A 72,089-nucleotide genomic window follows, 5' to 3' on the forward strand; every position below is an offset into this window, starting at 1 on the left:
TAGTAGATAAGAATATGACTAGAGATGAGTGAACCTTAGGATCGAGGCTCGGAATTTGGGCTTGGAAAATGACGTGAGAATCCCTGTTGTGAGTATCGGGGTGTGGTTCTGTCTGATGCCCCGCATTGTCCGCGCTGCGGATGTGTTTGTCTCAAATTTGACTTACAGTCAGCATTCTAAGCTGTATTGTTCACGGAGAATATAAAAAACAAACACTGCCCACACACCTATGGAAGAGCTTTGCTATGGCGATACTCACCACAGGGGTTTTCACGTTATTTTCCGAGCTCGAACCCTTTACCTCGAGCTTAAGGTTTGCTTATCTCTAAATATGACTATCAATTCAGCTAGTTGATACTGGATGCATAGAGAGGCAAATAGAGATGAAAAAAGACATAAACATACAAGGAAGAATTGACTTTATATTAAAAATAAGTATATATTTATTGTGCTAGGTGAAAAATAATGATTGTGGGAGCAACCCTTTAAAGAGTAGTTATCGGGAATCTCTTTTACACTGTTCACAGACCATGTAAGCCTGCCTCATCAGTGGTCACAGGTCAGTTCATGGTAAAATTAAAAATGATGCAAATTTTTAAATCAAATATAACACCTGATTAATCAAGGATTACATTTTCAAATGCTATTGTTCAATTGTTCTAAACACTAAAGAGGGGATAAAAAGAAGAAGAGAAAATCCCGGCTTTCAGGAAAATGACATTGATTACTTTGGGTTATTTAACCTTATGCTTAACCTTATTTTTTCATTTTTTTTTCTTCTTAGTGTGCCTTTACAATACACTACATGCATTTCTTGATTTACTCTAGGGACTGCAGTACCAGCAGACAGCTGAGTTAACAAATTCAATTCTCTCTGTGTTTATCTATGGTAGATGTGAGCAGCATGGCAGCGAGCAGTGACCCAGCTGATGCTTTTGTAGCACTGGGACCAACAAGCAGCAAATCTCCTTCTGCGGTGACCAAGCAGAGTGGTAATACTTGATGTGACAAGTGACTTGCTAACTGAAGCCTGAAGAAAGCAGAAGAATAAACTAACAGAACAGATTGCATTTCAGGGTTCCCCTTCCTGAAGAAAATATTCATCTTAAAACAGCTTTTACTGTGTTCATACAATTTAATTTTAGTTTGAAAGGGTTGTATCAAAATCATAAATGCGTAAAATTGCAAAATGTCTGTAAAAACAAACAACTTTACAATTTACTCCTTATTAAACATCCTCTCTGTTCTCAAGAAAAAAAAATAATTTTCAGAGTACAGCTCATTATCTACTGTAGGTTACCAACTTCCCTGCAGTCTCAACATGGCCATTTAGCTAGGTATGACGCATTGCATGCACTTTATGCTTTAGATCTGGCTTGCACCACACTAAAGTTGGTTGGATCACTGGATCTGACCAGCATCGGTTGCCCTGCACTTCTCTCATGCATCACGGTAGAGCATGCAGTTCAAACCAGGAGCGCAACCAAGCCGCTGATCTGTACTGTTAATGTTTAGAAGCTCTCCCATCAAAGCTTCTAAAGATACCAACTTGAGAACACTTCTTTAACCTTAAAAAAATTATATACATTTCTAGAAATATAGGGGACAAATGTACAATAATAAGAGGGGATTTTTCCACAAGAAATAGTTAGCCTTATGCTTTGGGAGGTCCTGACAATTGCCACTGTATAGTCTTGCAAAAACTCTTTTAACCTGCAATGGGTGAAAGATGGGTTTTGTTTTCATTAACTATATGTAGGGCCCCATAAGCAGTTTGCACAAATGATTGTTGCAGAAAAGGCTGTAAAGTTTAATCTTTCCATTCATAGAGAGAGCAAACCTTATAGCCAGTAGCATAACTAGAGTCCAATAGGATCTCATGCAAAGTATGGGTCTGGGCTCCCTCCCCAAACGTTGGTCAGATGTATGGGTCTTTGTTGTGTTCTAAATCCTCTAAAGACCCTTCACTACATAGTAATGTCCCCCTTCCTGTAGTAATGCCTCTCATCCTGGGCCACATCCTGGTAAATATGTTCCCCATCCTTGTAAATATGTCCCCTTTCTGGCATTTAAGTTCCCCAACCTGGTATAGATCCTATGCCCTATCCTTGCATATATTTTCCCCATCCTGGTAGATATGCCCCCCATCCTGATATACTGTAGATGTCCTTATCCTGGTATATATGTTCCCCATCCTGGTATATATGTTCCTCATCCTGGTATATTTGTCCCCAAATGTTGGTATATATGTTCCATATCCTGGTATATATATCCCACATCTTGGCATATATGTCCCCCATCATGAAACATATGTCCCCATCCTGGGCACATCATTGCATATATATGTCCTCATCCTGGGACTATCCTGGTATATATGTCCTTTTCTGGTATATATGACCTTATCCTGGGCCAATCGTGGTATATATGGTCCCCATTCCTGGTATATATGGTCCCCGTCCTGATTTATATGTCCATTTCTTCAGCCCCTTCCTGGTATATACTGTCCCCATTCTGTCTCAAAAACAAATAGAACCAAAAAATAACATTCCACTCACCTCCCTTTGGCTCCCATCCCATGTAGCATCCTACTCTGTACCCAGCTGACATTAATGTGCACATCATGGCGCATGACATCACTGTACATACATGCCGACATCACCTGCTGTTTGGCATAGCTGAAAGATCCAGGGCCACATAGAAAACATTTGATTGGGTTCCCACACAACATGCTGGTGATTTTGATACAGATTTTTGCAGTGCAAAGAAGATGGGACATATGCTGTATGTTTCGGATAATAGGATGTACCTTACAATAAGGGGCACTTTGCACACTGCGACATCGCAGGTGCGATGTCGGTGGGGTCAAATTGAAAATGACGCACTTCCGGCATCGCATGCGACATCGCAGTGTGTAAAAAGGCTGGATGATACGATTAACGAGCGCAAAAGCGTCGTAATCGTATCATCGGTGCAGCGTCGGCGTAATCCATGATTACGCTGACGCAATGGTCCGATGTTGTTCCTCGCTCCTGCGGCTGCACACATCGCTGTGTGTGAAGTCGCAGGAGCGAGGAACGTCTCCTACCGGCCTCACTGCGGCTTCCGTAGGATATGCGGAAGGAAGGAGGTGGGCAGGATGTTTACATCCTGCTCATCTCCGCCCCTCCGCTCTGATTGGCCGCCTGCCGTGTGACGTCGCAGTGACGCCGCACGACCCGCCCCCTTAACAAGGAGGCGAGTCGCCGGCCACAATGACGTCGCACGGCAGGTGAGTGTGTGTGTGAAGCTGGCGTAGCGATAACTTTCGCTACGCCAGCTATCACCACATATCGCTGCTGCGACGGGGGCGGGCACTATCGCACTCGGCATCGCAGCATCGGCCTGCGATGTCGCAGTGTGCAAAGTGCCCCTAAGACACACCTAAGATTTAGATATACATTTATGATCAAAAGAGTAACAATATTTTGAACTTTTGAATTTCAGGCTCTATATCCCATAATCCACTAAAGTTTTGAAAGTGAGACTACCTTCATTTTATAGACAATCATCTTGGTTATATCATATATAAATTTAACTTGCAACTATTTGGCATATGATTAATTATGCAGATTCTTGTCATGTCACTGCATTGTTACTGTTTTGTTTCTGATGGAGAAAAAAATCTTTTTCTTCCTGTGTACTACAAATTACAACCTGTTCTCACACTTATTAATATTTCAGTGTGTTAATAGGTTGATAACCAAGCGAAAGGTCACTGGTTCGAATTGAGGAGCAGTCATGAAGGAGATTTCCCAAGAAAAGATAAACAGCAACATTTAGCTCTTTGATAGCGATCTTTCGGCCAAGAAACTTGCCAGACTGCATCATGTGAGTTCCATGATAGTGGGAAGAATATAAAATTATGTTCGTTCATCCATTTAAAAGCAAAGAGGTGGACGACCATGCAAAATATAGGTGTCGCGGGCGGGGGCCAGTCCTCTGTCACGGGGGCTGCTCGGGGGATAACGCTCGGGTCCGGTACCATCTCCTTGGTGGCTCAAGTGGGGCCGGACCCGGGGCTCGAAAAGGGGAAAGTGAAAGTGAAAAGGGGGATTGAATTTTGGGTAAAGTTCTGATTGTCCGTGACGCCACCCGTGGTGTGCGGTGAGGTAACGGAGCACCACCGCTGCCGGTTAAAGGATCCCGGGGATGGTGGTGGGCAGAAAGGTGGTGATTTCCCTCCACGGGTAGGGTGTTGGTGTCCCAGGACCCCGGTGAAGTGGTTGGTGCAGGGAGGAGAAGGGACCGCCTGGGAGGCGTGTGCCAAGTAGACCGGGGGATGTTGTTACTCACATTTCGCTTTGCAAGAATCTCACACAGAGTCAGGAATTAACCAGGAATTACCGGTGTACGTAAGTCCTCGGCGGGTGTTATTCGGATACCACCTCGGTACAGCAGGCCCCTTTTCTTGCTCTGCAGCTAGAAACCTCTTTCTCCTTCCCTGTTCTCCACTCTCTCTCTTTACTCCTCCTCAGCTGGGAACAGGGAGCCCACTCCCCTGCAGTGATCCGGGTCCTCTCTTGGTACCGGCGAGCCACTACCCTGCCCAGGTCACCTCAGGTCCCTTCCTCACGCTTTCCTCCTCCACAGCAGCTGGGAGCTTTCACACTCCGGTCTGCTCTGTTCACTCTCCTCTCACACACTACTCCAGCCCCTCCCCTGCAGCTCAGTTTAGCTCCTACAGTGGGGGGAGGGGTGTGTCTGCAGAACTGTACCAGTGTGGGATCAGATTACCAAGGAGGATTAACCCTGGGACTACCTGGCTTTGCCAGGGCGTCATATAGGCGTCAACAAGTCGGCTCATCACAAGGTCTATCAGTTCTGGTGCAAGAAACTTGGCAGTGGAGGTGGCTCGTGTGTGTCATAATAGTGAGATCACAGATGTCCATGCAAGCCCATATGTATAATGGACCAGATAGAGCAAGCGTATGCTCTGTCTTGCACTATTTTCGGGTCCATATGCTTTCTGCAGGCGGATGCCCAGACGTAGTAGACTACGTTTGGGTGTCCGCCTGCAAAAATCAAAAACACCCGAAAGTGGTGCAAGACAGAGTATACGCTTGCTCTGTCTGCTCCATTATACACAATGGCCCTGTCAGCGCATACGTCCGAAAAAAGTTTTGTGGGGGTAGGGGCGGGATTTTGGATGTATACCCCAACGGAGCCACTGAAATGCAATGTGAAAGGGGCCTAAGATATATTGAAGCATTCCACAGCTATTACTACATAATATGACACTGGTCAGAATTGAAAAATGTCTCTTGATTTGGTAGATGACAATAGACTTGGAGGTGAAAGGTTTAATGTAGCTTCTTTTTAGATAGAGATTAGAAAAAACAACTGTAGTGGTGTAAAAAAAAAGTTGAAATTTTTGCGCAAACGATTTCTGTATTTTTGCTTTTTTGACCCAATTCTGATGCAAAGCTCCAATAAACTTCCAATATGTATTTAAGATAGGTTTGTATGGCGTTATAGTTTTACAAAGGATTTTCCAAATCAAAAAGAAATCATGATCTTGAGTGATATCTTGAAGTTACGTCTCAATTGGGGTTGTTTTCTAATATGCTAAAGGTACCAGGGAAAATCTGCCAGTTTTCTCTCTGAATACAGAGTGATAAGCAACAAACCTACTTTTTGCTTCCGATAAAAAGGATATTCCGAGGTCTACATGTTGTCATTTTGTTCCTCTTCTTTGTTCCTTCTGTAGTATTCAATTACACTTCTTATCTTTATTTCCAGACATTATAACTATACTGCGGTAGAAAAAGTGGCTTTTAAAATCTGCCGTCTGAAAGCTGAATGCCAAGAGAAGCTACTTAAAAAATGGCTTGAAGCAAAACTGACTGAATTGGCTGGCCATATTGAAAATTATTTCACAGGACAGCAGCATGATACAACATGCTATTTTTTTGCTTTCAGTATTTTATTTGTTTCGCTAATAGTCTTATGCCCTTTCCTCAGAATTAGCCGGAGGGCTTCTTTTTTGCATTAACCAACCATTTGATCTGTGATTGGATGTTAATTCTTAGGATTATTTTAAGTAATCGGCAATGATGGGTGATATAATTGGTTACTTCAAGTGACCTGATGCTACTTTATGTCATAGATAGGGATTCCCAGTAATGGTAAATTAGCCCCTTTAGAGGGACGGATTTACTGTGATTTAGCTTAGCATTCTGCCCAGGTTACACAAGGCTATGTTAGAAGTTTTTATATGGTTGTGCTCATTAGAGATGAGCAAAGCGATTTAATGCAAATGGAGTTTGCAAGAATTTTTACAGAACAGATAATGGATGGGGTCACTTGAAAAATTACATCTGAAAAATATACATACACCAAGTATAAAAGTATTCTTTATTAACACATTAAAATATTTTACCCATAGAGAACAAACATATAGTTGTATCAAGAATATGTATAAATATATATCAGACTAATATAATGGTCCAAATCACGTATGTTAGGTTCTAAATTAAGTATAGATACAGTAACGGTCCTAATTATAGTCGTTAAAGAGCAAACATTTTTATTATTATTATCCAATTCTCAGAGCCACTTCTCTCTACCAACCCTTAAATACACACAAATGAATATGGTTTCTCCCATCTAATGGGGTTGCCATAAACTATATCCCGCCAGTTATTGTTTCTTCGCTTATCTCCAGTAACCATGTTCGTTGATATTATAATAGGGAAAAAATTAATGATTAATTTTTTCCCTATTATAATATGATGAGGAAAGAAAAAAAATAACTGGCGGGATTGAGTTTATGGCAACCCCATTATATGGGGGAAACCATATTCACATGTGTATTTAGGGGATAGTAGGGAGAAGTGGCTCTGAGAATTGGATAATAATAAAAAATGTTTGCTCTTTAACAACTATATTTAGGACCATTACTGTATCTATACTTAATTTAGAGCCTAACATACGTGATTTGGACCTCCTAGCCATAGAGAGAAGGAAGAGAAAGCCAAAAAAGACTGAAGAAAAAATACTTGTAATATTTGACAGCAAAGCAGTGAAAAAGATAAGTGTACAAGGAACAGTCTGTTGGTTACCACCTGGTAACATTTACCATATGTTGAAGGTTAAGGCTATGTGTCCACGGTAGAATGTACCTGCGGACTTTTCTGCCTGAAAATCCGCGACTTTCGCGGCAAATCCGCACCCGCGGATTTGCCGCGGATTTACCGCGGATTTTGATGCGGATTTTTTTTTTTTTTTCCCATTCTATACCCAAATCCGCACCAAAATCCGCAACAAACAATTGACATGCTGCAGATTTTTCCGCATCAAAATCCGCGGCAAATCCGCAGCGGAAAAATCCGCAGCATGGACACAGCATTTCCAAAATGCCATTGAAATGGCTTGGAAGTGCCGCTGCTGCAGATTTTCGGCAAATCCGCGGTAAATCCGCGGCAAATTCGCAGCGTGGGCACATAGCCTTAGAGTACTTTTGAATCCAGAGCAATCAAATTTCTTAAAATTTTGTAAAGCTGATGAATTCAGATTTCAAAAGTTTAGCTTGGTACTCATGTTATGGGCTCAATATTAGAGATGAGCAAATCCGAGGTTCTGTGTTTGTACCAAAAACAAACTTTAGTGAAAAATGAGTTTGGGTTCGGAGTTCAGAAACCTTCCTTATTAAAACAACTCACTTGAACATCGCTGTGCTTGGGTACGCTAAGTGCTCGGTCCAGTGCAAGCCGCTTGCAGTTTTTGAATGGCTTGCACTGGGGGGGAAAAGCGTTATCAGATGTAGTGTACACTAAACAACAAAAAAGAAAAACCCTGCCCACTTGCAGCAGGAAGTGATTTGTTTATGGATAGCTGCATGTGGGCCGAGCCCGGAAATACCCACTTAGCCTGGTCTCGGCCAAACTGATTCAAAAGATGTCATGCATAAACGGCGAATGTATTGCCATACATAAGAGTCACAAACACCATTAAACATAAGATTTAAAAACATATATTTTATTGAAAATCAGTCATGTCGCCACCTCGCTGGCTTCCGCAGCTGCCAGCACCTTGAGCATCGGGTATCAACCACCGTTAGTATCCCTGATGGTGGTTTTGCTTGCTTTCCACGTCCGGCGGCTGGAAGTCACATGTCACAAGGTTTGGTCACATGATCTGCGTACCGCAATGTCCAGTCATCCTTTAGCAGTAAATTTGAAATCTCTCCTCGCCGGCTCTACATTTTTCTGGCTTTAAATACCTTGTTCCTATTACCCACACTCATTCATACACTATCTCTCCCTGAGGAAGTTAGACGATGAAACGCGCGTCGGTATAAGGCAGGCGACTTGCACAGACCCTGTATTAGGTATTTACTACTTTACTATATTGTTCCCCTTTGTGAACTCTGATATAGTTTTTTGTTGATGGCATTTTTCTGAACATTTATCCAAATAACCACTATACTGACATCAGTCAATTAGAGCACAAGTTATTTCACTAGTATATATTACATTTATTATTATTTGATTATTGACATACTCTTTTGACTAATATTTCAGGTATACTTTTCTACTCTGTTCATTCATTTTCTTGGCCACATTTAACTAATTATTAGATAGCTTAATAAGTAGCTTTCTACTACCTTCAGTGGTCCCCCGTTATTTAATCACTTTTTGTTTCTGCCTTAACTTGAGTGACCCTGTTCCTACAAGCATATTGTTCCCAGTAATTATAAATTGTATTTGAAATAAAAAAAATAATCTTAAAAAAACCTCTTTTACATTTTTTCAATAAAATATGTTTTTAAATCTCATGTTTAATGGTCTTAAAGGGAATCTGTCAGAAAGAGCAACCGCCAGACCACATATAGGGGTATGAAGGGATTTGATTTGTACATCAACGGACACCTTTTTAGCGTTTATCTTTTACTGCATTTCAAAGTCAGTAGCATTTTTATTCATAGGGAAATTAGGTGTTAAGTACTTAGGTCAGGACAGAGCATTTTCTGAGCCTCTACCTTGCCATATTATTTCTCTGCTCAGCACCAGTCTCTTTAGCTTGATTGATAATTTACTGTTTGTGTGATGTCAGGTGCCAGCCAAGGAATTCAGACAGTGAGTCAAGTTAAGGTAAAGAGGCTGGTGATAGGTTGGGAGCCAATTTCGGGAGTCACTGGCTTTTTAAGTGTTCTATGATACCCAGAGCACTTAACACCTCAGTTACATTTGAATGAAAATATTAATGACTTAGGAATGCAGCAACAATAAGAATATATAAAGGTGTTGACGGATTTACAATTCAAATACCTACATCCTCATATATATCTGAAAGTGGGGTTAAGGGGAGTTGATCTCACTGACAGACTATTTTCCCCCCTTTACGCCTAAGCCTGGTTTTCACCTTCATGAGCAGGCCATTTTTTTCAATTCTGACCAGTATCACTTTCACAAGCTATAACTCATCAATGCTTTAAAAGATCCTGGTGATTTTGAGACTGTTTTTTTCAAGACTTAAGGTACTTCATGATAGTGGTAAATTGAAGACAATAGTTTTTGCTTTTATTTGTAAAAATATCGGAAATTTAGTAAAAATGTTGATAATTTCTCAATTTTCAAACTTGTGTCACACAAAATAGTTAATACATATTTCCCACATGTCTTCTTTATATCAGCAACATTTTTGAAAAATATTTTTTGTTAGGAAGCTAGAAGGGTTCAAAGTTTATAAGCAATTTTTCATTTTTTTCAACAAAGTTTACTTTCTTGTAAGACCTTATGTAGAATCTGGCAACTCTTACTAGGGCTAGGCTCAGGTGAGCTCGGCTATCCTGAGCTAATTCGATCCATAGCAGGATTGCTCATCTCTACTTATTACGGAGTGTCAACATGGAAAGCTCAAAAATGGTACTCCTACTCAATACAAAGAAGACAAAGAGATTAACTACTGCCAGGTATGACCGGGACTCATTTGAGATGGACGGTGACGAACTGTAAGTTGTAAGGACTTCAACTTACTCGGATCAATGATTACTCAAGATGCCATGATGACACCTGAACTGAATACGAGAATACCCATGGACAAATCAACAATAAAGTCACTGAGAAAAGGTCATTAGATTGAGGAACATTTCACTGGTGACAAAGACACGGTTCATACATAGTTTTGTCTTTTCTGTAGTAACATATGGATGCGAAACCTGAACAATAAAGAAACAACACAGAAGAATTAACACCTTAGAAATGTGGTGCTGGAGGATGTTATCAATACTATGGACGGCAAAAGGAACAAACAAATCAATTTTGGAACAAATCAAGTCAGACACGTCTCTCAAAGCAAGGATCACCAAGATATGACTTGCCTACTTTGGACACATCACATGAAGAGAGCAATCACTGCAGAAGGACATCCTGGTAGGAAAATTAGAAGGAACAAGGTGAAGAGTAGAGATGAGCCACCCCCCTAGTGTTCGAGTTCAGTTCGGTTCATCGAACGGCGGGTGTGTTCGTCGAACGTTCGACGAACGTTCGACGAACACCTTCGAACCCCATTGAAAACAATGGCAGGTAAACACAAACACATACAAACAAATAGAAAACACCTTCTAAGGTGTCCAAAAGGTGACAAACAACTCAGAAGACACCACAAACACATGGAAAAGTGACAAGTACATATACTCATGCTGAAAGAAAAGAGCTAGAAGAGTAAAAGGAGGAGAAGACACAGAAATAGGCATGTAATGCCCTTCTAAAATCATGTAAAACACAGCAGGTGGACTCCAACAAGAGTCTCCATTTTTTCCAAAAATTTGGCCACAGACACCACTTAAGTGGCATCAATTGTCCCACAGTTGCAAACTTAAAATGTTGATTTGTTCATCTTGATGAATATTAGTCTGTCTACATTGTCACTGGACAGACGTGTGCGCTTATCTGTCAGCACAACCCCAGCAGCACTGAATACACGTTCCGAGAGAACGCTGGCTGCAGGACATGACAAGATCTCCAAGGCATAAGTGGCGAGCTCAGGCCATTTGTCCAGATTGGAAGCCCAAAATGAGAAAGGCTCCAGTTGCACAGCCATGGCATCGATATTCACTTGCAGATACTCCTGTATTATCCTCTCCAGGTGTTGACTATGTGTCAGACTTTTTCTGTCTTGTGGCTTTGCAAAGTATGGTCAAAAAAATCAATGAAACGATTCCATAAAATTGCTGTTACCACCAGATATGGTGTTGCTGGTACGGTTTGAGTGATGATGACTCGACAGTCCCATGGTTGGCAAGTTAGAACTGTGAGATTCACTCTGTGCACCACTGGTGATTAGTGGAAAAGCCAATCTCATATTGTGTAACAGCTTCTGCTGATACTCCTGCATATGTGCGTCCCTTTCTATGGCTGGAATTATTTCAGCAAATTTTGACTTGTACCGGGGATCTAAGAGTGTGGCAACCCAGTAGTCAGCATTGCTTCAAATTGTCAAAGGGTCATGTTGTAGGTAGTGCAGCAAGAAGGCGCTCATGTGTCTTGCGCATCCAGGAGGAAAAAAGTCCACACTATGTTGGTGGCGGCGAGGTGAGAATCATGCTTCCTTCCTCTGCCCTCTCCCCCCAACCTCGCACAACAGAAATGTGATCAAGGTCTCCCTCATCTGCTGAGTCTTCCATGCTCATCGCCAGTTCATCCTCCATTTCTTCCTGGGCTCCTGCACCTTTCTCAACAGTTTGGCTACTAACATGCGCCCTTGTTAATCCCTCTCCCCCACCGTCCCATCCCTGCCGCCTTGGTACTGCTGACCGTCTGGATCTTGTAGATCTTGGTATCGCTTCCGCATATGAATCCTCCTGTACTTCCTCCCCTTCCTCTTGTCCCAACACCTGACTTCGAATACTGTTTAGAGTGTGCTCCAGCATGAAAATTAATGGAATTGTTATGCTGATAATGACATCATCAGTGCTAAACATCTTCGTCGCCATGTCGAAACTGTGCAGAAGGGTGCATAGGTCCTTGATCTGAGACCACTCCAGCAGCGGGATCTGCCCCACATCTGTATCTCGTTGGCCCAGACTATATATCATAACGTATTGCACCAGGGCTCGGCGGTGTTGCCACCGTCGCTGCAACATGTGTAGAGTCGAATTCCAGCATGTCAGCACATCGCATTTCAGGCGGTGAACCGGCAGGCCGAAAGACTTCTGGAGCAATGCAAGTAGGTCAGCTGCGGGGTGTGAACGGCAGAAGTGAGCACATAGTGACCGTACCCTCTGGAGAAGCCCATGTAGGCCGGGATAGTGGGTTAAAAATTGCTGGACAACAAGGTTCAACACGTGAGCCATACAAGGCATGTGTGTCACATTGCCCCGGCGAAGGGCCGCACCTAGGTTTGCAGCATTGTCGCACATGGCCTTCCCTGGCTGCAGGTTGAGTGGAGACAACCATTGATGAAACTCGGTTTCCAGAGCTGACCACAACTCCTCAGCTGTGTGACTCACATTTCCCAGACATTTCAACGTAAAGACCGCCTAATGCCGTTGAGCTCTGCTGCCAGCATAGTAAGGAGGTGTGCAGGCTCCTTGTGCGCAGTTACAACGCGGGTGGTCTGACCAGACTGGCTTTGGGTGGAGGTCTAGGACCCAGATGAGATGTAAGAGGCTGAAGCAGTTGAGGAACTTCTACATACAGAGGATTGACACACAACTCGTGGGGATGGCAAGACTTGTACAGCAGACCCTTCTCCATCTCTCACCAAAGTTACCCAGTGCCCAATCAGCGACATGTAACACCCCTGTCCACGCTTACTGGTCCAAGAATCTGTGGTGAAATGCACCCTGTTACACACAGAGTTTCTCAAGGAAGCGGTGATATTGTGTGCGACATGCCGGTGTAGCGCAGGCACACCTTTCTCTGAGAAGTAGTGGCAACTGGGCATCTGGTACCGGGGCACTGCGACGGACATAAAGTCTTGAAAATCCTGTGTGTCCACCAGGCGGAAAGGTAGCATTTCTTTAGCCAACAGCTTGCAGATGCTGAAAGTCAACCTCTTAGCTTTGTCATGGCCAGGAGGAAATGGTCTTTTACTTGTCCACATCTGAGGGACCGAGGGCTGGCTGCTGTGCTGAGACGGCATTGAGTAGGGTGTCCCAGGCAAACTGCTGGTCTGTGATGAAGGTGCAGGCGGAGACATAATGTTGTTTTCATCCAAAGGTGGTGCTCTCGATGTCAGAGAGAGCTCAACACCAGCAGCTGTTTCCACTTCCAAAACAACTGACAACCTGACAATCACACTGCCTGTTGCGGTTAATAAGGTGGAAGGTCTGCGTCCAAAACCTTGTGTGACTGCTGTCCCCACAGTCACAGAGGATGAAGAGCACACAAATGCACTTGAAGGGGAAGACGGTGGTTGGCCCGCTCCGCTAGGCCGCATTGTAGCACAGTGAGCTTTCCACTGTGACTTATGCTTCATATCCATGTGACGGTTCATGGATGAAGTACTCAAACTACTAAGTTTTTGGCCTCTACTTAGAGATTGGCGACAAATCTTACAGATGACATGAGTTGGGTGATCCTTTGCAATGTCAAAAAAAGACCAGGTTAGGCAAGGTTTAGAGCCCATGCAACCTGCAGAGCCACCACGACTTCTGCTCAGAGGCAGAGTTGTGGCTGAGGATGCAGTTTTTGACGTGCTTCCAGTACTCTGTCTTTGTCCATAAAGGCGCAACCGAACCTCGTCGTCATTAACATCCTCCTCCACCTCCTCTGCTGACCTCATTGAGTGCCTGACTGTGGGTTGACAGTAAGTGGGATCTACAACCTCATCATCACCCTGTGTGTTCTCACTCCTCTCATCCTCAGAGCCAACCTCTTCCTGCCTTGACCGAATAGTCAAGTTGTCGTTCCAATCACGTATCTGAGTCTCATCATCATCACCATGTTACTCATTGTCTCCACCAAGAGGAGTTACAGTTTGGTAATGAGGGTCTACATTATGCTCAGAACCTTCTTTGTCTGGGCCTAGATACGACTCACAAAGCTTCTGGGCATCAGTGCAGATCATTTACTTGTCTGGACTAACTGGAGCTTTGGAGCAGACCTCTGATTCCCAGGCTATAGTGTGACTGAACAGCTCTGCAGACTCCACCATCTCTATTACCCCATACTCAGCATGGCAGGTGGAGACTTGAGAGCTGGTAGGAAGAAAGTGCAATTCGGGTGACACCTCAGAGGACTGGCGTATTTGTCATGTTGATGAAGTTGAAGTGGAGGAGAGGCCACTTGATGGAGCACTTGAGATCCATTCAAGCACCTGCTCTTTTGGTGCCTCATCTACATTTGGTAGCGATGGTCGTGTCCATAAGAAAGGGATTATATCAGATTGTCCACGGAAAGAAGTAGACATCTTATTTTGGCTGGAATATGGTATTTCTTCAGCAGATGTTACTGTTGCTTTACCACCTACCCCACGGACACAAACTTTTTTTTCCCTTTCCAACACACCTGTTCCCCTTTCCACCAGCATCTGGCCTTTTGCCACTCATTTTGTATGTGAACAAATTGACAACTGTTTGTTGCAGTTAAAAATTGGCTACTACAGATGGAGAGGTGAAGTAGCTTTCTTGACAGCAGTGGTACGCCACTGACTATCACACACTGATACTATGCCCAAGGGATTGCCTGGACTAGCTACAGTTAAAAATTGTCCAGCAGAAATGGAGAAGTGGGCTATGTTTGTGGAAAGCAGTGGTACGTCACTGAGTATTACACACACTGATACTATGCCCCAAGGAATTGTCTGCACTTTTTGCAGTTAAAAATTGGCTAGTAGAAATGGAGAGGTAGGGTAGCTTTCTTGACAGCAGTGGTAGGTCACTGACTATCACACACACTGATTCTATGCCCCAAAGAATTGCCTGGACTGCTAGTAGAAATGGAGAGGTGGGGTAGCTTTCTTGACAGCAGTGGTACGTCACTGACTATCACACACACTGATACTATGCCCCAAAGAATTGCCTGGACTACCTGAAGTTAAATATTGGGTAGTAGAAATGGAGAGGTGGGGTAGCTTTCTTGACAGCAGGGGTAGGTCACTGACTATCACACACACTGATACTATGCCCCAAAGAATTGCCTGCACTTTTTGCAGTTACAAATTGTCTAGCAGAAATGGAGAACTGGGCTATGTTTGTGGAAAGCAATGGTAGGTCACTGACTATCACACACACTGATACTATGCCCCAAAGAATTGCCTGGACTACCTGCAGTTAAAAATTGGCTAGTAGAAATGGAGAGGTGGGGTAGCTTTTTTGACAGCAGTGGTAGGTCACTGACTATCACACACACTGATACTATGCTCCAAAGAGTTGCATGGACTACCTGCAGTTAAAAATTGGCTAGTACAAATGGAGAGGTGGGGTAGCTTTCTTGACAGCAGTGCTATGCCACTGACTATCACATACACTGATACTATGCCCCAAGGAATTGCCTGAGCTGATTTAGACAGACGCTGTGAAAAACCCTTGCACAGCGCTGGCACAGACCTGCCTAGCAAAAATGGCTATGCACTGCTCTAATCTAGCCCAGAAAAGGGCTGAAATTACAAGTAGTCCCTAATCCCTGTAGATTGCACTGAATACGTGTAGAGCACCCACAGCAGCAGCAGCAGCGGGAGCGGTGACTGACACACACCCGCAGCACTAAGATAATGGCGGCGATGAGGAAAATGGCCAGGTATTATAGGGCAAGGACATGTGACATGCACAGCCAATGAAATATACCCTTGCTTGTCTGGCAAAAATCCACTTTGCTGTGTGTGTGTTTGTGATTGGCTGACAGCCTGGCCCGCCCCACAGGACGCGCAGTTAGAAAAAAAAATGGCGATTACCATTCTTTCAGCACTCAGCAGCAGCACTGATCTAAACCCTGTCCCCCCCGCACACTATACGCTGAATTGGGATAATATCATTATTAACAGTGACTGACAGTATTACAGTGAAAAGCCAGCTAGTAACTAGCTACATTTTTGGTGATCGAACCGTTATTGAACAGTAACTGGAACGGTCAAACGTTAAGCAAATCGTTCGAGTTCGTCGAATTTGAAATTGGCGAACGGTTCGATACGAACACCGCTCATCTCTAGTGAAGAGGAAGACCAGCAACCCAATGGCTTGATACTATTAAGATAATGGCAGAAAATACCCTGGTGGACCAATCTAGATTTGCAACCAAATTGATCTTCCTATAGAGCGTTCATTCATCATAGTTGCCATGGCTCGAGATAGAGCTGATGGCAGTTAAAAGAAAAGAAAGAACATGATGCTTACTTCATTATCTCATTACACAAAACAATTGTAATTTGCTAATTAAATATATTTATATTTAGGGTTTTATTTACACATCTAGTTATTTATTATTTTCAAAGAACCCTTTTAAACTCTAATTTATGGACAACATACAGTAGTTGAGTGAAAGTTACTAGCAGCTTGTTAAATGTCATTAAAGCTGGTTTAAAAAGGCAAAGGCAGAAATATTAGTCACTCTTGAGAACTGAGCAGATGTAGATCTGAGATGGCAGGATGTTTGAAACAAGTAACTCATACATAGTAAATGCAGAATCACAATGACATTTAAATATATAAAAATAGTTAGGAATTTCACACTTCCCATGCACCCACAATGTATCGTGATTTTTAAAGAATTAATTTTCATAAAATCTTCTAGAAAAGAAACGCTCTAGTGCTTATCATTGATGAAACCACTTCCACAGATAAGAACACCAAAGATGAAGAAAGCACAAATGTGTTTAGACATTTCTGCTTCCTTGATGTGCTGAGATGGGCTTTGCAAAAGGAAAAAATAAAGTCTTACTTGATGTACTATATCAACACGATATGAATCTTTTCCAAACATACTAATAATAGATCATTAACCACGTACCCCATGGACTGGCATTACCTAAAAGTTAATTATTTTTAAATGACCCTTCATAATAATGAAATCTTCAACTTTGTTAAGGCTACATTATGTTGAAGGGCTGAATTAATTACTATATATTTATTTAAAATCCCATCTCTTGAAAGGGCAGTTGAATACATTTCATATACCCCCTCTGCTTACATTAGTAGTACTACTCCTATGTATAAGGATAGCAATTTTGATAACTTTAGCACTAGATATACAACTCTGTAGCCTGGAGGCAGAATATTCCTTTAGGGCTCATGCAGACTACTGGGTTTTTGGTATATGCACTATCCATCAAAAAAATAACATACATCACACTAGGACCAATGTTATTCAATGAGGAAAATAATTGCAGCATGCACGATTTGCCTCTGAGAATCGGATGGTACTCGACCATTCATGTCTATGGGTTTGTGAAAATAATTGGACCAAAATCTGAAGACATACTGTATGTGTGTGGACTGTGTTCCATGTACTGATGAAATGAAGAAGATGAGGAAACTTTTATTTTATTATTCTCCACATCCAAGAAAAACTGATCAGACTTTGATCAAACTACAATGAAATTAGTCAGAGTCTGATTAGGATAATCAAACTGTTTTTCTCGATAGACGAAAATATGGTTGTGTGAACTCAGCCATAAAGGGGGTATCCACCTCAAAAAAATATCTTTGTGTTTTAATTTAAAATACTTCCAGCTTACTTATATACTTTCATCATCAAATGTTCATCCTGATGTCACCTCTAGTACTGGATCTAGCATCTCCATTTCTGACTAGGTTCCAACTCATGTGAAAGATTGATGTTTCTACACAGGATCTCATTTGTGCTGTATATGATGGGGTTGGATGACTAGTTTAAAGAGTTGTCCACTACTAGGACCACCTCTTTTGATTCCACATGTTTCCCCCAGATAAAATAAAAAAGCCTATACCTATACTTCCCTCCAAGGCTGTAGCGGTTCCAGAGGTGCTGGAGGTGCTACTTGCTGTGTCAAACATAAGCTGTAAGTAGAGATGCCAGGACTGTAGACATTTCATAGTAAAAGGGTGAAAAAAAGACACATGTTCATCAAGTCTAACCTTATTTCCATGAGTCTTCACCTCCTAGTGGTTTGGAGATTTACAATATAGCTCAGTGAATACAGACCTTTCATGAATAGATGTAGACCAGTAGCATATCTAACAGGTGGACAGAGGGGGCAGTTGCCAATAGACCACGATCACAGGGGCCAATTTGGAGCTAATACCAATGTTATCTATGTTGGTACGAGCAGCATGCTGATATACTTAGTATCCGCGGTATAGCAGGAAAACATGATTTCCCTGCACTGCCTCTCTCTGTTCTATAGACTGCAGGGCTCTTTAAGACTCTAGGTATAGAGGACAGCTGGATGATAGCGCACATACAGGACATCGGAGTCTCAGTGTAGTGGCATCATTGTGCAGTGCTGGGACTGTGACATCTTATGCATGTGATAACTGCACGTTGAGACTCACCAGGACCCTGGATCCTGGATTAGGTGAGAATATGATGTTTTTTTATTCTTATTTTTTTATGCAGAACAGGAAACATATATACCATGATGGGGACGTATATAGCAGGATGGATAACATATATACTAGGAAGGCGCTGAGGATTGGGACATATATACCATGATGGGGATAAATATTCAAGGATGGATAACAGATATACCAGGATAGGCACAGGATGGGAACAGATAAACCAGAATAGGGGACAAATTAACTTAGGTTGGACCAGGGTGGGGAACATATATATATATATATATATATATATATATATATATATATATAGATAGATAGATAGATAGATAGATAGATAGATAGATATATTGTGAGGTAGCAACCACCAATGTTGTGGATGGTCGCAGTGGAGAAGGATCCCCTGTGATATTGAACTGAAGGTGTGACTGTGGGACCTGTAGTTCCACAGAACTTGGGTTGTAATTAAGGGTTAGGTTCTCTTTAAACTGTGACCAGTGTGATGGACAGAGCTGGAGAATCACATAGCTCCACCTGTGGGTGTATTCGGTTGGGTTTAAGAGACTGTTAGTTTTAGAAACAGGGGGAAGCCTGAGAGTGCTGCACATGGAGCTGTGTGCTGGAGATCTCAGTCTGTGTGAAGACTAAAGAGAGACTCCTGGAAATCACTCCAGGTGAGGACTGGGGAAAAGACTGCAGCCTGGCTGGAGAGGGCTGGAGGCTGCAGGAAGCAACCACAGTGACTTGTGTTCGCTGGCTGGAACCAGAGTGTGGAGAATCCACCATGGACATTTAATTGGACTGGAAGCCCACGGTATGTGGCTGTTATATTTTCCTTTAAGCCAGGAGAGGCTTTGTTACATTTTGTTTAGCAGTTTATGTTGAGTATAATAAATAAACTGCTGCGTTTTATAAGAGACGATGATACCTATTTTGTCTAAGCTGCCTAGCACCGCTGCAAGCGAGTGAAACCCCCTGCTTGCGGTAAGCAACGTTTACTATATATATATATATATATATATATATATATATAATCAGAATGGGGATATACAGGGCCGGATTATAGGCGGGGCAGGCGGGGCTTCAGCCCAGGGGCCCCCACCACAAGAGCTTCTGAGGGGGCCCCCACCACCATCAGTGTGAGCGCCATTTTATTAAGGTTCAGGACCACACTGTACCTTTAAGAGAATTTCAATCCGGCCATCACTATGCTGCAGACACGCCCACTGCATGCTGTGTGGGCTGAGTCTGCAAGGATGACGTCACCGCGCTGCTGCTTCTTCGTGCCGTACAGGAGCTTGTGGGAGGACCGGAGCAGAGGCCTCGGTGGATGATGGTGAGTGACGTCATCCATCATGGTGCCGGGCAGGAGGCTGCAGTGAGGAGGGAGCAGGACGGGATTTCATAGTGTCAGCGGCAGCTCTGCCGGCAGGACCAGTGTGAGTTATTGCAGGAGTGTGACCTGCTGCAGATCAGGTCGGGCTGTCAGTGCCGGGTCATCGGCCTCATCCCTCCCCTGCAATAACTCACACTGATCTTCAGCAGAGACATCACTACACAGAATCCTGCACTGATCACATCTGAGCCTGCAGCACACATTACACTATGTGGCCCATATTACATATAGAATATGTGAGGTGCTGTAGGCCCAGGTGTGATCAGTGCAGGGCATTGTATATCTGTGTATATACCACATCCAGTGTACAGAGTAGTGTGATATACTGTGTACATTATATATCACATCCAGTGTACAGAGCAGTGTGATATACTGTGTACATGGTATATCACATCCAGTGTACGGAGTAGTGTGATATACTGTGTACATTATATATCACATCCAGTGTACAGAGTAGTGTGATATACTGTGTACATTATATATCACATCCAGTGTACAGAGTAGTGTGATATACTGTGTACATTATATATCACATCCAGTGTACAGAGTAGTGTGATATACTGTGTACATTATATATCACATCCAGTGTACAGAGTAGTGTGATATACTGTGTACATTATATATCACATCCAGTGTACAGAGTAGTGTGATATACTGTGTACATTATATATCACATCCAGTGTACAGAGTAGTGTGATATACTGTGTACATTATATATCACATCCAGTGTACAGAGTAGTGTGATATACTGTGTACATTATATATCACATCCAGTGTACAGAGCAGTGTGATATACTGTGTACATTATATATCACATCCAGTGTACAGAGCAGTGTGATATACTGTGTACATGGTATATCACATCCAGTGTACGGAGTAGTGTGATATACTGTGTACATGGGATACCACATCCAGTGTACAGAGCAGTGTGATATACTGTGTACATGGTATACCACATCCAGTGTACAGAGTAGTGTGATATACTGTGTACACGGGATACCACATCCAGTGTACGGAGTAGTGTGATATACTGTGTACATGGGATACCACATCCAGTGTACAGAGCAGTGTGATATACTGTGTACATGGTATACCACATCCAGTGTACAGAGTAGTGTGATATACTGTGTACATGGGATACCACATCCAGTGTACAGAGTAGTGTGATATACTGTGTACATGGGATACCACATCCAGTGTACAGAGCAGTGTGATATACTGTGTACATGGTATACCACATCCAGTGTACAGAGTAGTGTGATATACTGTGTACATGGGATACCACATCCAGTGTACAGAGTAGTGTGATATACTGTGTACATGGTATACCACATCCAGTGTACAGAGCAGTGTGATATACTGTGTACATGGGATACCACATCCAGTGTACAGAGTAGTGTGATATACTGTGTACATGGTATACCACATCCAGTGTACAGAGCAGTGTGATATACTGTGTACATGGTATACCACATCCAGTGTACAGAGCAGTGTGATATACTGTGTACACACATCAGATGACATATAATGTGTATATTGTATAACATCTGGTGTCTGTATCACAGTAAACCCGGTCAAATGACGGGGCCCTGAGCTGCCGGGGGGCCCAATCGCGGTGGCAGGAGTGGCGTACCGCTAGTCAGGGGGCCCAGTGCTAGCGCTGTCACCAGCCTCCCCCCCGCCGAGGATCCCACTTTCAATTGTATCGGCATCGCAGTTGCCGATACAATTGAGAGCAATGATGAGATTGGGCGGCTCTCTCTCATGATTCTCCTCACTGTCTCTGTTGGCGCTCTGACAGCTCTGCAGCGGAGCTCGGTGACGTCATCACTGCGCGCCTGCTGATAGGTCGAACGACAGCAATGGACGCGCCGAGGAGACCGGAGCAGCGGGGGAACGAGGAGAAATGAGTATGTACAATCACTGTGGCCAGACGACCATGGGGGTACATTAAATGATATGGCGGCTGTACACTACATGAGGATGCCTATTGCTATCTGGTTCTCTGCACTGTGCTATATACTGGCTGTATACTACATGAGGGTGCCTAATGCTAACTGGCTCTGCACTGTGCTATATAGGGGCTGTATACTACATGAGGATGCCTAATGCTATCAGGGTCTGCACTGTGCTATATAGGGGCTGTGTACTATGTGAAGGTGCTTAATATTATCTGGTCTGCTCTGTGCTATATAGGGGCTGTGTACTATGTGAGGATGCCTAATGCTATTGGCTCTGCACTGTGCTATATAGGGGCTGTGTACTACGTGAGGATGCCTAATGCTATCTGGGTCTGCACTGTGCTATATAGGGGCTGTGTACTACATGAGGATGCCTAATGCTATATGGGTCTGCATTGTGCTATATGGGGGCTGTATACTACATGAGGGTGCCTACTGCTATATGGGTCTGCATTGTACTATATGAGGACTGCTTATTGTAATATGGGGGCTGCATAGTGCCATATGGGGGCTGCATAGTGCCATATGGGGGCTGTATACTACATGAGGGTGCCTACTGCTATATGGGTCTGCATTGTACTATATGAGGACTGCTTATTGTAATATGGGGGCTGCATAGTGCCATATGGGGGCTGCATAGTGCCATATGGGGGCTGCATAGTGCCATATGGGGGCTGCATAGTGCCATATGGGGGCTGCATAATGCCATATGGGGGCTGCATAATGCCATATGGGGGCTGCATAATGCCATATGGGGGCTGCATAATGCCATATGGGGGCTGCATAATGCCATATCGGGGCTGCATAATGCCATATCGGGGCTGCATAATACTATATGGAGGAATATTGAGGCTGCATAATACTATACCCCCAGAGTTGTATGTCCCTTCCACCCCAGAGCTGTATACCCTAAGAGCTGCATGTCACCCCCCCACCTCAGAGCTGTTTGTCCCCCCACCTCAGAGCCACTGCCCCCCTCTAGAGCTGTATGCCCCCCATTGCTCCATACCCCTTTCCTTAGTAATAGTTATGCCCCCCCAGTAATGTGTATGTCCCCAGCCTCTCATGTGATGTGTATATACATCGGTGTTAGTGTGCTCTATGTGCGGCCATGTCTGTTAGTGACTGCCACCAATCAGCGTGGCACAGACACATGCCCAGGAGGAGTTGGATGGAGACAAGCGGGGAGGTGAATGAGACTGTTGCCGGCTTCCCAATATTAAAAATATATATAAAAATATAAAAATGTGTCTGTGTGTGCATGTATGATGTGTATCTGTGTATGATCTGTGTATGTCATCTATGTATGTCAGTGTATGTGACTGTGTCTAGATTTATGTCTATTTATGTGTTTTTGTGAATTTCTCTTTAAATATATATGTGTATGTATGCCTGTATGTGTATGTATCTGTGCATGTCTATGTGTGGATGGGGCCCACTGAGACTCTTTCGCCCAGGGCCCACAAAAACCTGGAGCCGGCCCTGCGTGTACCAGTCATGTATTCTCCTGTACACTGTGCAGGGGCGTACCTTTGGGGGGCATGCGGCATATTTGCATATTTATCAAAGGGGCACCATTGGAAAGTGTGAGGCAGCAGTATGGTGGGAGAAAATTGTAAGTAGACAGTATTGGGAAAGAAAAGTGTGAGGGGCATAGAATAGAGACTGGGTAGTGGTGGGGGATAAGCAGTATAGAGAAGGGGCGGCATGGTGGCCAGTGTGAGGGCACAGTATGCTGAGGAGGGGGAATGTGAGACGGAGGTACAGTATAGTGACTGGATAGTGAAGGACATAGGCAGTATAGAGAAGGGGCAGCAAGGTGGCCAGTGTGAGGGCACAGTATGGAGGAGGGCACAGTATGCTGAGAAGGGGGAATGTGAGACTGAGGCGCAGTATTTATATATAAATGCTACAGTGCGTGCTCTACTGTTACGGCTAAAATTGTTAACGTTATTGGGCCCCCACCAGATTTTCTGCCCAGGGGCCCCCACCAACCTTAATCTGGCCCTGGGGATATATATAAATCAGGATGGGGGGATTAGTACAGGATGAGAGACATTACCACATAATGAAGGGGGAGGGAAACAATACATGTCATTATAGCATTTTGAAAGCTACAATGGCTCATACATCTGACAAACATGTAGGAATGGGGAAGGGGCAGATTCAAATCTTGCATCGGGGCCCATAGGACTCTAGTTATTTTACTGATTTGGGGGGCCTCATAGTATGGGGCAGGGGCGTACATAGAAATCATGGGGCCCCATAGCAAAAGTCTGAATGGGGCCCCCCCATTAAAAAAAATACAATAAAATATTAATACAATAAACAGCATATACGTTGCTGGGGGGAACATACAAGTTACTAGGGGTCAGTGGAGGGGGGCATACAAGTTATTGGGGGCATATATACACATTAAGAATTAATCTTTATTCTAGCCAGGCTACACATCTACCATTCCAGTAAATAGACTATTACTGGGCGTGGCTCCGTCTGCAGAGCACCAGTCTAGGCAGTGCTGTGTGCCTGTCCTCCTGTTTTGTGACTGTGTGTGACGCCTGACGCTCGCTGAGCACCGCAGGGCCTGACACTCGCTGAGCACCGCAGGTCCTGACACTTGATGAGCACCGCATAATACTACTATACATTGCAAAATAATGCTGCCACACCATGACCAAATATTATCACCACATTGAGTCTGAATATAACCACCATCCTGTTACTGAGCAAAGCCCACTGCAGCAAGACCAGTGGGTTCACACCACAAATCCCCAGGGATAATACACACAGTGATGTCACAGTACAGAAATAATATACAGTGGAACCTTGGTTTACGAGAACAATCCATTCTGGGAGTGTGCTTGTAAATCAAGTTACTTGTGTAGCAAAGCAAAATTTCCCATAGGAAATCATTGCAATGCAGAGAATTCCTTCCACAACTTGTTCAATGTCCCATCCTGGTCCCCTATTGTGCCATTCCACACATGCACAAACACACACATATTATTCTCACCTTACCTTCCATTCCATCGTCAACCTCCTGGTTCTTGCAGTTCGCCGGTACAGGATGTGTATCGGGTAACCATTGCGACCAATGCCGGCTCTTCCGCTGCCAGATAGCTGACGTCAAAGGCAGGAGCCACTTGCCTCTGATTGGCCAGCGCGCTGCCTTTGAGAAGCGGCTGACAGCGGAAGTTTCTCCATCGTTGCGATGGTCACCGGATACACAACCTGTACCGGCGAACTACAAGATCCATGAGACCGGCGATGGAATGGAAGGTGTGTGTGTGTGTGTGTTAAAGTACAGAACCGGAAGTGTGTGCGGTGAGTATTTGCTCGAATAGCAAAGCTTGCTCGTAAACTGTGTTGCAAATTTACAGCAAGCTTTGCTCGTATAGCGAAATACTCGCTCACAAATCCCAAATGACAACCTCCGCAAAAATGTGATAACCTACTGTAATACAATACCCATATACAGTTAATGCGCATAACAATTCAAAACATGGAATAAGTATGTGCAGTGCCACACAGCTAGCCCAGAGACATACATATAGCTATATTCAACCTATTCTGTAATAAATCGGATATGGGCACTAGAGATGAGCGAACCGGTCCCGGTTCAGCTCGAGGTCGGTTCGCCGAACGGAGGTCCCGTTCGAGTTCGGTTCGTCGAACGTTCGACGAACCGAACTCGAACCACATAGGAAACAATGGCAGGCATTCACAAATACATAAAAACACCTAGAAAACACCCTCAAAGGTGTCCAAAAGGTGACAAACAACTCACAACACAACACAAACACATGGGAAAGTGACAAGGACATATACTCATGCGAAAACAAAACAACTGGACAAGGAAAAAGAGGAGGACACACAGATATATGAGTATATGCAAGGAAACATCGATTCCATTATTGGGCAACTTGAGCCCTGCTCATTTTAGGCTTCCAATCTTGATAAATTGCCTGAGCTCGCCACGTACGCCTTGGGGATCTTGTCATGTCCTGCAGCCAGCGTTCTCTCGGAACCTGTCTTCAGTGCTGCTGGGGGTCTACTGGCAGATAAGCACACGTGTCTGTCCACTGACAATGTGGACATGGCTCTCAGAGGACTTTTCTTCCCCTGGGTGAGCCAGGGGAGGCGAAAGGCACGCGTATTTTTGAGAGTGCTTCATGCAAAGCATCTTTTTCATCTTGAAAATTGGGTCAACTGATGCCAGTCAAGTGGGGTGTGTGTGGCCCAAATAGTGGCAACGAGGGAGACTGTGGTTGGAGTCCCCTCGCTGTGTTTCTAAAAGAACCAAGATGAACAAGTCATGGCTCTCAGAGGACTTTTCGTCCCCTGGGTCAGCCAGGGGAGGCGAAAGGCACGCGTATTTTTGAGAGTGCTTCATGCAAAGCATCTTTTTCATCTTGGAAATTGGGTCAACTGATGCCAGTCAAGTGGGGTGTGTGTGGCCCAATTAGTGGCAACGAGGGAGACTGTGGTTGGAGTCCCCTCGCTGTGTTTCTAAAAGAACCAAGATGAACAAGTCATGGCTCTCAGAGGACTTTTCTTCCCCTGGGTCAGCCAGGGGAGGCGAAAGGCACGCGTATTTTTGAGAGTGCTTCATGCAAAGCATCTTTTTCATCTTGAAAATTGGGTCAACTGATGCCAGTCAAGTGGGGTGTGTGTGGCCCAATTAGTGGCAACGAGAGAGACTGTGGTTGGAGTCCCCTCGCTGTGTTTCTAAAAGAACCAAGATGAACAAGTCATCACTCTCAGAGGACTTTTCTTCCCCTGGGTCAGCCAGGGGACGGGAAAGGCACGCGTATTTTTGAGAGTGCTTCATGCAAAGCATCTTTTTCTTTTTCAAAAGGGGGGTCAACTGATGCCAGTCAAGTGGGGTGTGTGTGGCCCAATTAGTGGCAACGAGAGAGACTGTGGTTGGAGTCCCCTCGCTGTGTTTCCGAAAAGAACCAAGATGAACAAGTCATGGCTCTCAGAGGACTTTTCTTCCCCTGGGTCAGCCAGTGGAGGCGAAAGGCACGCGTATTTTTGAGAGTGCTTCATGCAAAGCATCTTTTTCATCTTGAAAATTGGGTCAACTGATGCCAGTCAAGTGGGGTGTGTGTGGCCCAATTAGTGGCAACGAGGGAGACTGTGGTTGGAGTCCCCTCGCTGTGTTTCTAAAAGAACCAAGATGAACAAGTCATGGCTCTCAGAGGACTTTTCTTCCCCTGGGTCAGCCAGGGGAGGCAAAAGGCACGCGTATTTTTGAGAGTACTTCATGCAAAGCATCTTTTTCATCTTGAAAATTGGGTCAACTGATGCCAGTCAAGAGGGGTGTGTGTGGCCCAATTAGTGACAACGAGGGAGACTGTGGTTGGAGTCCCCTCGCTGTGTTTCTAAAAGAACCAAGATGAACAAGTCATGGCTCTCAGAGGACTTTTCTTCCCCTGGGTCAGCCAGGGGAGGCGAAAGGCACGCGTATTTTTGAGAGTGCTTCATGCAAAGCATCTTTTTCATCTTGAAAATTGGGTCAACTGATGCCAGTCAAGTGGGGTGTGTGTGGCCCAATTAGTGGCAACGAGGGAGACTGTGGTTGGAGTCCCCTCGCTGTGTTTCTAAAAGAACCAAGATGAACAAGTCATGGCTCTCAGAGGACTTTTCTTCCCCTGGTTCAGCCAGGGGAGGCGAAAGGCACGCGTATTTTTGAGAGTGCTTCATGCAAAGCATCTTTTTCATCTTGAAAATTGGGTCAACTGATGCCAGTCAAGTGGGGTGTGTGTGGCCCAATTAGTGGCAACGAGAGAGACTGTGGTTGGAGTCCCCTCGCTGTGTTTCCAAAAAGAACCAAGATGAACAAGTCATGGCTCTCAGAGGACTTTTCTTCCCCTGGGTCAGCCAGGGGACGGGAAAGGCACGCGTATTTTTGAGAGTGCTTCATGCAAAGCATCTTTTTCTTTTTCAAAAGGGGGGTCAACTGATGCCAGTCAAGTGGGGTGTGTGTGGCCCAATTAGTGGCAACGAGGGAGACTGTGGTTGGAGTCCCCTCGCTGTGTTTCTAAAAGAACCAAGATGAACAAGTCATGGCTCTCAGAGGACTTTTCTTCCCCTGGGTCAGCCAGGGGAGGCAAAAGGCACGCGTATTTTTGAGAGTACTTCATGCAAAGCATCTTTTTCATCTTGAAAATTGGGTCAACTGATGCCAGTCAAGAGGGGTGTGTGTGGCCCAATTAGTGACAACGAGGGAGACTGTGGTTGGAGTCCCCTCGCTGTGTTTCTAAAAGAACCAAGATGAACAAGTCATGGCTCTCAGAGGACTTTTCTTCCCCTGGGTCAGCCAGGGGAGGCGAAAGGCACGCGTATTTTTGAGAGTGCTTCATGCAAAGCATCTTTTTCATCTTGAAAATTGGGTCAACTGATGCCAGTCAAGTGGGGTGTGTGTGGCCCAATTAGTGGCAACGAGGGAGACTGTGGTTGGAGTCCCCTCGCTGTGTTTCTAAAAGAACCAAGATGAACAAGTCATGGCTCTCAGAGGACTTTTCTTCCCCTGGTTCAGCCAGGGGAGGCGAAAGGCACGCGTATTTTTGAGAGTGCTTCATGCAAAGCATCTTTTTCATCTTGAAAATTGGGTCAACTGATGCCAGTCAAGTGGGGTGTGTGTGGCCCAATTAGTGGCAACGAGAGAGACTGTGGTTGGAGTCCCCTCGCTGTGTTTCCAAAAAGAACCAAGATGAACAAGTCATGGCTCTCAGAGGACTTTTCTTCCCCTGGGTCAGCCAGGGGACGGGAAAGGCACGCGTATTTTTGAGAGTGCTTCATGCAAAGCATCTTTTTCTTTTTCAAAAGGGGGGTCAACTGATGCCAGTCAAGTGGGGTGTGTGTGGCCCAATTAGTGGCAACGAGGGAGACTGTGGTTGGAGTCCCCTCGCTGTGTTTCTAAAAGAACCAAGATGAACAAGTCATGGCTCTCAGAGGACTTTTCTTCCCCTGGGTCAGCCAGGGGACGGGAAAGGCACGCGTTTTTTTGAGAGTGCTTCATGCAAAGCATCTTTTTCTTTTTCAAAAGGGGGGTCAACTGATGCCAGTCAAGTAGGGTGTGTGTGGCCCAATTAGTGGCAACGGGAGAGACTGTGGTTGGAGTCCCCTCGCTATGTTTTACATGATTTTCGAAGGGCATGACATGCCTACGATGTTGAGTTTCATCATCTGCAACTTGTTGGCAACAGAAAGGCTGCCTTTACACCCTTTTGAGACCGAGGATTTTCGAGACCTTATGCCCATTGCAGTGCCCCAAGAGCCGATGGCCAGTCGTCACTCCTTCTCCAAGAAAGGCATGCCCGCGCTACCACAGTAGGTCGCACACAACCTCACCAATTCCTTGAGAAACTCTGTGTGTGACACGGTGCATTTCAACACAGATACTTGGACCAGTAAGCATGGACAGGGGAGTTACATGTTGCTGACTGGGCATTGGGTAACTATGGTGAGAGATGGAGAAGGGTTTGCTGTACAAGTCTTGCCGTCCCCACGACTTGTGTGTCAATCCTTCCTCTGTATGTACAAGTTCCTCCACTGCTTCTGCCTCCTCAACCTCGTGTGGGTCCTCCACCTCAGCCCAAACCCTGTGTGGTCAGGCCACCCTTCCTTGTAACTGCGCCCAAGGAATCCCACACACCTCCTTACTATGCTGGCAGCAGAGCTCAAGGCCATCAGGCGGTCAAATGTTTACTTTGAAATGTAGGGGAAATGTGAGACACCGCTGAGGAATTGTGGACGGTTAGCTCTGGCGAGTGAGACCGAGTTTCATCAATGGTTGTCTACAGTCAACCAGCAGTCAGGGAAGGTCGGGTGCGACAATGAAGCAAACCAGTCTGCGACCCTTCTTCAGGGCAATGTGACACACGTGCCTTGTATGGCTCACGTGTTGAACCTGGTTGTCCAGCAATTGTTAAAATACCATCCTGGCCTACATGGCCTTGTGCAGCGGGCACGCTGCTGTGTGCTCACTTTAATCCTTCGCACCCAGCAGCTCAACAACTGTCATCGCTCCGGAAGTCTTAGGGTCTGGCGGTTAAATGCCGGAAATGCGATGTTCCGACACACAGGAATTGGAATCTGCACATGTTGCAGCGTGTGTGGCAGCACCGCAGAGCCCTGCTGAAATACGGTATGACGTATACCCTGGGCTAACTTGATCCAGAGGTGGTGCAGATCACACTGCTGGAGTGGTGTCAGATCAAGGACCTATGCACCCTTCTACACAGTTTACAAATGTCGACGAAGATGTTTAGCACTGGCAATGCCATTCTCAGCGTGACAATTCTGGTCATCTACATGATGGAGCACACTGTAAGCATTATTCGGAGTCAGGTATTGGTCCAAGAGGAAGTTGAGGAAGTACAGGAGGAGTCATATGCAGAAGGGATAATAAGATCTACAAGGTCATAACGGTAAGCGGCACCTAGGCAGCAGTTATGGTGGGGGATAGGGATTAACAAGGGCGCATAGTATCAGCAAAAATTGTTGAAAAAGGTGCAGGAGCCATGAAGAAATGGAGGACGAACTTGCGATGGGCATGGAAGACTCAGCAGATGAGTGAGAGCTTGCTCACATTTCGGTTGTGCGAGGTTGGGGGGAGAGGGCAGAGGAAGGAGGCACGATTCTCACCTCTCTGCCACCAACACACCAAGGACTTGGTCCTCCTGGATGCACAAGACACATGAGCGTCTTCTTGCTGCACTACCTACAACATGACCCTCGGATTGTAGGAATTCGAAGTAATGCTAACTACTGGGTTGCCACACTGTTAGATCCCGGTACAAGACAAAATTTGGTGAAATAATTCCTGCCATATAAAGGGACGCACGTGTACAGGAGTATCTTCAGAAGGTGTTACGCAATCTTCGATCTGCTTTTCCACTAAACACCAGTGCTGCACAGAGTGAATCTCAACGCTTTGTCATGGATAGGAGGAAATGGTCTTTTACTTGTCCACATCTGAGGGACCGAGGGCTGGCTGTTGTGCTGAGATGCCATTGAGTACGGTGTCCCTGCAGAGTTGCACTTTTGGTCATATACAAAATGAGTTGAAAAAGGACAGATGCGGGTGAAAAGGGGAACAGGTGTGTTGGAAAGGGGAAAAAAGTTTTGGTCCTTGGGTTTGGTGGTTAAGCAAAAGTAACATTTGATGAAGAAACACCATCTGTTACGGTGGGACTGGCAGATTTGGATAAGGTGGTATATACTATGTTACCGCTATATAACGTAAATTAATAAGAAAAGAAAGAGAAAGGTATATATCCCCATCAGCAGTCAGTGTCCACCGTGCTCCCAGATGGAAAAGGAGAGGTTGGCAACTGGAAGGTTCGGTGGAGGATACAGAGCTGTGTGGCTATGAAACTAATAGTAGCCTGAACCAAGTTAGACGCCACTCGGATCTTGAGACTGGGAGCCCTGTTAGCGTAACAGGGTCCACACGCCCACCCAGCCCAGGAACTCCCTGTTAACATCACAGGGGCCATTCAGGACGCTGACCGTGTGCATTGGGGCCACACCTGTGAACAGCAGGCGCATCAGCAGCAGCAGGCCTGTTAATGCCACTGGGCTGCACAAGCAGGACTTGTAGGACAGGAGCTGGTCTTAACCGTTCTGCGTTACCAACTGTAGTGGCAGCCTGCATCGACGCCCTATCCCTGCCTACCTCTGGCCTAAAGCCGCAATGGGTTCAACACATGGAGGTGTGCTCTTTCGGAGCATAATAGAAGACTGCGCACCTCCTTGTTGTCTCCAGCCCCTTTCATAACCTGGGTCCGCCACAAACCAGGGTGGACCACAATGCACCTCCTGGAGACAAAAGCAGAGTGATACGTCATGAGTGGCATAACTAGCGTCCTATTTGGAACCGCAACTTCAATGATGACCTCATGGCTGTCATGACCCAAACACCTCACCAGTCATCGTCTGACCATCAATAATGCGGTGACAAGTCATAGGGGCGGGCCTCTGCAAGCCATTTGGGAGTGGCCTGGCCACATCGTCAGGACACCTGATGCCCTGTGGTCTAAATGGGCCCCCCACATCAGGGGCAGGGCCAAAGAGTTCATTACCGGACCTAGTTTCTGATGCAGTAAGTGCCTGACCATGGTCAGTTGCATGAAATACAGTCTCTGAAAAAAGACTATCAGCTTTAGCATGGTGTCTAGGCACAACACAGGACTTAGACCCGGCACGGAGTGCAAGTACCTGTGCAAAGAGGCTTTTCGCACTAAGTGTGGGAGCATGCGCTGTAGCCCGAAATGAAGACTTAGCCTCAGGAATGGCACAGTCAGGCTGAGCATACTCACTAGGCGAAACACTGGAGTTAGGCTGCGGCTGGGGTAAATCGTCACACGCATGTGCACTAGCTGCCTCTCCACACTTAGACGTGGAGGAGAAAGCAGCCAGCTGGACAACCCGAGGCACAGGCCTAAATGGCAGCTGATGCCTGGGCGCAACTGAAACCGCAGCAGGCTGCTTGCGTTTAAGGCGTCACCGTTTTGTAACAACAAATAACATCAAAAAGAACAGGTGTACTTCTTCCCATGGATAATCTGATATGATCCCTTTTTTCATGGACACGACCATCGCTAACAAATGTAGATGAGGCCAAATCAGCAGCTGCTTCAATGGATCTGAATTGCTCCATAAAGTGGCCTTTCCTCCACCCCAATTTCAAGATCCCAAATACTCCATTCCTCTGTGGTGTCAATCCAATCGCACTTGCTTCCTAACAGCTCTCAAGTTTCCACCAGCCCTGCTGAGTATGGGGTGACAGAGATGGTTGAGTTTGCATAGCTGTTCAGTCGCACTATAGCCTGGGAATCAGAGGTCTGCTCCAAAGCTGCAATGAGTACAGACAAGGAAGTTATTATTATTTTTATTATTATTGATTTATAGAGCACCATTGATTCCATGGTGCTGTACATGAGAAGGGGGTTACATACAGAATACATATACAAGTAACTATAGACAGACTGGTACAGAGGGAAGAGGGCCCTGCCCTTGCGGGATTACATTCTAAAGGATTTTTGGGAGGAGACACTAGGAGTTGTTTAGGTTGAGCGTCAAGTACGTATGGTGGTGGTGTCATTGAAGGTTATAGTCATTTCTGAACAGATGAGTTTTCAGATTCAGTTTGAAGCTTGCGTGTGTAGCATATAATCTAACGTGTTGAGGTAGCGAGTTCCATAAGACAGGGGAAATGATCTGCGCAGATAGCCTGAAGCTTTGTGACTGGGATCCAGGCCCCGATGAAGAAGGTGCTGTGCCTAATCTACACCCTCATTTCCAAAAATTAAATCCTCCTGGTGGAGACAATGGGGAACATGATGAGGAGCACAGATACCTGATTGGAAGGACAACTTTACTATTCGGTCAGGGCAGGAAGAGGTTGTCTCGGAGGACTCAGGACGAGGGGAATGAAAACACACAGGGTTATTGATGAGGTTGGAGACAACACTTACTGTCAAACCAAAGTCAGCCAGTCGATGAGGTCAGCAGAGGAGGTGGAGAAGGATGCTACTGACGACGAGGTTACGTTGCGTCTTCCTGGCCAGAGACAAAGTACTGGAAGCACGTCAACAACTGAATCCTGGACCACAACTTTGACTCTGAGCAGATGTCGTGTTGGCTATGCAAGTCGCATGGGCTGTAAGCCTTTCCTAGCCTGTGAATTTTTGGACATCGCAAAGGATCACCAAAGTCATGTAATCTGTAAGATTTGTCAACAATCTGTAAGTAGAAGGCAAAAACTCACACTTTTGAGTACTTCCTCCATGAAGTATCACATGGATATGAATTGACAGCGTGAAGGTGTATTGCTCAGCTTTAGCAACTGTCAACGCAATATGCTTATTTGCCGTTCATTGCATGCATTGTTGCAGACTACACACAAGGGGCTGCTGTTTTTTTGGATCTGCCTTTGGTCACTATAGCAATATAAAATTGCTCTTCGGGTGTGGACTTGGAGATGCTGTCTATGAACAGAAGGAAAAGCTAAAGGTGTGTGTTACAGCAAGGAGCCACCGCGGAAACACTTCGTTCAATTGTGAGGGGAGTTGTGTTGTACTTTGATGATGAGCACTGTAACGTCAGTGAGCAGCATCCTGTGCCACAGACCAACATTCTTACGGTGCTGTCTATACTGTTTACCGTGAGAGGAGCGTAAAGTCTGTATTTCTGGCAACTGGACATCACAGTACCCGTGAACGGTAGGCTGTGCCCAGACAATAATGCGGGCACGCAACACTTTGTTTTATTAGCAAAACACATATCTGTTCTGGGTAGGCCGACTATATAGACAATAAGACTTGCTGCCTCTGCACTGTCAAATTGTCACGTACAGTTTAAATCATAGAGGGACAGCAACACATGTTTGCATTGACTGTTGATTTTCAAGATTTCCATGACTGTGTTGCAGTGCTGTGTGGTTTGCATTCACACTGTTATCATCTGCAATATCTGTGAGGCTTCAGCTAACAAGGGTATTCAGGGGGGGTCATATCTTTTGTCTATGTTTAGGCAGATAACTTGTAAGCTCTTGTGATGCGTCACTGGTAAGCCGTGTTCGCACACACACACACACACACGCACACACGCACAAACACACAATTACAGCTACACAGAGGGATTAGCAGGTAGTAGGCAACAGAATAGATTGTTCAATTATTTTAATTGTATGCATGGTTCTTATTGTTTGTTTTGGTAAAGTTAAACAATCATTTATCAACCCAACTGACTAGAGTCCTTTTCCTTTGGCCTGGTTTTGCTGCATACTGGGGAGCCCACCCTGTATACGACTTAAAATGAAGCATAAGTCGCAATGTGAATTTCACTGTGCTACAATGCGGCCTAGCGTGCCTCTGCAACCACCGCCTGCCCCATCAAGTGCATCTGCGTGCTCTTCATCCTCTGTGACTGTGGGGACAGCAGTCACACATGGTTTTTCACACTGAACTTCCACTCCTTAACCCGCAACAGGGAGTGTGATTGGCAGGTCATCACTTGTGTTGGAAGTGGAAACAGAACGTATTGTTGAGCTGTCAGACATCGAGAGAACCATCATTGGATGCAGGCTACATTATATCCACGCCTGCACCTTCGTCACAGATTGCCTGGACTACCTGCAGTTAATAATAGCATTCCAGAAATGGAAAGGAGTGTAGAATGCACATGTGTTGTACCTTGCTTGGCAGCAAAGGAGCACTAACTTAGTATTCCAGACAAATTTAGGAAGGCAGAAAAAGAGTCAGCTCTTTGTGCAAATTAAATAGCGTGGCAAAAGTGGACAGATGGGTACAGTGGCTGTGTTCTGTGGGTACCAGGACAGTAAAAGAAGCCTCACTTTCTATGCCTCCTAATGATCAAATGCAGCAAGGAATTCCCTGAGTTTGCTATAAAATTAGCATAGCTAAATGTGCAGGAGGGTGTCATGCAGAGGTGCTAGAAATAACTTGGCACCAGTGGGGCACTAATGGAATACAACAGCCAGTTCTATGATGCAACTAAATGGCAGTATTTTTTGCTATCATTATAGCTTATTAAAAACAGAGCAGGAGGGTCTCATGCAGAGGTGCTAGAAATAGCTTGGCACCAGTGGGGCACTAATGGAATACAACAGCCAGTTCTATGATGCCACTAAATGGCAGTATTTTTTGCTATCATTATAGCTTATTAAAAACAGAGCAGGAGGGTGTCATGCAGAGGTGCTAGAAATAGCTTGGCACCAGTGGGGCACTAATAGAATACAACAGCCAGTTCTATGATGCCACTAAATGGCAGTATTTTTTGCTATCATTATAGCTTATTAAAAACAGAGCAGGAGGGTGTCATGCAGAGGTGCTAGAAATAGCTTGGCACCAGTGGGGCACTAATGGAATACAACAGCCAGTTCTATGATGCCACTAAATGGCAGTATTTTTTGCTATCATTATAGCTTATTAAAAACAGAGCAGGAGGGTGTCATGCAGAGGTGCTAGAAATAGCTTGGCACCAGTGGGGCACTAATGGAATACAACAGCCAGTTCTATGATGCCACTAAATGGCAGTATTTTTTGCTATCATTATAGCTTATTAAAAACAGAGCAGGAGGGTGTCATGCAGAGGTGCTAGAAATAGCTTGGCACCAGTGGGGCACTAATGGAATACAACAGCCAGTTCTATGATGCCACTAAATGGCAGTATTTTTTGCTATCATTATAGCTTATTAAAAACAGAGCAGGAGGGTGTCATGCAGAGGTGCTAGAAATAGCTTGGCACCAGTGGGGCACTAATGGAATACAACAGCCAGTTCTATGATGCCACTAAATGGCAGTATTTTTTGCTATCATTATAGCTTATTAAAAACAGAGCAGGAGGGTGTCATGCAGAGGTGCTAGTAATAGCTTGGCACCAGTGGGGCACTAATGGAATACAACAGCCAGTTCTATGATGCCACTAAATGGCAGTATTTTTTGCTATCATTATAGCTTATTAAAAACAGAGCAGGAGGGTGTCATGCAGAGGTGCTGCACATAGATTTGCACCAGTGAGGCACTAATGGAGTACAACAGCCACTTCTTGTATGCCACTAGGTAGACTGAGTGTTTGCTAGTATAATGGCTTAGTAACAATGAGTTTGAGTGTGCAATGCAGGCAGACGTGCTGCAAATATCTTTGCACTAGTGGGACTAGACAAAAGTCCAATAGCCACGTTTAGAATGCCACTAGGTACACTGAGTGTTTGCTAGTATAATGGCTTAGTTATAATGAGTTGGAGTGTGCAATGCAGGCAGACGTGCTGCAAATATCTTTGCACTAGTGGGACTATAGCAAAGTCCAATAGCCACGTTTAGGATGCCACTAGGTACACTGAGTGTTTGCTAGTATAATGGCTTAGTAACAATGAGTTTGAGTGTGCAATGCAGGCAGACGTGCTGCAAATATCTTTGCACTAGTGGGACTAGACAAAAGTCCAATAGCCACGTTTAGAATGCCACTAGGTACACTGAGTGTTTGCTAGTATAATGGCTTAGTAACAATGAGTTTGAGTGTGCAATGCAGGCAGACGTGCTGCAAATATCTTTGCACTAGTGGGACTAGACAAATGTCCAATAGCCACGTTTAGAATGCCACTAGGCACACTGAGTGTTTGTTAGTATAATGGCTTAGTAACAATGAGTTGGAGTGTGCAATGCAGGCAGAGGTGCTGCAAATATCTTTGCACTAGTGGGACTATAGCAAAGTCCAATAGCCACGTTTAGGATGCCACTAGGTACACTGAGTGTTTGCTAGTATAATGGCTTAGTTATAATGAGTTGGAGTGTGCAATGCAGGCAGAGGTGCTGCAAATATCTTTGCACTAGTGGGACTAGACAAAAGTCCAATAGCCACGTTTAGAATGCCACTAGGTACACTGAGTGTTTGCTAGTATAATGGCTTAGTAACAATGAGTTTGAGTGTGCAATGCAGGCAGAGGTGCTGCAAATATCTTTGCACTAGTGGGACTAGACAAAAGTCCAATACCCACGTTTAGAATGCCACTAGGTACACTGAGTGTTTGCTAGTATAATGGCTTAGTAACAATGAGTTTGAGTGTGCAATGCAGGCAGACGTGCTGCAAATATCTTTGCACTAGTGGGACTAGACAAAAGTCCAATAGCCACGTTTAGAATGCCACTAGGTACACTGAGTGTTTGCTAGTATAATGGCTTAGTTATAATGAGTTGGAGTGTGCAATGCAGGTAGAGGTGCTGCAAATATCTTTGCACTAGTGGGACTATAGCAAAGTCCAATAGCCACGTTTAGGATGCCACTAGGTACACTGAGTGTTTGCTAGTATAATGGCTTAGTTATAATGAGTTGGAGTGTGCAAAGCAGGCAGAGGTGCTGCAAATGTCTTTGCACTAGTGGGACTATAGCAAAGTCCAATAGCCACGTTTAGGATGCCACTAGGTACACTGAGTGTTTGCTAGTATAATGGCTTAGTTATAATGAGTTGGAGTGTGCAATGCAGGCAGAGGTGCTGCAAATATCTTTGCACTAGTGGGACTATAGCAAAGTCCAATAGCCACGTTTAGGATGCCACTAGGTACACTGAGTGTTTGCTAGTATAATGGCTTAGTTATAATGAGTTGGAGTGTGCAGAGGACAGGAGGGTACAGTGCCAGGATTGTGGGGCTCTGGGTAGAGGAATGGAAGCCTGCCTTTCTATTCCCTCCTAATGGGGAAATGCAGCGACGAAATCCCTGACCTTAGCTACACAGACGCTGGCTCTGTTTTCAGGACCTGTCACCTATGGCTCTGACCCTGCCGGTACGAGCCCTTAAAAGGACTGATAGAAAGTGCTATCCCTATGCTGTCTAGCGCTGTGTATGGAGCGCATACAGCAGTATCGGCGATAGGACAAAGGACGGAGCTGCGCCAGTGATGTCTGACACCAAGGACGCAGAAGGCAGATAATGGCGTGCTGGAGAAAAATGTCCAGTTTTATAATGCAGGGACATGTGACATGGACATCCTATCACACATGCCGTTGCTTCTCTGGCTAAAAGTCCACTTAGCTGTGTGTGTGTCTGGGATTGGCTGACATGCTGGCCCTCCCCACTACACGCGCGCGCTTAGGGAAACAGCAGTGATCTGAAGGCGCTGTTCACGCACACTATACACTGAAATTTCATAATAGTGTGAGTCACAGAGTGACTTACACTATTACAGCGGAAAGCCAGCTAGGAATTAGCTGTTTTTTTGCTGCTAGAACCGTACTCGAACGTTTCTAGAACTATCGAGCTTTTGCAAAAAGCTCGAGTTCTAGTTCGATCTAGAACAGGCCCCAAAATCACTCGAGCCTAGAACTGGAGAACCTCGAACCTCGAACCGCGCTCAACTCTAATGGGCACTGCAGAAGGATTAGTATAGAAGAGAAGACCATCAGATAGCCTTGAATAATGCTCTGTGCAACTGAGCCTGGAGCAGAGCCAGTATATCAGATAAGGCACTTATAATAACCTGCTCTTATAATAGGCCCATAAACAATAATGCACAATAACAATACATACATTAAATTTGCGTCACACTACACACCCAGCACAGAGTCATACGTATTGCTTAATTACAGGCTGTTATAGCTCACTGCTAACATGTCAGGGCATCCATGTGATCCAATCTAATAACGAAAAAAGTAATACATAGGATCCTATACCCAATATGATGATCCACTGACCCAGGAACTATCAATCCCTGTACAGATATAGATATGGGGCAACGAGTGCAAAAATACGCCAAAAAGAACAAAAGTATACATGTGCCGGGCTAAGAGAAGGGGGGGTAGAGGACTGGGATAAATTATCTGTGCAGTAAAGCATAAAGCAGGCCTGATGAGCCTGATATAGGTGCTGCAAAAGACTATTAGAGTAAAAGGGAAACCGTCAGCAAGTAAACGCTCTGTGCAACAGAGCATGAAGCAGAGCCAATATACTGGCGCTGTGCAGCAGAGCATGTAGCAGAGCCAATATACCAGCGCTGTGCAGCAGAGCATGAAGCAGAGCCAATATACCAGCGCTGTGCAGCAGAGCATGAAGCAAAGCCAATATACCAGCGCTCTGCAGCAGAGCATGAAGCAAAGCCAATATACCAGCGCTCTGCAGCAGAGCATGAAGCAAAGCCAATATACCAGCGCTGTGCAACAGAGCATGAAGCAGAGCTAGTATACCAATGCGGTGCAACAGAGCATGAAGCAGAGCTAGTATACCAATGCGGTGCAACAGAGCATGAAGCAGAGCCAATATACTAGATGTGGTGCTGCAGAGAGGGTATCAGAGTAGGAGGGAAGCCCCACGCTTACTGCAGTGATACATTGGGCTTCCCTCCTACTCTGATACCCCCTATGCAGCACCATATCTGGTACATTGGTTCTGCTTCATGCTCTGCGCACAGCGCTGCACAGAGCATTTACTTTGCGCTTGTGGATGGTACACCTTGTACACCATGTACCTTTTAGTACAGATATTACACACAGGGATGGCACAGCCCAGGACAGTTTCTGTAGTGTTACAGGGAGACATTTGTACATTATTATACTCACCTGCTCCAGTGCTGGGAGAGATGTCAGTGGCTTCTGCCTCCACTTCCTGTGGCTCCTCCTGGCTGTGCTGTTCTGATCCTGTCATCTGCTTTTTCTCTCTGGTGCTTCTGTTCTCAGCTTCTTCTACTTTGCTTAGCTCTCTCTTTCCTCTGCTTATTCTGCTCTGTTGTCTCTCCTTGCTCTGCTTTTATTCTGCTGTTATCTTCTATGAGTATAAGTCACTAACTGGGACCTACTATGTTGATACAAGGAATACCACCTTCTAAATTATTAATTGCACGACACAGTGGCTTTATTCCAAAATATGTAAATATTTATTATTACCAAAAATGACAAAAATGACATACATGATAAAAATAAGCAAGGTATGCACAACCGAGGTGGATACCACCAAAGGACACAATTGTAAAGTATGTACAGTAAAGTATGTCGCTGGGAGCGGGCTGTATTGCTTTAAACTCCCACGATAGGAAGCGACATACTTTACTGTTCCGTCCTGAGCCGCAATGTGCGTATCAAGGACAGGAAATAATGTTTTGATTGATGTGGAAGTTAACTGTAGTCCCGCCCTAATCCCCGGGTTAGGTGTTTCATAAGATGGGAACTGATGTACCTTCCGGGTTTGAGCTGACCCGCACGTGCACTCCATAGATCGGAAATGACACGTGAGGCAATGCCGGATCTAGTCCAAGTCCCGCCCCCACTTCCGGTCACGTCACAAACCTTCCACGGCATTTAAACCCCGGAATTGATTCAGTGCACCACACGTTCCCTGAAGAAGGTGAAACGCGCGTCGGAACGGGAGAGGTGGCGCTATCACAGACACTTTATTTTGGTTAGTAATGCTGCATGACTGTACTGCCAAATGTCTATTGATTTTGGTAACCGGGCATTAAGAGACTTTTGAAATTACCAATTAGGTGACTAATTGACTAATATTGAGTTACTTTCCGGTTCTCAGAGGTATGGTGGCGGATCAGCCCTGTAGGTTGTATTGCATATTGTTGCACCTATTATTTATCACTCTGTATACCGGTCAGTAACGCTGCAGCACTTGTATTGCCTCATATTTAATCTAATTCACTGTAATAGAAAACTTTGAGGGATATTGTTGTAGCTTTCAGTCTAGTTACCAATCTATTGCCTATGGGGTACCTTCCTGAATTCAGGGGCATGATGGACAACTAATCTAGCATGCTAGGTCTATGCAGCTGTGCTATATCTATTACCATTAACTTTACAATTGTGTCCTTTGGTGGTATCCACCTCGGTTGTGCATACCTTGCTTATTTTTATCATGTATGTCATTTTTGGTAATAATAAATATTTACATATTTTGGAATAAAGCCACTGTGTCGTGCAATTAATAATATGTTATCTTCTAGTCAGGTCTGTGCTTATTCTGCTCTGTTATCTTCTTGTCAAGTCTCAGCTTCTTCTGCTCTGTTGTCTTCTTGCCAGGTCTGTGCTGTTTCTCCTGCACTGTTTAGGACCCGTTGAAGCCTAATTAATAGGCAAAAAGGCCGTCGTCCATAGCAGGAGCTGGCATGCAGGTTGCCTCCAGCTTTTTACCTTGCACCTGTCTGAATAAAGTTTCCAGGACAGTGAAGGAGTGCGGTCCTCTTTCTTACCTTATCATCATAGCTTTCATTTTCATTTTTCCTGCGGCTGTGCTGAACAAGCTCCGCCCCTCTCCTGATTGGCTGTTCTCCTCCTAGCCGCTCTCACAGTTCTCTGACTGATAGAAGACGCTGCCTGGCCACTCCCCCTCTACAGCAGGGGCCGCGCTGTGCAGTGTAGGTGAGTCTGCTCCTCTGTTGGTTCCTGCAGCTACTCACACAGTGCGGGCCCTCCCACCCCCCTTAATCAGCTGCTTGGTCATGGCCCGGAGCAGCCGCCCGTACTGGCAATGATTGAAAGTAAAAGTATACACACACCGCGGGAAGCCGCTCCGGGCCCCTTTAGGTCAGGGGCCCCGTAGCAGCCGCGTGGTCTGCCTCTATGGATGGGACGCCACTGGTATGGGGGTTATTAAACACCATAGGATAAATGTTGGAGCTATTTTACAGCATGAGAGCTAATTTGAGTGTCATTTTACAGAGTGGGAGCTATTGTGGGGTTCATTATATGGTGTTGGAGCTACTATGGGGGCTGTCAAAAAGTGGGTACTATTTTGGCAGCTATTATACAATTTGGAGGCTACTTTGTAGGCCCTTCATACTGTGTAAGGGCTACTATAGCGGTCGTTATATAATGTGGGCACTACTGAGGGGACCATTTAATAGCGTGTAGACTACTATGGTGGCTATTCTACAATGTGTGGACTATTGTTTTGGAGGATTTGTGGGCCCATCATACGGTGTATAGTGTAGGTGTACCTTACTGTGTAGAGGGAAGCTCTACATGATGGGGACTCAGGGGACATTATTAAATGATAACTGGATGCTTAAGACACTTATTATTATTATTATAAGGGCATTCATGGTATTGTAACCGCCAAAGGGGCACATGGGGCATTATTACTTTCTAGGACCATAATGTGGACACTTTTCTAAGCCACTTGCACAGGGTATTAATATTTAATATTCCAGAGGGAACAAAGAAGGCGTTATTACCATGTCAGGGACACAGTGGTGGCATTATTATGTGGGGCTGTAAGATGAACACTGTTTTTGTATCACACAACATGAGCAAAAAAAGGGCACTTTACACGCAGCGACATCGCTAGCGAAGTCGCTCGTGAAAGCACCCGCCCCCGTCATTTGTGCATCACGGCCACATCACTGCCCGTGCTGCACAATATTGCTAGGACGCGTAGCACGTACTTACCTTCCTAGCGACGTCGCTGTGGGCGGTGAACAACCTCTTTTTTAAGGGGGAGGTTCGTGCGCCATTACAGCGACGTCACACAGCGGCCTGCAACAGAAGCGGAGGGGCAGAGACCAGCCGCATTAACGACACGCCCACCTCGTTGTCGACAGGACGCAGGTATGTTGTTGTTCGTCGTTCCCGGGGTGTCACACATAGCGGTGTGTGCCACCTCAGGAAGGACGAACAACCTGTGTCCAGCACCAGCAACGATTTTTTTTTAAAATGAACGACGTATCAACGATTGGGTGAGTATTTGTGATCGTTAACACTAGCTCATAGGTGTCACACGAAATGATGTCGCTAACGATGCCAGATGTGCGCCATGAATTCCGTGACCCCGACGACATATCGTTAGTGATATCATTGCATGTAAAGCCCCCTTAACACGGACACATAAAACAACTGCTTACTATTGGGGTGAAAGCAGGATGAGGAGTTTATGCAGACTTGGAACAGATCGGGACGGAACTGGAAATCTGAGGCATCAAATGTGTCTTCCTTGTTACCTCTGTAGACGAATCAAGGCTAGAAGAAGTTGTCATGTCGATCTGGGCCAAATTGAAAAGATGAAAAAAGTGAACAACTTCATAAGAAAGAACATCAGCTGTAAGTCATAATCTGTAACTATACTGTAATCTCTTGTATGTTCTCCAGGACTGGTATCTACCACTATTGAACCACCATAAAGCAGTAATATCGGTGTTTGCTTTTTATAGAGATTTATTTCCAGTAACAGCATGGTCATCTGCTGAGATCTGTACCCATACTTAGGTTGCGTCACCATAGTTGTTAACATGGTTACCTGCTTAGGGGCCCACTCATATGTTTCATCCCCTCTAAGCTGAACCATTAGCTATTGTAGATATTTGTAACAGAGTAACAAATAGCAGAATACATAGCTGCATAGTAAGTACAGAGACACCCTGCATCCGTCCAGCATAGTCACTCCTCTACTTCTTTTTTTTCAGGTAGTTCTTCTTGGCTGAGGACACTATCTTCTTCCTTATGCTAATAAATCCTAATGTGTTGATCCAAAACTCCATGAGGTAGATTCTTCTTGATACTAAATATGGCAATAAGTGTGGATAAACATCACATCTGCAGAAATCTAGTACCTATAACTTTTATTCTACCTCTAATATAAACTGACTATAACATCTGATGATTGGTGACAAATACAACAGTTGCACCTCATATATTATCTCCCAGAAAATGTAGCTAGTGATGTTAACATAGATATATAATTGTTTAAATTTATAGCCTAGGTAATACGTTGTTTACAAAGGCAATCAACACTGTGAACTCACATTACATTGATGAAAAATGCAGTAACGTCACAACACATAGGTAATAAGCACAGAAATAAACTTGGGTAATAAAGACAGTAAGGTCTCAATACTGAGAGATAATACAGATACCGTAATACAGTTATCACAACATTCAGGCATAATACACAAAGTAATGTAGAAAAAGAGAAATAACATCAAATGTATGAATCGGTACATAGATAATAATGTGAAGTCATAGGGACGGGTTATTGCACATAATGACTTCAGAGTATGTAAATAATGTACATACGGATAATGTCATAGGATAGAGATAATGCTAAAGAACAGGGATTATAAACACCGCAATGTGTTAGCTAATGGCAAAGGATCACAGTGGTTTCACAGGATAATAATCAAAGTATTATAACAGAAGAATGATGTTATACAATGTTGTCACAGTACAGAGTAAACATGATTTCACGGTACTAATGTAATTAACTCCTTCCCATTATGCACTGTAAATGTAGCGCGCAGTTGACTAGTAGTTCCTGCAAACCACTGTATCTAGCTTGCAATGACAGCGGCTTTAGAACATACATCCTGCTACAGCAGCCATGACCATTTAACCACTTTCCAACCCAGTGATTTTTCTTTTTCATTTTCATTTTTCTTCCCCTTCTTCCAAAAACCCTAACTTTTTTTATTTTTCCATCAATCCAACCATATGAGGGCTTGGTTTTTTTTTGCGGTATGATTTGTCGTTTTGAATTACATCATTCATTCTGCCACATATTGTACTGGGAAACGGGCAAAAAAAAAATCCAAGTGTGGGGAAATTGCAAAAAAAGTGCTATTCTACAATTGTTTTTTGGGGATTTTATTTACCTTGCTCATTATAAGGTAAAACTGACAAGGCAACATAATTCCCCAGATGAGTAGGAGTTTGTAGATATCAAACATGTACAGTTTTATTTTTATTCAATTGGTGAAAAAAAAAATCCGAATTTTTTCAAAAACGAATTGCGCTTTTGTCGTCATTTTCTGGGGCTGTGTATTGGCTTATTTTTTGCTTCCTGAGCTGACTTTTTTAATTATACCATACTTGGGTTGATGTGATGTTTTGATTGCCTCTTATTTTATTTTATTGCAATGTTGCTACGACAAAAACAAAGTAATTTTTCAGTTTTGATTTTTTTTTTTTTTTTTCTCGTTATGCACTTTACCTATCTGATTCATTTACTTTATATTTTGATAGATTGGGCATTTCTGAAGGTGGTGATACCAAATATGTGTATTTTTTTATTTTTGTTAAATGGTTTATTTTCCAAGGGACAAAAGGGTGTTGATATGAGGTTTTATGATTTTTTTTTTATTTTTTTTTTTTATTTTTTCATACTTTTTAATTTTTATTACTTTGTGCAAAGTCAGACGTTTACATACACTTAAGGTGGCTTTACACGCTACGACATCGCTAAAGCGATGTCGTCGGGGTCCCAGATTTTGTGACGCACATCCGGCCGCGTTGGCGATGTCGTTGCATGTGACACCTATTAGCGATTCAAAATCGCTAATCGGTGACATCCCCCACCCAATCTCAATTATCGTTGCTGCTGCAGGTGCGATGTTGTTCGTCGTTTCTGCGGCGGCACACCTCGCTACGTGTGACACCGCAGGAACGAGGAACCTCACCTTACTTGCGGCCACCAGCAATGAGGAAGGAAGGAGGTGGGCGGGATGTTACGTCCCGCTCATCTCCGCCCCTCCACTTTGATTGGGCGCTCGCTTAGTGACGTTGCTGTGACGCCGAACGAACCGCCCCCTTAGAAAGGAGGCGTTTCGCCAGTCACAGAGACGTCGCTATGCAGGTAAGTAGTGTGGCAGCGATATGCCCGAGACGCACAAACAATGGGGGCGGGTATGCACGCTAGTGATCTTGCTAGCAAGATCGCAGCGTGTAAATCGGGCTTAAGAGTACTATGCCTTTAAACAATATGGGACAGCCCATGTGATGATGTCATGTGTTTAGAAGCTTCAGATAGGTTTATTGGCAACAACTGAGGATGCCTGGTGTCTGAGGCTGGAGCAAGGGACACAGGTACGCATGTCACTTTGGTGATGATGCTGGCAGTGGGCATTGAAGAGCATGTTAGCACGCCGTTGTGGGCGTGCTACCATGCTAAGAGGGTGGAATGAGCGCAGGAACTAACGCCCTTGCGACTAATCCCTGGCCTTGTTAGCATCTCATATAGGATCTTTAGAAGCACTTTTTCTAAAGATCTCTTTATCTGTACTGTCCGGGACTTCTAGGCAAGGATTAGCAATGCTGAAACTGCTCATGGTTCTTGATGCATATTGCACCTGACAGGTTCACATTAAGGCATTTGGGGCCAGATTTGGTGAAACCTCTAATTTTACGGAATGAACAACACCTGCCATACAGTAATATGCGTCTGATCAGTTATCTGCATATTGTCTTTTTATTAAATTGCAACCAATTTTCTTTTATTAAGTTTGCATTAAAATCAAGTAAAATCAACTTTAAAATAGTTTTGTGGAGACATAAGATTACTTTATCCAGCATTACACATGCCAGATAAAGGTAATTAGTGGTTCCCTGATGTGCTTTACTGAAAATGTAAACTTAATGCAGTGATAGTAAACTCCCTCACTTACTGTACATTTCAGACCTAAGTCATTGATTTTCCACCTAAGGAGCATATTATGAAATGACTGCCATTAGACAATTATCTTTGGATCTTTCAAGCAGTTTCAGCACTGTCCTATGATATAATTTCTGGTCTACATGATAATAAGTGGATAAGAAATTGTAATATAATCATGTGCTTATCGCAGAGTCAATATGCAACCACAGGAAGTTACATTTAACGTCTTGAATTCAGCTGAATGTCAGTCTTTGCTCGCTAAAGCTACGAACTGAACAGCGGGGTGTGAGTCCCAGCTAAATAGAAACTATGGTAAACCATCCCTGGGCTGGTGCTTGATATACACTCATTGTAGTATAACTAGAAATAACACAATTTATTGTAACTTTGGAAAATAAATTACTATGTTTCTGATCTTGTAATCTGTATGTTTTGTTAAGTGCATGTCGTTATATAAATGGCCGCTTAAGATATCGATCATGTGAAGTCAGTTATTTTATCTAGATAGGCTTGGAAGGCTATAATTGTCTGCAGGCTTTTCTGTATGTACACAGTGCATGTACTGTGAATTGTAACATTGCTGATCCTTCTGTGCTCTATGTGGTATAAGTGTGTCTATAAAGCACTTAGCTACATCTCCTGTGCAGAAACAGCAGCTAGACCTTTATTTATACAGCTAGAATCTGTCAGTAGCATGGAGTGTTTACCTAGAGGATCAATGATGTTAGAGAATTCCTGATCCACCTGCAATGTAATTAATACAGACGTTCAAACTACCCATACAGTTCACTTGTTTTATATTGCACAGGCATTTTAAAGCACCACTCAAGCATTTTTTTGTTTTATTTTTTTTTAGCACTGAAGTGGCGATTCAAATCTAAGCCCCCTGCCCCTGTCTTATAGTCATCTTCCCTGATAGGGACCCAACCAAAATGAGGTCACCTTGCCACTGGCTGTTGGGCTCACATAAAATCTGGCCAATTTTGTGTGCTATGTATTTCTATTTTTACATTTTTTTTCATAGCAGTAATGCATGTCTATTTTCCCATATTCATTGTTACACATATCTTAGCACTACAGAGTGCAACTGTTTCCTTTTTTCTACTATGTTTCATATTCAGTTTGCACCTGTTCACATTAGAAAAACAGGATGTGCCATCAGTCTTTTTCTTAGCTTACAGGGTTATGCCTTCTGATTGAGGACTCCTGCTCTTCATCCTCAGGAGATTTTAATTCTTCATTTGCAAGTTCCTGTCTGCCCAGAAATTGTAGGTTTTTTTAACCTAAATAAAGGCATTAGTTTGATAGTGACCCAACAAAAATGAGGTCACCTTGCCACTGGCTGTTGGGCTCACATAAAATCTGGCCAATTCTGTGTGCTAAGTATCTCAATTTTAAAATGTTTTTTCATAGCAGTAATGCATGTCTATATTCCCATATTCATTGTTCCACATATCTTACCACTGCAGTGTGGAACTGTCTCCTTTTTGTTACTATGTTTCATATTCAGTTTGCACCTGTTCACTTTAGAAACATAGGATGTGACATCAGCCTTTTTCTTAGCTCATACTCACCTTCCGGCATTTTCCCCTTTTAATGACCCCGCTCTGGTCCCACGGCGCCATCTTTTGACAGTAACTTCCATCTATCTGGAAGTCAGAAGTTACTTCACAAGCTTCCAGTGCATCTCTATGAGAGCCACAATGAGGCTCTCATAGACTTGTATTGAGTTATGGCCTGCAGTGCTCTCCATGAAAAACTGGAGCTGCCGGTAGATCACAAATCTCCAAGACTGACCAGAGCGACAATGGTAGGAGATGAAGCCGCCTGAAAGTGAGTATAATACAGGGGCAGGGGAATTAGATTTAAAGCACCACTCCAGAAGTGCAATATAAAAAAACACTGTAGTGACGCTTTACCCCTTGATGGCCCATGATGTGTAATGTATGTCATGGGTTGTCTCCCTGCCTTTGACGTGGGCTTGCACGCCAAGCCTGCACCTTCCCTGCACATGATGGCTGATTTAATCAGCCAACATGTGCCTATAACAGCTGTGGGTGGACAGCGGCATTTAATGAGTGTCAGGAGGGTACACTGTTCTGACCAGTCATTGGTGTCTCCACAAAGTGATTTCGAGATGCTGATGAGTTGTCATCTAAGTAATCCTATTAAATAAAGTCCATGGCCAGCGTTCATAAAAGACTGTGATTTCTTCTATATACAGCAATGCTATGGCATTACTGTATATAGAACAAATGATCAGACTATTTCAGGTTCAAGTTCCCCAAGGGGACTATTAAATACAGTACAAAGTGAAAAAAATATTTTACAAATTTGAAACAAATAAAAAATATAAAAGTTCAATTCACCCCCTTTGAAAAATTAATAATAATAATAAAAAAAATTAACATATTTGGAACTCTGTTCTTATAAAAGTACAATCTATCAAAACATAAATTAAATTAATCCAATCATAACTAACATAAGGCGAAAAAAAAATCAAAACACCAGAGTTGTAGTTTTTCGGCCTCCACAACAAAAGAAAATGGAATAACAGGCGATCAAAATATCGTATATAGCCCAAAATAATATCAATAAAAATCAGATGTGGGCACAGAAAACAAGCCCTCACAGACACATCTCCATATCCTGAAAATGTAAAACGTTACGGCTCTTGGAAAGTCACAACACAAGCAAACTTTTTTTCAAAATCTCAGATTTTTTTGTCCACCACTTAAATAAAACAAAAACTGTAAATGTTTGGTATCTATATAATCAGATTGACCTAGAGAATCATACAACCAGGTTAGTTTTATGGTACAAGTAATTCTATAAATCAAAAATCCAAAACTCAATTGAAGAATTTCCCTTTTTTTGCAATTTTGACACACTTGGAATTTTTTTCCTGCTTACCATTTATGACATTTAAAAGTACAACTAATCCCACAAAAACAGGCCATTCTATGGCTATATCGACGGGAAAGTAAGACAGGTACAGCCCTGGGAATAAGAAAAGGAACAACTAAAGCACAAAAAACAAAAATTGTCTGGTCCTTAAGGAACTAACCAGATTTCCTGTAATAGCCACTGATTCACAAGTTCTAGAACAGTTTTTTTCTTCTGTGAATCATCCATTCTAAAGTTATGTCACCCAAAAATAAAGAAGAAAATTTTCACTTCAACCAACTGGGCATATGTCACAGAACTTAATGTGGACATTTGCTTTTTCTCCTCTGACACTGGCCAATCTGGACATGGCTGTACCCATAGAGACGTTCTGTGGCTTTCAGCCAGTTGATTGAGTTTACGCTGATGGCTACTGTTTAACCAATTTATTATCTCAATCAGTGAGTGGTATTAAGATAGTAGTCAAGTCAATTTAGCCCCCCCAAAACCCATAACCTAAGGGGTGCTTTACACGCTACGACATTGCTAAAGCGATGTCGTTGGGGTCACGGAATTTGTGACGCACAGCCGGCTGTGTTAGCGTTGTCATTGCGTGTGACACCTATGAGGGATTTTAAATCATTGCCAAAACGTTCAAAATCGCTAATCGGTGACATGCCCCCCTATTCCCAATTATCGTTGCTGCTGCAGTAACAATGTTGTTTGTCGTACCTGCGGCAGCACACATCGCTATGTGTGACACCGCAGGAACGAGGAACCTCACCTTACCTGCGGCCACCCGCAATGAGGAGGGAAGAAGGTGGGTGGGATGCTACGTCCCGCTCATCTCCACCCCTCTGCTTCTATTAGGCCGCTTAGAAAGGAGGTGGTTCGCTGGTCACAGCGACGTCTCTAGGCAGGTAAGTAGTGTGACGGGTCCGGGCGATGTTGTGCGCCACGGGCATCGATTTGCCCATGATGCACAACCGATAGGGGCGGGAACGCACGCTAGCGATATCGGTAACGATATTGCAGCATGTAAAGTGGCCTTAAAACAAATTCCAACCAAAAGGTCTGTGAACGTTTTTTGCCTCTACCAAGTGTAGTGATGTAGTCATCAGAAAGAAAAAAAATCTACCAAGATCTAACAACCAGAAGTGGATTATTTTTAAGATGGCCTTCAAAAACTGTAAACATTGGCAAATTCCTCTAACAATCTTATTTTTAAGCATCTTCTACATTGTTATTGTTTTTTAACTTTCTTATTTAATCATACCAAGAAATTTATGGTATTAACTTTGTGTTTTATTTTGTTCCATATTTCGCCTTGCAACCAATGTGATCTTCAGACCTGTGATGCTGAAATTTCAATATGTGACAGGACCACAGAATTAGCAATAATTATTTAGATGCTGAAATTTAAATTTCTGGCAGGACCACCTAACTAGCAATAGGTATTTAGATGCTGAAATGTCTATTTGTGCCAGGAGCACAGAGTTATGAATTAGTATTTTTTTGTAGCGATATTTATGTGTTGTAGGCCCACACAAGTATCAAAATCTTTTCATCTCTGCTCAAGTAGTGTGGAAGAACAGCAGAATTATCAATCAGTATTTACAGTTCAAAACAGAAGTTTCCATCCACTATCTAAAAATACACATATGCATGTTTTTCTCACTATATGAAATCAGAATAAACCTTTCCTGTTTTTGTTCAATTAGGAACCAAAATTATTTATATTTGCCAAATGCCAAAATAAGGAGAGAGAGAGAGAGAGAGAGAATATGTTTTAATGCATTTTTGTTACTTTCTACAAAGTCAAAAGTTGTGGAGAGCAGACTTGGGCTGTGCAGGCTATGTGAACCAAGGTAACTTAGAGCTATATCTATTATAATTTATGTTTTCTTTGATTACCACCACTGCAGTTGTGTTTAATCTGTAGGTATAAAAGGTGACTAATGCACTTTGCCATCCTGGCAAGCATCCCACTATCCTAGCATTAACCTAGCATTAATATGTAGTGTTTTCTTTATAATTGATATATTCTGTCATATGCTCTAGCTGGTTGCAATTCACTAGTGATGGTGGCAATTTAGGAAACCCTGTTGTTACATACTAGTACATTCTGCTTTTTGCCTGTTTCCCCTGTGTTGAAATATCATCTTCAATTGTCAAAGTACTGTCTGCTAGAGTTGAGCGCGGTTCGTGGTTCGTGGTTCTCCAGTTCGCGGCTCGAGTGATTTTGGGGGCTGTTCTAGATCGAACTAGAACTCGAGCTTTTTTGCAAAAGCTCGATAGCTCTAGATACGTTCGAGAACGGTTCTAGCAGCAAAAAACCCAGCTAATTCCTAGCTGGCTTTCCGCTGTAATAGTGTAAGTCACTCTGTGACTCACACTATTATGACATTTCAGTGTATAGTGTGCGAGAACAGCGCATTCAGATCACTGCTGTTTGGATAATGGCGATCGATAAATGGATAATAATAACTCATTATAACTAAGCCATTATACTAGTAAACACTGAGTGAAATTAGTGGCATCCTAAACGTGGCTATTGGACTTCTGTATAGTCCCAGTAGTGCAAAGATATTTGCAGCACGTCTGCCTGCATTGCACACTCAAACTCATTATCACTAAGCCATTATACTAGTAAACACTGAGTGAACTTAGTGGCATCCTAAACGTGGCTATTGGACTTCTGTATAGTCCCAGTAGTGCAAAGATATTTGCAGCACGTCTGCCTGTATTGCACACTCAAACTCATTATAACTAAGCCATTATACTAGCAATTTATGCTGCCAGTTTAAGGGCCGTAGTTGCATTGTCAGGGATATTTATTCTTTATTATTCTGCTGTTAATAAAGCTAGACCACCGCTGAAATCTACACCACCTCTCAATTTTTACTACCACATTTTCAGTGCACAATCTTGTCGCAATCAACATGAGTGGCAAAATGACAGATGCTGGTGGAAAGGGGAAGAGGCGTGGTGGAAAAGGAAAAAAAGGGTTTGTCCGTGGGGAAGGTGGCAAAGCTCCTATATCATTTGCTGAAGATAGACCATCTACCAGCAAAAGTAAGATGTCTACTACTTACCGTGGACAATCCGATGTGCTCCCTTTTTTACGGACACGAACAACAGGAACAAAGGTAGATGATGGCCAAAAAAGGAAAATGCTTGAATGGATCTCAAGTGGTCCAACAAGTGCCCTCTCAGCCACTTCAAGTACCGCATCCAAAAAACACCAGTCCTCTGAGTTGTCATCCCAATCAAACTTGCTTTCTCCCAGCTCTGAAGTCTCCATCAGCCCTGCACAGTATGGTGGAACTGAGATGGCTGAGTCTGCAGAGCTGTTCAGTCACACTATAGCCTGGGAATCAGAGGTCTGCTCCCAAGCTACAGTGAGTACAGACCAGGAAATGGTCTGCAGTGATGCCCAGAACCTTTGTGACTCTGATTCAGGCCGTGAGGACCAAGTTTCTGAGCATAATGTTGACCCTTTGTCACAAACTGTAACACCTGTGGTTATAGACAATGAGGAACATACTGATGACGATGAGACGCAGATACCAGATTGGGATGACAACTTAAATATTCGGTCTGGGCAAGAAGAGGCTCGGTCTGAGGGGGAGGGGAGTGCAAACACAACAATTGATGATGAAGTTCTAGATCCCACCTACTGTCAACCCCCAGTCAGGCACTCGAGGAGGTCAACAGAGGCGGTGGAGGAGGATGCAACCGACGACGAAGTTACCTTGCGCCTTCCTGGACAGAGTCAGAGCACTGGTAGCACGTCTACAACTGCATCATCAGCCACCACTCTGCCTCTGAACACTAGTCGGGGGGGCTCAGCAGGTCGCATGCCCTCTAAGCCTTGCCTAGCCTGGTCCTTTTTTGACATAGAAAAAGATCGCCCAAATTATGTGATGTGTAAAATTTGTCGTGATTCTGTTAGTAGAGGTCAAAACCTCAGCAGTTTGACAACTTCTTCCATGAATCGTCACATGAATAAATATCATAGGTCCCAGTGGGAAGTTCACCATGCTGCAATGCGGCCTAGCGGAGCGAAACATCCACGGCCTGCCCCTTCCAGTGCATCCGCGCGCTCTTCATCTTCTAGGATTGTGGGGACAGCTGTCACACCTGGTTTTCCACGCACAACTTCCACCACTGTAACCGCAACAGGCAGTTTGCTTGGTAGGTCGTCAGTTGGTTTGGAAGGGGAAACAAGTGAGTGTGTACAGCTCTCTCAGACATCGATAGCACCAACGTTGGATGAAGGCAACATCATGTCTCCGCCTGCACTTTCCTCACAAACCTGCATTTTTCCAGGGACACCCTACTCAACACCGTCTACACACAGCAGCCAGATCTCTGTCCCTCAGATGTGGTCAAATAAAAGGCCATTTCCTGCGACCCATGACAAAGCTAAGAGGTTGACTCTATCCCTCTGTAAGCTCTTGGCTACCGAAATGCTGCCTTTCCGCCTAGTGGACACACAGGATTTTAGAGACCTTATGTCTGTCGCTGTGCCCCAGTACCAGATGCCTAGTCGCCACTACTTCTCTAAGAAAAGTGTGCCCGCGCTACACCAGCATGTCGCACACAACATCACCGCTTCCTTGAGAAACTCTGTGTGTGAACGGGTGCATTTCACCACCGATACTTGGACCAGTAAGCATGGACAGGGACAATACATGTCGCTGACTAGGCACTGGGTAACTATGGTGATAGATGGTGAAGGGTCTGCTGCACAAGTCTTGCCGTCCCCACGACTTGTGTGTCAATCCTCTGTCTGTCCAAGTTCCGCCACTGCTTCTGCCTCCTCCACCTCATCTGTGTCCTCCACCTCCGCCCCAAGCCTGCCTGGTCAGGCCACCAGCGTTCTCACTGCGCAGAAGGAATCATGCACCCCTCATTACTATGCTGGCAGCAGAGCGCAACGGCATCAGGTGGTCTTTAGCTTGACATGTCTTGGGAATAAGAGTCACACAGCTGAGGAGTTGTGGTCAGCTCTGCGGTCCGAGTTTAATAAATGGTTGTCTCCACTCAACCTGCAGCCTGGTAAGGCCGTGTGCGACAATGCTGCAAACCTGGGTGCTGCCCTTCACCTGGGCAAGGTGACACACGTACCTTGTATGGCTCACGTGTTGAACCTTGTTGTCCAGCAATTTTTAACACACTATCCCGGCCTAGATGGCCTTCTGACCAGGGCATGAAAACTGTCTGCTCACTTCCGCCGTTCAAGCGCCGCAGCTGAGCGACTTGCATCGCTCCAGGAGTCTTTCGGCCTGCCGGTTCATCGCCTGAAATGCGATGTGCCGACACGCTGGAATTCGACTCTCCACATGTTACAGCGACTGTGGCAGCACCGCCAAGCCCTGGTGCAATACGTCATGACGTATAGCCTGGGCCAACGAGATGCAGAGGAGGGACAGATCACCCTGATGGAGTGGTCTCAGATCAAGGACCTATGCACCCTTCTGCACAGTTTCGACATGGCGACGAATATGTTTAGCGCTGACAATGCCATTATCAGCATGACAATTCCAGTCATTTACATGCTGGAGCACACGCTAAACACTATTCGGAGTCAGGGGGTGAGACAACAGAAAGGGGAGGAACTACAGGAGGATTCATATGCGCAAGACACAACAACATCACCAAGGTCCAGACGTTCATCATCACCAACGCGGCAGGCATGGGACCATGGGGGACAGGAATCAACAAGGGCGCATGGTAGCAGGCGAAATGTTGAGGAAGGTGCAGGAGAACATGAAGAAATGGAGGACGAACTGTCCATGGACATGGAAGACTCAGCGGATGAGGGAGACCTTGGTCAAATTTCAGTTGAAAGAGGTTGGGGGGAGATGTCAGAGGAAGAAAGAACGGGTAGCACCTCTATGCCACAAACACAGCGTGGACTTTGTCCGCATGGCTGCGCAAGACACATGAGTGCCTTCTTGTTGCACTACCTCCAACATGACCCTCGTATTGTCAAAATTAGAAGTGATGATGACTACTGGCTTGCCACACTATTAGATCCCCGGTACAAGTCCAAATTTTGTGACATAATTCCAGCCATAGAAAGGGACGCACGTATGCAGGAGTATCAGCAGAAGCTGTTACTCGATCTTAGCTCGGCTTTTCCACCAAACAACCGTGCAGGTGCAGGGAGTGAATCTCCCAGTTGTAACTTGACAAACATGGGACGGTCTCGTCATCTTCAACAGTCTACCCGTACCAGTAGGACTGTATCTGGTGCTGGTAACAGCAATTTTATGGAATCTTTTCATAATTTTTTTAGACCCTCCTTTGCAAGGCCACCAGAGACAACAAGTCTGACACATAGTCAATGGCTGGAGAGGACAATACAGGAGTATCTCCAAATGAACATCGATGCCATGACTTTGCAAATGGAGCCTTGCTCATTTTGGGCTTCAAATCTAGAAAAATGGCCAGAGCTCTCCAGTTATGCCTTGGAGATTTTGTCGTGTCCAGCTGCCAGCGTTGTCTCTGAACGTGTCTTCAGTGCTGCTGGGTGTGTGCTGACAGATAAGCGCACGCGTCTGTCCAGTGACAATGTGGACAGACTAACGTTCATAAAAAAAGGAACAAGTCATGGATCCACCAGGAATTTACTACCCCTGTGTCATCCTGGGGAGAGTAAATGCTTGTGGATTTGGAATGTGCTTGATGCAAATCTAGCTGTGAAGTGTACAACTAGGGCAAAAGTGCTGCCACTGATGGGGTGTCAGTGTGCCCAATTTTTGGAAAAAAGGGAGACTCCGCTTGGAGTAACCCTTGCTTGCTGTGTTTTTTAAAAATGATCCAAGATGAACAGAGCTGGGATCAGGAAAGACTTTGCTACCTACCCCGGAGTCATCCTGGGGACGGTTAAGTATGGCGTATTTTTGAATGTGCTTGATGCAAATCAAAACATCCTGTTTGCAACTAGGGCACAAGTGCTGCCACTGATAAGGTGTCTGTGTGGCCCAATTTTTGGAAAAAAGGGAGACTCCGCTTGGAGTCACCTTGCGGTGTTTTACATGATTTTAGAAGTGCATGCCATGCTTTTATCTGTGTCTCATCCTCTTTTTCCTCGTAACGCTGTTTTTTTTTCACATGAGAATTTGTCCTTGTCACTTTCCCATGTGTTTGTTTTGTGTTGTGAGTTGTTTGTCACCTTTCGGACACCTTTGAGGGTGTTTTCTAGGTGTTTTTATGTGTTTGTGATTGCCTGCCATTGTTTCCTATGCAGTTCGAGTTCGGTTCGTCGAACGTTCGACGAACCGAACTCGAATGGGAGCTCCGTTCGGCGAACCGACCTCGAGCCGAACCGCGACCGGTTCGCTCATCTCTACTGTCTGCTATTTTGCTGTTTTGTTTTTTTTATTTTTGATTAATAAAAATTGTTATTTTATCCATGCTTTTGTCCCTTCTATGATTTCAATCTAGTATCTCTGATTGAGTGTTGAGTTTGCATAAAGTCAAAAGTTTACAGACAATTCATTAGTATTTTGTACCATTGTCCTTAAATTGTATGACTTCGGTCAAACATTTTGGATATCCTTCCACAAGCTTCTCACAATAGTTGGTAGGGGTTTGGGTCATTCCTCCTGACAGAACTGGTATAACTGAGCCATGTTTGTAGGTCGCCTTGCTTGCACTGGCCTTTTCAGCTTTGCCCATAAATTTTCAATATGATTAAGATCAGAGTTTTGTGATGGCCACTCCAAAACATTGACCTTGTTATCCTTAAGCCACTTTGTAACCAGTTTGGCAGTATGCTTTGGGTCAATGTCCATTTGAAAGACCCATTTCCACCCAAACTTTAAGTTCATGCCTGTTGTCTTGAGATGTTATTTCAGTATTGCCACATAATTTTCTTTCCTCATGATGACCTCTATTTTCTGAAGGGCACCAGTCCATCCTGCAGCAAAACAACCCCACAACATGATGCTGCCACCCACGTTTTTCACAGTTCGGATGGTGTTCTTAGGCTTCAAAGTTTTTCCCTTTTTCCTTCAAACATAACGATGATCATTATGGCAAAATGGTTACATTTTAGTTTTGTCAGATCACAGGACGCCTCCAAAAATTAAGGTCTTTGTTTCTGTGTGCATTTGCAAATATTAATCTGACTTTTTTTATGTTTCTTTTAGTGTAATGCATTCTTCCTGGCAGAGTGGTCTTTCAGCCCATGTTGATACACTACTTGTTTCACTGTGGATAATGATACAATCTTATCAGCTTCTACTATCATCTTCACAAGGTCTTTTGCTTTTGTTCTTGGGTTGATATGCATATGTCTGACCAAATCAAGTTCATCTCTGGTACACAGAACCTATCTCCTTCCTGAGTAGTATGATGACTGGACATTCCCATCATGTTTGTACTTGCATATAATTGTTTCTACAGATGAATGAGGCACTGTCAGGTATCTGGAAATTGTACCCATGGATGAATCAGATTTGTGCAAGTCCACAATTCTCTTCCTGTCATTTGGCTGATTTCTTTTGAATTCCCATGATGCTACACAAAGAAACAGTGTGTTTTCAGGTGTGTATTAAAATACATCCATAGGTGAATGTCTAAGATGTCTCTAAGGTGTATCTAACTAAGATATTGCCAATAAACCCATCAGAAGCTTCCAAAGACATGACATTATACAGTATGGGACAGCCCATATAATGATAAAGTCCTAGTGCTTGTAGTGTATGTAAACTTTAGACTTTGCTGAAAGTAATAAAAATGCCAAAAAAATATTCCTTCTCTCTCTCTCTCTCTCTCTCTCTCTCTCTCTATCTCTCTCTTTCTCTTTCTCGCTCCCATTATTCTGGCATTTGTCAAATATAAATAATTTTGTCAATGCTATATGATCAAAAATGGGGAAAGGTTTATTCTGATTTCATGTCAGATAGAGAGAATAATATGCATGTGTGTCTTTTTTGATAGCGTATGTAAACGTCTGGTTTCAACTGTATATGCTGAAATGTTTATATGTGGCAGGCCGCAGGATCACAGATTTAACAATCAGAAATTTCAATTTCTGTCAGGACCACAGAATTAGCAATAAGTATTTAGATCCTGAAATTTCTATTTCTGGCAGGAGCACACAATTAGCAATAAGTATTCAAATACTGAAATGTATTTTTGTGTCAGGAGCACAGTGTTATGAATTTGTATTTGTTTGCAGTGATATAATGTATATACTGCAGAAGCACTGTCCCCAATTTGTAGCAGTCTCAAAATAGCACCAACGCCGCATGTCTGCTTCATATATGCAAAGGGACATGTGACTTAGGCAGCCAATGACATAAGCCCTTGTGTCTTAACGTTGTGGATGGTTTCTGCACCCTGATTGGCTGCCAAAACATCCACATATTAAGTTAAGAAAAAAAAAAACTGTCCGCCACTTTTATGACATCTCTTCACCGCTTCTCCTCATCAAACTCCTCCCCCTACTCATCATACAGCACCACTATCCTAGCCAAAGTGATAAAAAGGTAGAAGAAAAGCATTAGTGCAAATATGAAAAGTTACTGAACAAAGGCCATTTTTTGTTGTTTTTGGGAAACGTGTTCAGGAATCTGAATAGGCATGGCTCGTGCTGAATTTAAGAATTGCAAACCTTTTTCAAACAAGTTTCTCATCTCTACTGACTACAGCTACATAAGGACAGACACTTTTTACAAGACCATCAAGGAGTTCTGTGAAAGTCATTCACATGACTGGTCATTGAAAGTAAAATGGAGAATTGAGCCCTATGCAAAGATCTTCATGCAGCTGACTGCGTTCATCATCATATATGTAGTGTGAAATTTTCTCACCGGATATGATCTGCCTCACCAATTTCGGGATGCTTCATCTGGTTCTGCGGAAAAGCGTAGGAAATGTGGGCAACCTAATGATGCTGCCCAAGAACAAGCTTTTTTAAAAAATGTGTGCTTATCTTGAAGAAAATGATGATGAAGAACAGTTGACCATTTCAGATCTGATTGACAACGCTACTTGATACGCAAACTGAAGTTGAAATAGAGAAATACATATCATAAAATAGCAAGAGTATATGCAGACTTTACAACTAAACACTACTGGATGGCAAATGTTGTGTTCGATGGGTAGGACACAGATTCTTCAATAAAGGATAATGCACATAATAGAAGGCAAAGAAAAATCAATCTTCCAATAGTTCATTTCACTGGTGATGCTGAATTTGAAGGGTAGCAGGACAGTAGGACACAGTAAACAAAACCTAATCAAATCAATCATTGAAGAAATGGTGATGAGAGGCTGTATGTTTCTTCAAGTGGAAGGTGATGCTGACGTTGACATTGCTAAAGCTACTCTTAACACTGCAGAGGAAAGTTTCACCATGCTCACTGGAAATGGTACTAACCCATATTTCTTCTCCTATATTATGCTGAAGCTAATGGCAAGCCAGTCAATTTTCGATCGAATAATCAGCTAAGAGACACCCCAAATGTGTATCACATCAATAATTTAAAGCCTGTTCTCGGAAGTTAGTTATGTACCCAGTTGTAATTTATTCATGCATTACAGAATGAGATTTCACCTCTCGAATTTATGGTGTTCATAAAAAATAAGTGTTTAAAAAACATTTATGTGTTTAAAAAAAAAAAACATTTAAAAGATAATCATGTCCTTTAGTCCTGTACGATCACATTCACTTCACCAAGTAAGAACCGTGCTCATATAGTAAGGATTCGCAGTCATATCAAGCTTGTTATTTTCAGTTGCAACATTACAAGTTTTTCGGCAGCCTTGCTTTACCAGACACTTACAAAGAAAGTAGTCAAAGTCAAATTGTTTGTTCATCCAGAATGTCTTCCTCCACCTGAGTTTTCCAACAAATTGCAGTGTCAAAAGGGGGCTTTACATGCAACAACATCGCTAATGAGATGTCACTGGGGTCACGGAATTCGTGACGCACATCCGCCTTTGTTAGCAACGTCATTGTGTGTGACACATATGAGCGACCGCTAACGATGCAAAATACTCACCAAATCGTTGATTGTTGACACGTCGTACATTTCCCAAATATCGTTGCTGATTTTTGACGCAGGTTGTTTGTTGTTCCTGAGGCAGCACACATCGCTATGTGTGACACCCCAGGAACAATGAACAACACCGTACCTGCATTGTTACGAACCGGCGCCGCCATAGCCGCAAGCAGCCTGCTGCGGTTCCTGTTGCGCCCAGGCGCCGGCTGCCGTTCTTGGCCGTGCCTCGGGTCGTCCAGTTGGCTGTTCCTTCCACCACGTCTAAGTGTGGAGAGGCGGCTAGTGCGCATGCGTGCGCCGATTTACCCCAGCCAGAGTTTAAGCCCGGTGTTTTGCCTAGTGAGCATGCTCAGCCTGTTTGTGTTATGTCTGAGACTAAGTCCTCAGTTCAGGCTACTGAGCATGCTCCCACAATTAACCCTAACAGCCTCTTTGCACAGGTTCTTGGACTTCGTGCTGTGTCTAAGTTCTGGGATGTGCCTACTGAGCATGCTCAAACTGATAGTCTGCTTTCTAAGCCTGTGGCTCAGGCTACTGAGCATGCTCAGGCACTTAGTGCATCAGAGGCTAGGTCCGGTAAGGACCTCACTGAGCATGTCCGTGAGGTGGCAGGCCCTGATAGGGCAGAGGGTGTCAGGTGTCCTGATGACGTGGCAACTCCGGACTGGCTCGCAGAGGCCCGCCCCTATAATCTGGCACCTCAGTATTGGTCGTCAGACGATGACTGGTGAAGTGTTTGGGGCGTGGCTGTCATGAGGTCATCAATGACGTGGCGGTTCCGGATAGGTCGCATGTGACGTCACTGATGACATGGCACTCTGCTATTGGACCTTGGTGGTTCCACCCTGGGTTTGGGGCGGACCCAGGTTATAAAAGGGGCTGGAGACAACATGGAGGTGCGCAGTCTTCGCTTTTGCTCAGTCAGAGCACACCTCCATGTTAGAGCCACATTGCAGCATAAGCCTATGTTGGGAAGCGGTAGGTAGGGTTAGGCGAACGGTGCCTGTCACGCCAAGATTCGTGGCTCGGCACATCAGGGTCAGGCGCCGTGCTTCCCTCCTGCTGCTCCAGTCTTGCTATAGCAGCCCAGTGGCGTTAACTGGGCTGCGGCTGCTGTGCTTCCTTTCCGATTGTGCTCCCTACGCACACGGACAACGCACCTGCTGCGCCACATGTCCGATTGTGCCCCCTACGCACACGGACAACGCACCTGCTGCGCCACCTGTCCGATTGTGACCCCTACGCACACGGACAATGCACCTGCTGCGCCACCTGTCCGATTGTGCCCCCTACGCACACGGACAACGCACCTGCTGCGCCACCTGTCCGGTTGTGCCACCTACGCGCATGGACAGCGTACCCCAGGACCCCTGTGGAGTTAACAGGGTGTTCCTTATCCTCCTCGGCTTCCCGGTCAACGCTACTGGTGTACCCATCTGGCCTGACGTGTCCTACACACACGTGGCCAGTCGAGAGGTGGCCAGAAACGCTAATCGGAGGACCGCTCGGCCTGACGTGTCCTACACACGTGGCCGACAGGGCGCTTTTGTGGCGGTCTTCCGGTCAACGCTACCTGGTTACCACCCGGCCTGACGTGTTTCCTGCACACGTGGTTGGTGTAGCGCTAGGTGCACCAAAACGCTAATCGGGTTGTCGTCCAGTCTGACGTGTCCCAACACACGTAACCGGTTCCCAGAGTTCTTGGGTTATCTCAGAGCCATCCAGCTCTATAGTCTCCGCCTAACCCTCAGGTGCCAGCAGCTCCTTTGTCATCTGGAGCACGGTGGGCCCCGACTGGCGATTAGGATATATACTCCCTGGTCCTAATCTGCCGGTCCCCCCGTAACATGCATCCTCTTGCAACGAGGTGGCCGGGACTTTCATGTGGCTGCTCTCCGCCTCTCCGCTTCTATTGGACACCTGCCGTGTGACGTCGCTGTGATGCCGCACAAACGGTCCCCTTAGAAAAGAGGTTGTTCGCCGGCCACAGCAACGTCGTTAGGAAGGTAAGTATATGTGACGGGTCCTAGCGATATTGTGCGTCACGGGCAAACGACGGGGGCGGGAGCTTTCATGAGCGTGTAAAGCAGCCTTTAGAGTATACTACCAAACCATGACATGGATGAGTAGAGCTAGCGAGATGATTCCTGTGGATTGGACTTGGAAACTTGATGGCGATGAATTTGTACTAGTAAAGTGTGAACAAAATGCTGCAGCAGACGCTCTACTGAAAATTATACATTGTAGTTGTAAAATTGATTGCAGTGGTAACTATTGTAGCTACCGAACAAATAGACTGCCATGCAGTTCTGTAATATTTGTGGATCATGCCAAGTTACGCATTGTGACAACCAGAAGTCAAATACAGTAGAGGACAGTGATGAGGACTAATAATGAAGTTTGACTTTTATACTCTCACATTTCTGCACAATTCCATAACCTAATTAAGGCTGTATGCACAGTGTGCTTTATTACGTTTTATGGATGCAATTTTTTTAGTGCAATTTTGTCACAAAACTGCAAGCAAATCCTAAGGCTATGTGTCCACGCTGCGGAAAATGCGCGGATTTTGCAGCAGATTTCTCACACAAAAGCAGCGGATTTTCCAGAAATCTGCAGCACAGCTACTCCCCAGCCATTTCTTTGGCATTTGGGAAATGCTGTGCCCATGCTGCGGATTTTTCCGCGGATTTCCGTGCGGAAAAATCTGCAGCATGTCAATTATTGTTGCGGATTTCTCCGCAGGGTCCCATATACTTACCTGCCTCACCGGAGTCACTTTCTCCGTCCGGTGTACAGGAGCGCGGTGAATCCAGGTCAGGAAGGAAGAGGTGGGCGGAGCCTGCATGAGCTCCGGTCATGTGACAGCCGGAGCTATTTCAGGCCCGCCCACCTTCTTCTGCAGACGCTGAGAGAGTGACCCGGCTGCCGGAAAGCGAGGTGCTGCATGATGGAGGTAAGTATGAACTCCCCCGATCACTGCAGCACTTGTTCTGCATTGAGGATGTAGTGCCGAAGCCATGGTACTGTATCCTCAATGCAGAATGTCCGCACTATATAGGCACGACATTACGCAGCATGGAAACAGAAAAAAGTTGTGGTGCTGTTTCCTGGGAGCTCCTTCGGAATGTCTTGCGGATATATCCGCAGGACACTGTCCCCGTGGGCACATAGCCTTAGGGTGAGTGCAAACGCTGCATTTCATTCACACTTTTTGGTGCATCTTTTCTTGTAGATTTTAATAAATCTGCAAGACGAAATGCATCCCTGCAAAGTCTATGAGAATCCTGAAGTGCTGTGCAAACATTGCAGTTTTAGCCTTGCAGATTTTGGTTCAGAAAAAAACTGCACTAAACCATGGACTTGTCAATTGTTTCTGAAGTTTTGCTATTATTTTTCCTATCACAATACATAAAAAAAACGAAAAATGCATAAAAAAATGCAAAACTGAGGCAAAAAAAACCCTGCATTTTTCCTGTAGCGGTTTTCCTGTCAAAAGATGCAGTTTTTGGTGAAATCTGCAGTGAGGGAACATACCCATATGCCAATAAAGTTATGAAAAACCTGAAGTGTAGTGCACACGTTGAGTTTTTTCTTTTTGCCGATTTGGCGCTGCAGCATGTCAATTCTTTCTGCATTTTACCTGCATTTTCCACCTATTTATTCAATTAAAAAAAAACACGTATAAATGTGACGCCCTGGCAAAACCAGGTAGTCACACACACTAGGCCCCCAAATAACACCTTCCCACAAAGGGTTACACACAGCCGACAAAATCATTGTCACCCCCCCAGGGAAAGACAGGCACACCAGTGGGCCGGACCAGGCGGATAAGAAATGCCCACCTAGGGGTCTGGAGAACCCGGGGCGGGAAAAGTGCAGGGCAGTTCAAGCAGTAGTTCTGAGTTGAAGTTCAAGTGGAGTGGAGTAGTCGAGAGGAGTGGAAGTTCAAGTGCAATCCAGAGTTGAAAGTCATCGGGGTTAGAGCCCTGGCGTGCTGGCTAGGTGGCAGACGGTGGTCAGTGTCAAACAGGAGATGGGAAGATGGCTGCCGGAGATCCGAGATGGACCGGGGCAGGGTTGGAGCCAACATCGGAGAACCGACCCGGAAACCGTGCACAGAGGGGGTACTTGGACCCTGAAGCCAGGACCGGAACCAACGGCCTAGCTAATTAACCAATTGAGCCCCTGCCATCACCATCCCCTGCACCGTGTCACCGGCCCCGGGGCAACCATCCCTACCCACTGAGGGGTTAACAACCAGCTGCAATCCCATCGCCCCCGGGTGCCCTACAAAAGCAGCGGTGGTGTCACACTTCACCACATACCGTGGGACTCCACGTGGAGTCCCTGAAGGTAATGCAGACCTGGGCTGGGCTCCATAGCGTCACAGACATTTACAGCAAATCCCGTACAAATACGTCCCCTTTTATTTGAAGTGTCCGCGCGACACCTGGGTCTGGAAGAATCCCTCGAGCCACACTGCGGATCCAGATCTGAGCAGCCCACCTGCTGGCACGGGGGCGGCACATAAACACATGCAAAAAAGCATTAAAAATGAGCACATTTAAAAACAAATAAAAAATTTGACAAAAATGTGCATTTTTGTGCTGTTTTTTTTCTTCCAAGAGATGCAGAAATGGAGCATAAATTTCTGCATCCAAATACTCAACGTGCGCACAAAACCTTAAGGCTATGTGCGCACTAGAGCTTTTTACCCGCGGATTTACCCGCGGATTTGCCGCGGAAATTTCTTGAGAAATGTCTGCAATCTTTGTGCAGACATTTCCCAGCAAATAATATGGTAAAAAAAAATAGCTGTGCGCACTGGTGCGGATTTTTCTCAAGAAATGTCCTTGAGAAGAATTTCTCGAGAAACTTTCTTGAGAAAATGAACATGTCCATTATTTCCGCAGGTACCCTGCGGATTTCGGCAGTACAGCCTGCAAAAATCCGCAGGGAACCACCCGCGGGAAAATCGCGGCAATTCCGCGGCAAATCCGCATGCGGATTTGGTGCGGATTTTTTCCGGAGGTCCGGAAATCTTTCACTCCCAGAAGTTTCTCAAGAAATTTTCTTGAGAAACTTCTCATTTCTAGTGCGCACATAGCCTAAAGTGTACTTTGTTAAAATACTGTAGGTATAGTGTATTAAAAATAATCCTGTTTACAATATAGATAAAAGTTATTATGGTAATAAAAAAACCACAAAATGTTTTGCCCATATTTAGACCTAATAACCGGTATTCCATCTATATTATTCACTGTTGGTGGCCATTTTGATACCATAGGCTAGATTTCTTGGTTTAAATTAATTAATTGACCATAAAAACCATAAGTTTGATGGATAAATAAATGTTCAATGCCTAGAAAAGAGAAAGTTATTATAAGACTGTCCGATTTTTAAGATTTTTGATGGCCATCTTGAAAATAACCCACTTCCGGTTGAAAGCTTTTGGTAGACTTTTTTGTGTTGATCTGTACACTTGATAGAGTGAAAAAAACATTCACAGATATTTTATTGGAATTTGTTTTAGGTCTAATGTTATATTCACCCAACTATAGGGTGACTGCCAGTGAGCGTGCTCAGTGAGGGGCCCATCAGATGTGATTGACACATGCCAATGGGTTTTCATGGCAGCATTGGGCCTGATGAAGGGCACTATGACTACCAGCTTAGCACTGAGGTGAAACTCAGCCTGTAGCAGAGCTTCACAGGGGAATATTATCTTAACCACATAATGAAATTAGTATTGCAGTATATGAGATAGGCAATCAAACGTTGAGTGTTGGAGGCCATGAAAAAAAATGTAAATACGACTAATAAAAATTGTAAAGAAAAATTAAAAAAAAATCTCCAGTGGGAAGGCAGTTCACATGTCAATCATGTGGTAACTCAGAGCTACTAATCCTGCCATTAATCACAAGATCTGGCATCTGGGAGAAAAGCAGCAGTAAGACAAAGGTATTAGAATACAATATATTATCATCATATTCAAACATTGGACTGTTAAGGCTGTTCCATTCTCAACTTCCCTGGATATACCCTGCAGTTCTATAGGAAGATGCTATTTTCTGACGAGGACGAGAGCATTGACGGCATTTTGCTGAAATTGTTATAGGAAATGTTTATTCCTGACATTCCTGCAGGTTATACCTAGAATACTTTCTCTACTATTCTCTATGTAATGGCTCGGTCATGGGTCAGACTTAGCTATGTAGCTGGAGCACAAAGGGATTTTTGAGTAATGGTTGTCAGAAAAATAACACATGCAATGAAATCCAAAATGAAGGCAAAATTGATCCAAACAGTAAAAATAACAAACAGAATACAGATAAGTGGGACCAAATACTATACACATTAGATGTAGCAGAGGTGATTGAATTCGACATATCAGCGGTCTGCATGTAGCCAGTAATAGCATCACAGAGCTGCAATACAAATGGCAGAATCAAGCTTGTGGAACAATAGTAATGGGGCTTTGGCAGAAACATTTCAAGGATCAAGGTTGGGGTAGACAGCTAATCCCAGTCTGTAGCCCTACAGCAATGGGGACTCGGCAGATTAATATTCATGCAAAGATACCGAGGAACAAGACACGTCAGTACAGTTAGATGAATTGGTTTAGGCTATAGAATATAACTTCCTAGCAGTTAGTCAGTACTTACTTAAAGGGAATCTGTCAGTAGGTTTTTGCTATATAAGCTGAAGCCAGCATATTACAAGGGTTAATACAGAAGCTGCTTTAGACATGCTTGTTTTGTTACAATCTGATCTTTTGTTTGTTTAAACAGCAGGACACTTATCATTTCAGGAATAGAAACTCATGTGCACAGCGGACTGACATGCTGTGATTGAAACTTCACAGTCAAAGTACAATTTCTATTCAGAGGCTGGTGGAAGCTGGGACAGCTCCCTGGGCTCAGCTACATGACTAAGGCGAAAAATTCTGATTGTGTCAGAATGGCTGCAACCAGTAATCTAAGTGATACATTGTTGGATTCCGAGTCTTTTTGCCTACATCATGTTGCTATTAGATGAGGTAGCAAATACTTACTGACAGATTTCCTTTAAAGACATGACTAGCTTCAGAGTAAGTAAACTAACTTCATTGCTAGGTAAGGTAACCCCCCCAAGTTTATATATAGTATGGATCTTTTGTAGCAGAGAAATTCAGCTTTGAATCTTTATTAAATTGAGACCGCAAACTCAATGATGTGGCTAGGAGTTGATTTTCAGAAAGTACACTGATCCTTTGAATTATTCTATGCCCAGTAACACCCCCATAGACTATGTTCAGTGTTATAATCAGTGGAAAACAGATGTCAATCAAGCCAATGGAGGGCAGACAATTAAGCAAGGACCCATGTAGCAGCCAGGAATTGCCCCACTTTCAGTGTGCTTGCAGCATTATTTGTATGAAGATTCCACAGTGATTTTCTCAGTGATGAAATATTCATTTGTGCATAAGAACATATGTCTAAACTTCTCTTGTACTGCCCTAGCCAGCAATATATTTACTTTGGTGATAATAAAGCTACTGATATGTTCCCTTTAGAAGATTGAATCTATGCACTACATTTGGGCACTGCTTACTTAGTATTATTTTTTCTTTAGTAAAGGATGTTTGGCTGCAGATATTTGTGTATTAGAGTACAAAATAACCTACATGAAAGGACCTATCTATGGAAGCCAATATACAATGGAGATCAAAACTAGAGAACAATGTACGATCACTTGCTTTTTTTCAGAAATAATGTAATCTATATTTGATCAACATTTGAAGGTTTTTTCATAAGGTGTACACCATGCCACTAGAACAGTGTTTTACAAAAGATCCTAAGTTTATTAACATAAAATCTTTATTTTTCCCAAAACACGATGATCATAATTAGCGAACAGCAATGACTGTAGCACAGAAAAAGATTTCAGAAGGTAACAACAGTCACCAATCAGTAGGAAGTGTACAGACATTTGTTTTGTATGAGTTCAGCACATCTGCAGCCACAGGACATCACTAGTCTCTCGCACTGCTCTGGTGTGATTTTGGTCCATTCTTCTTCCAGTCTCTTCCACAGTTCTTTGACTGTTGTGGATTTCTTGGCCATAACTTTGTCCCCAAAGATTTTCCAGAGGTTTTCTATTGGGTTTAGATTAGGATTCTGGGCTGGACATTTCATTGTTTCAATGTTTTCTGTTTCATGAAACTGCGTTACCCGTTTTTCTGTGTGACAAGGGGAATTGTCCTGCATGAAAATTGCTGGTTGAGTGATGAACACAAGTAAAGAACCACGTGTTGTTGAAGAAGGTTCTGATACACACGTGCATTCATTCTGCCATGTAGCTGTATGAGAGGTCCAAGTCCTGCTGCAGAAAACATTCCCCAAACCATGATACTTTCTCCGCCACCTTTCACTGACTTCTTAACACACTTTGGGTTCGGTCTGTCAACGAACATAATGTTTCCCATCAGACCCAAATAAATTAAACTTACATTCATCACTAAAATGAACCATGGACCACTTCTCCTCTGTTCACACAAAATGTTCCTTTTGATTCTTTTTGCTAATGAGAGGTTTGGTAACTGTAGAGTGAGCTTTCAGTCCAAATGCTCTTAAATGTCGTGACACTGTACGATGAGAGAGTTCCTTACCCTGTTCAATGCAGTTCCAGCTTCAGTGATAAAAATATTATCTATGTTGATTCTTTGCATTATCCTGTCCTCTCTTGCATTTGTCTTTCGAGGAAGACCAGCCTGGGGTACTTGCAAGAGTTTGTGATGTTGTAAAAAAGCAATATTATCAAAATCACAGACTTGTAACGCACAACTTATCTTGCTATGGCTGATAGGGTCACCCCTCCGGCAATCATCTGGACAACCTGCTGCCAGAGGGTTTCAGTCACTTTGGAACAGCACACCATTTTTGCAAAGTCAGTGCAAACTGGAAAGTTAGGCTGCCCGTTAAATAGGGTTTGTCAGATAATTAAGGAAATTAGCATCAGGTGCTAGATTAACACCAATAACTTGCAGGTATCCGAAAGTGTTCTCTAATTTTGATCAGTGTTCTTTTTCATTTATCTTATTTGCATTTTTATTATGTGCTTTTGAAAAAAAATTCAATTTATGAAATAAGCTTTAAATACTGCTAGTTTACCCAAGTTAGGATATAATCATATACGACTACACAATGACCTTAATATTTAGGAAATTGTGTGTTATTCTCTAATTTTGATCCCCAGTGTAAGAGCTCTTCCGAATATATCACCTATGGTGTTCAAAACTTACAGTTAAGTCCAGAAATATTTGTACATCGACAAAAGTTTGACATTTTAACTGTTTACCAATATGTCTAAAAGATGCAGTTATACAATCAATCTTGGCTTAAAGTGCAGCCTCAGCTTCAATTTAAAGGCACTCACATTTGAGTAAGGGTGTAGGAATCACAATTCTGTTATATAACTGACGCTTTTTCAAAAGACCAAAGGTAATTGGAAAATTATCTCAAAAGCTCTTTATTAGGTGGAAAGGGCTATTCCTTCATTAACCCCTTTGTGATTTGGCCAATTTTCATTTTTACGTTTTCATCTGTTCCTTCCCTTCTTTCCAGAGCCATACATTTTTTATTTTGCTGTCCATATACACATATAAGGGATTGCTTTTTGCGGGATGAGTTGTACTTTTGAAAAACATCATTCCTTTTGCCACATAGTATACTGTAATATTGAGAACAAAATCCAAATGGCAAAATATTGTGAAAAAAAACATAATGTTGACTTATTATGGAAAAATTCCTTTTCACGATGTACATTTTGTGGTAAAAATGATCTCAACATAATTCTTGTCATCAGTATGATTATGGCAATACCCAAAATGTCCAGGTTTGTTTTATTACACTGTTCTACATCCAAGATGCTTCAGAGATTAAAACAGTTGAACTTAACTAATTTGTTTTGCTAAAAATGAATATGATGCTTATATTTGCTGATTGGCTCTAATTTTCAACATCCGGAGTAGATTGTATTTACTTATGACACTATTCATGTAGACTAAAGGCTACTTTACACACTGCGATATCGGTCCCGATATCGCTAGTGTGAGTACCCGCCCCCATCTGTTGCGCGACACGGGCAAATCGCTGCCCGTGCCGCACAACAGCCGTCACACATACTTACCTGTCCGGCGACGTCGCTGTGACGGGCGAACCGCCTCCTTTCTAAGGGGGCGGTCCGTGCGGCGTCACAAAGACGTCACTGAAGCGTCACTGAACCGCCGCCCAATAGCAGCGGAGGGGCGGAGATGAGCGGGACGTAACATCCCGCCCACCTCCTTCCTTCCTCATAGCGGCTGGGAGGCAGGTAAGGGGAGCTTCCTCGTTCCTGCGGCGTCACACGCAGCGATGTGTGCTGCCGCAGGAACGAAGAACAACTTCGTTACTGCTGCAGTAACGATTTTTAAGAATGGACCCCCATGTCGCCGATTAGCGATTTTGCACGTTTTTGCAACGATGCAAAATCGCTTATTGGTGTCACACGCAATGGCATCGCTAATGCGGCCGGATGTGCGTCACAAAATCCGTGAACCCAACGACTCCGCATTAGCGATGTCGCAGCATGTAAAGCCCGCTTTAGAGAAAAAGTGTGTCTTAATTTTTTTATCATCATTATTGCATTTTTGATGGCAAGTCTATTATATTATCTACAGTATTTAGTAGAGTTGAGCGCGGTTCGTGGTTCGTGGTTCTCCAGTTCTAGGCTCGAGTGATTTTGGGGCATGTTCTAGATCGAACTAGAACTCGAGCTTTTTGCAAAAGCTCGATAGTTCTAGAAACGTTCGAGAACGGTTCTAGCAGCAAAAAACCAGCTAAATCCTAGCTTGGTTTCTGCTGTAATAGTGTAAGTCACTCTGTGACTCACACTATTATGACATTTCAGTGTATAGTGTGCGTGAACAGCGCCTTCAGATCACTGCTGTTTCTATAATGGCGATCGCCATTTTTTTTTTTTTTTTTCTTGTCTTCCTTCCCTAAGCGCGCGCGTCTTGTGGGGCGGGCCAGCATGTCAGCCAATCCCAGACACACACGCAGCTAAGTGGACTTTGAGCCAGAGAAGCAACGGCATGTGTGATAGGATGTCCATGTCACATGTCCCTGCATTATAAAACCGGACATTTTCTTCCAGGACGCCATTATCTGCCTTCTGCATCTTTGGTGTCAGACATCACTGTCGCAGCTCCGTCCTCCTGAGTCCTATCGCCGATACAGCTGTATGCGCTGCATACACAGCGTTAGACAGCTTAGGGAGAGCACTTTATAGCAGTCCTTTTAAGGGCTCAAACCGGCAGGGTCAGAGCGCCATAGGTGACAGGTCCTGAAAACAGCGCCAGCGTCTGTGTAGCCAAGGTCAGGGATTTCCTCCCTGCATTTCACCATTAGGAGGGAATAGAAAGGCAGGCTTCCATTCCTCTACTCAGAGCACCAC

The sequence above is a fragment of the Anomaloglossus baeobatrachus genome, chromosome 3 (assembly GCF_048569485.1).
Source record: "Anomaloglossus baeobatrachus isolate aAnoBae1 chromosome 3, aAnoBae1.hap1, whole genome shotgun sequence".
Classification (NCBI taxonomy): Eukaryota; Metazoa; Chordata; class Amphibia; order Anura; family Aromobatidae; genus Anomaloglossus; species Anomaloglossus baeobatrachus.